The sequence below is a fragment of the Dermacentor silvarum genome, chromosome 6 (assembly GCF_013339745.2).
Source record: "Dermacentor silvarum isolate Dsil-2018 chromosome 6, BIME_Dsil_1.4, whole genome shotgun sequence".
Lineage (NCBI taxonomy): Eukaryota > Metazoa > Arthropoda > Arachnida > Ixodida > Ixodidae > Dermacentor > Dermacentor silvarum.
In genome coordinates this window covers 67135563-67207651 of record NC_051159.1, presented here as the reverse complement: position 1 = coordinate 67207651, position 72089 = coordinate 67135563, and the positions used below count along the sequence as shown (strand labels likewise).

General features: G+C 45.2%; 1 protein-coding gene across 1 annotated transcript; it reads left to right on the top strand.

Annotated features, from left to right (window-relative positions):
- The first annotated feature begins 33412 nt into the window (after window positions 1-33412).
- Window positions 33413-69884, top strand: LOC119455543 (homeobox protein Hox-B4a). Its single transcript, XM_037716949.2, has 2 exons — window positions 33413-34458; window positions 63826-69884. The coding sequence occupies exons 1-2, from the start codon at window positions 33891-33893 to the stop codon at window positions 64389-64391; spliced, it is 1134 nt and encodes a 377-aa protein (XP_037572877.1). The 5' UTR covers window positions 33413-33890; the 3' UTR covers window positions 64392-69884.
- The last annotated feature ends 2205 nt before the right edge of the window (window positions 69885-72089 follow it).

Sequence of the window (72089 nt, the reverse complement as noted above, 5' to 3'; positions counted from 1 at the left end):
CAAGTTCAACCTAGCTACGACCAGGAGACGCAAACGATCGGCCAGCTTCGTTGTGCCTCGAGCTTTGCGTGGCCTAGTGCAAGCTTTGGCTCCCCATTACGACGACAGAAAAGAAGTGAAATTACACGCTGGAATGATTAGTGGCCACGCAGCCAACTGTGGAAGAAGACGACGACGACGAACATGGGAGCTGTGGCACGAGCGCGTGCCGAGCACGAGTATACGAGCGCTAACCGAGGGGCGCCAACGAGCCAGCTGCGGAAGAAGACGACGACGCTCGAGCCAATGCTGATGATGATAGTTTCGTGAAACGCGCGCGGGAGCAGTGGCACGAGCGCGTGCCCAGCATGAGTGCGAGCGCTAAGAATTTTAATTAACTATATACTTAGTGGACATGTTACGATCTCGAAATTGAAGCGGTGCATGTAGTGAAATTTAAGACTATCGCCAGTATCAAGATATACGTCTCTGCCAGTGCACTCTATAGCCGATTGTGGGGGCGAGTATCCTGAAAGCGGTGCTAGTCTTTCTATTATTCTTAAGCCGACATGACATCACTACTAGTTGGCTTCTGAAACATGTCTCCTGAATTGACTAATAAAGCAAGTTTTGGTGATTCTTTTTAATTAGCCATCTGGACGTCGCTATTTGTTTTGTGCAAGTGATGACCTCTTCTGGTAATGAACCTGAAAAGACCGAATTCCACTATAGGCTTCGTGCGATAAAAAAAAATCTGTCTGAACTTAAAAAAAACAAATGTGCAATGTTTTGTCAAGTTCACTTTGTGCAACGCAGAACACACCTGTCATATAGTTCGGAGTTCTGATACGAATATTGATAATTTGTAAAATGTTGCTTTAAAAATTTCGAATTTTGATAAAATTTTAAGACGCATTCACAGCGCCTACGTATTTCAATAAGCATTACTTTTCCTAAAGCCATATTTTGTAAAATCGTATGATCGCACTGGCTGACGAAAGCAGTGTCGATTTTATTATACCCGTATAGTTAGCAAAACAACATTCTCAACTCCTTGAAACAAAGACAGCAGAGAGCGAGAAACACGTCACACGAAATGTTTCCGGCGCCACGATACTCGTGTCTGCATTGCATTAATTGTAAGGAAACGTGATGGAACTAATTGTACATCTGCAAGTGCACATAGTGCGAACGCTCTCCGAATGTACATTCGCAAAGGATAAAGATGCTTATACCTTCTCTAATATTTTTTTCAGCGTTTAACATGCCAGCAATTCGCGAAGTAAAACGCGCTGACGGGCATAACAAGCGATTTTATTAATGGTCCTGAGACACGTGACTGCCATCGTGTCCGAAGTGGCACGCGCACCGGCCACTCCCGCGTGCCGACGACAAATACGTTTCCTGCAGCGAGGCCTGTTTTCGGTCTTCGCAGGTGGTTCGCTTTTTTTCGAGGATCGCCTTGCAGCTGCAGCGATCCAGCTGTACTGACTGGGCGACGGCCACACATTCTGCGGACCATAGTTAATTCCTCCGCCATTGAGGCCGCCATTTTCTTTTCCTTCTTTCTCGCTGTAACACCGAGCTCGTTCTCCTTTTCTTTTTGTTTTCTTTTTTTTGTGCGTCTATTTCGTTCCATCGCTGTCTCTGCCTTGGCAAGTTGCCTGGTCTTGATGTGCGATGCAACTACGAGTATATCCTGACCAGGCGCCAGAGGTCTATTATACTGTCGGCGAGCCGTGTGCTCTATCCTACTAGTTACTTAGTAACGTTAGTATAAAGGGTGTGGTAGCGGCTACAAATGGCGGGGGGGGGGGGGGGGGGATGAAAGTAAAAGATGAAAGTAAAATGAAAGACAACACAACGACGACAGGGGAGTGAGCCCTTAACAGATATGGATGTAATTGTTGGAACAAGCACGACAAAGAAAAGGACGGAGCTCGTGCTGGGGACCACGCGCAACAGCAGCTATACCCACGGAGTCGTTTCTCGGTTTATTCATAATAAACCCTTTTCCTATGGAACGGGAGGTTTGATTTCCTTCAAGTGGTGCCGAAACTCATCGGAACCGCGAACTACATCGATGGTACCAAGGTAATCGCGTTCCTGCCTACCAATTCATCGTACCGACCTTTGGCTGCTCATCGCGGAGTCCAACCATGGAAGCGCTCAAGCTCAAGCGCAAAGCCGAGAGATCGCAGCTAACGCGGCTTATTAACGACATCGAATCAACGCTTAGCCAAGACAGTGTTACGGAAGAGCAGCTTTGCATCCTTAGCGATAGCCTCAATCATCGTCACACCGACTTGAGGGCAACTGACTCCGACATCGTACCTCTGCTCTCTACCACGGAAGCTGAAGCAGAGTTTGAGCGGGTTGTCGACTACAATGATCGAGCCACAGCGACGTCCGCGAAGCTCAAATACCGTATACGTCAGATTCATGAATCATTCAACCGTACGTCATCGTCGACGTCAAACGAACCCGTTCAACGCACGCTGCAACGCGGTGTTCATCTTCCGAAGATCGAACTTATAGAGTTCAATGGTCGACCATCAATGTGGCCGCCTTTTTGGGAACAGTTCAACCAAGTGATCCACAACAACGGTGGCCTCACCGACGTCGACAAATTCACCTATCTACGCTCAGTCTTGACCGGCGAAGCGGCATTGGCGATCGCGGGACTTCCAGCAACTGCGAGCTGCAACAGTGATGCCCTGGACATTCTAAAGTGGCGCTTTGCTAAGGACGACTTGATCATTCAGGATCACATGCAGCGACTCATCAACTTGCAACCCGTTCGATCCCCCAATGACCTTCGTGGCCTTCGAAGCCTCTACGACACTGTGCAGTCCCAGACACGTGCCCTCAAGACTCTCGGGATATCGGAAGATAATTATTCTTCAATGCTCTACCCCATGCATTCTCCTGAAATCGCTTCCTCATGATATTGTCCTCGATTTCAACAAGACCATCGCACGCCAGAGTTCCGAGGAAAGGGGAGGAGCTGGAAGCACTGGCGAACAAGCACAGCGCACCCAGCAACAGAAGGCGAGCATTACGTCTTTGCTGCTTTTTATTGAAACAGAAATAGAGTCTCGTGAACGAACAGTCCTGCATGTTTCTGTACAAGAGGACGCGTTGAAGAGCAAAGATAAAGAATTTCGCACTACCGCAACATCCACATCGCGACCTTTATCCTTAACGAAACAGCCGTGCCATCAACGCTCAACCACGGAGTCTTTGACCTCCTCCACTAAACCCCTTCGTCAAAAAAAGGACTGCTTTTTCTGCGAATCAACGTCCCATTGTACAGAGCACTGCGACTCGGCAATTACTCTCGAGGAAAAGAAAAAATTCCTTCTAGGTGCGCGTCGCTGCTTCCGTTGTACCCCGGAGCGTCACGTAGCAAAGAATTGCATAAGAAAGGTAAAATGTGGAAAGTGCAATCGGCGCCATGCGGAAACAATGTGTGACCCAAGGTTGATGAAATTGATCGCCAGACCCCAGACATTCCCTAAACAGGTACAACTAGAGATGACTGGAACTGGCACGTCCAAACGGCTCATATACCTCCAAACAGCTGTTGCTTGGGCAGCCGGCCAGGATAGTAAAATGCTGGTTCGCGTTTTATTGGATGGAGGCAGCCAGCGCACTTTTGTGACCGAGCACTTGGCTGAGAAACTTAATTGTCAAGTTCTCGATCGCGGGTGTCTTACGGTAGGCCATTTTGGAGGGCATCATGACGAGAAGACTTTCCGACGAGTGTCTATCACTCTGAGTTCAGTGCATAGTTGCAAGACACTGTTGGTCGCAGCGCTCGTCACGACCAAGATCTGCGACCAATCCATTCCGCGACCGAGTGGAGAACTTACTGACAAGCTCGAGCACCAACGTTATTACTTCACCGATAACGATCAAGCTGAAAGCCCAAAAGCTGTCGATGTCTTAATCGGCAGTGACTATTACTGGTCATTTGTCACGGGCAACGTACGGAATTTGGAGAACGGACTTAAAGCTGTCGAGACATCCTTAGGCTGGACTCTGCACGGACCAGTAGCCTCTTGTGCTACCGTCACACACTGCAACGAGACAATAGTACTGAAAGCGGCAGTGGAAGAATTTAAGATCACCACAGATAATTACTGGGACCCAGAAATTATAGGGATTAAACCCGAGGGACATAACAAGACACAGGACGCAGACCCAGTTTTGGACTTCTTCAAAAGCACAGTCAAGATGGAGAATCGTCGCTACGTAGTTTCGCTTCCATGGAAACCGACAATTCTCAACCACAACAATCGAGAAAACGCACAGACGCGTTTAAATCAACTTCCTCAAAAGCTACGCCGATGCCCTCAGCTTCTGCAAGAATATGATGCTGCCATAAGTAAATACGCTAACGATGGTGTAGCCGAGAAGGTCACTGACGATAATACAGAAAACCCAGTGTATTATATGCCACACCATGCAGTTAGTAATCCGCGAGGACCGTACTACAAGAGTAAGGGCTTCTTCACATGAAAAAGGAGAGCTCTCGCTCAACGACAGCCTTTACTCCGAACCAAACCTCAATGCCGATCTCATAGGACTACTACTTCGCTTTAGAAAGCATCGCATTGCTTTAGTAGCAGGCATCGAAAAAGAGTTTCTGCAAATAAGCATCACCAGCACAGACCGAGACGCTTTGCGCTACCTGTGGTTGGAGATAGCACCCAAGTCAAATCAACCGTTGTCTAACGTTGGCATCTGGCGTATGACCAGAGTACCATTCGGCACGACCTGTAGTCCCTTTCTTTTGGTGGCGACCATCCGTCATCATCTGGATCAAGCGTCGTCTGCTTACCCCGAAACTGCAAAAAGGCTGTGGGGTTCCATATACGTTGACGACATTTTAACAGGAGCGGAATCCGTTGAAGACGCGTCCAAAACTGCGGTCAGAAGCCACCGAGATATTCGCAAGTGCCTCTATGAAGCTACACAAGTGGGCTTCGAACGACCCACGCGTTCTTGGCACAGAATCGACGCAACCTCCGGAGTTACCTCTCGGACAACTGACGGGAGTACTGAAAGTCCTGGAATTGGTATGGCATCCTGACACCGACGTACTGTCGTTTAGTCCGGGAAACGCTATAGAGTTTGTTCTCTTAAGTTTCTGTGCGCAAACAAACAGGGACGAAGAAAATGAGACACAAGGAAAGCGCTCGTCCTTGTGTCTCCTTTTCTTCGTCCCTGTTTGTTTGCGCACAGAAACTTAAGAAAATGAATCTGTTCCAACTAGGCCGACTCGCAGTTATGCTTCAGAGTTTGTTCAACAAAGAACTGATACCAAGCGGTTCATGCTGGAAACGTCCTCGCGCCTATACGACCCTCTCGGTATGCTGACTCCTTTTACAATAAGGATGAAGATATGTTTTCAAAACCTTTGGAGAAAAGGCGTTGACTGGGAAGAACCTTTGCCACTGGACGCTTTACACGAATGGAAGAGTTGGTGCAATGAACTTCCACAGCTCTGTGACATTGAAATTTCTCGGTACTACCGACAGGGCGTACATGGGCTTGGCGACAAATACGCACTCCATTTTTTCGCTGACGCCAGTAAATCAGCCTACGGTGCCGTTTGCTACATTTGCACAGCAGGCAGTACGAACGAGAAAAGCTCAACGATAGTCTCGTGCAAGTCCAGGGTGGCCCCAATGAAAGAGACAAGCTTTGCCAGACTCGAACTACTAGCCTGTCTCATCTCAGCACGAATGTACGAGTACGTGCGTCAAGAGCTATCCGAGGACATTACATCAGTGCAGTTTTGGACTGACTCAATGATAGCACTGTACTGGATTACCAGCGATCCTAGGAGATGGAAAGACTTCATTCGCCATAGGGTAACGGAGATTCAGAGTAAAACGGACATCACATTGTGGAGACACTGCCCTGGAAAGCAAAGTCCTGCTGATTTTTTGACAAGAGGAGTTTCGGCCCGTGAATTGACAACAAACTCAGCCTGGTGGACAGGACCCCATTGGCTTACTTGTGAAGAGAATGAATGGCCACCACACCGTAGACCGAACTCAACCGATCTTCCAACGAGTGTCACGGAGGAGCGTACTCATCGGGTACCATGCTTGCAAGTCACCATGCAAGCCGAACCACCTATTATAGACATTCACAACTACAGCTCTCTTACTCGACTACACCGTGTTACAGCTTGGATACTGCGATTTACCTCGAAGTTGAAGCGGAAACGTGTGTCCCGGGGAGCCCTGAATGCAGAAGAAGTACAAGCCGGCGAACTATACTGGATAAAGAAGGTTCAAAGCTCAGCCTTTTCTCCTGAAATTGACCGCGTCTCCAAAGGAGCTCAATATATAAAGGATTCTATACTGTGGGACGTGACATGCTTCCTCGACAATGGAGTTCTTCGAGTCGCAGGACGCCTACAATACAGTAAGAAATCATACGATGAAAAACATCCAATCGTCTTACCAAAGAACCACTATTACTGCGAGCTCCTCGTCATGCAGCACCATCGGCAACTTCTTCATGCAGGAGTTCGGGATACACTTGTACAAATAAGGGAAATATTTTGGATATTACGAGGACGGCAGCTAGTAAAGAAGGTCATCAGAGGATGCATCGTGTGCCAACGCTACAACGTCAAAGCTTTCTCCGAAGTGACTGCACCGTTACCACCTGAAAGAGTAACCGCTTCGGAACCCTTTCAAGTAACAGGACTAGATTTCGGCAGTCTCCTCTACGTTAAACATCCAAATGACTACGCCAAAGTGTATATTTGCCTGTTCACGTGCGCCGTGATTAGAGCTGTTCACCTCGAACTAGTAGAAGACATGACCGCCACAAGCTTTCTCAGCGCTTTCCGACGCTTTGTGTCGCGGCGGGACTTCCTTCTGTTACATATTCCGACAACGCCTTAGCATTCAAGAAGAGCAAGAGAGAGCTTTCGAGATTGTGGCAGTCATTGAGAAACGAAGAAGTTTGTAACTTCATCGCGAACCATCACATAAAATGGAAATTTATCGCCGATCACGCACCGTGGTGGGGCGGTTTTTACAAGAGACTTATCAGGTCGGTCAAGCTGACGTTGAAGAAGTGCATCGGCAAGGGACATCGTACGGAGAAACAGCTACAAACAACTTTAACTTAAGTAGAAGCTGTGATCAATGCCCGGCCAATCACATACGTTTATAGCGACTATCGTGATCTGGAACCCCTCTCCCCGGCACACTTTCTCATTGGAAAGCGAATATATGCACTTCCTGACCTAACACGCGGCGAGATCACAGCCGATGGTCGCCATATACTACCTATGTGGGAACAACGAGAAAAAAACTGGAAGAACTTTCTGGGAATGTTGGTCCAAAGAATACCTCTCGGAGTTAAGAACAATGTCAAGCTCCAAGTCAACGACACCGTTCGACAGAATTAAGAAAGGTGACCTCATCCTTCTACAAGAGCCCAACAAGCCCCGGCAACTATGGAGCATTGTTCGAACAGAGGAGCTCCATAAAGGAAGGGATGGCAAGACAAGAACCTGTACCTTGAGACTACCGGGCGGATCTACTGTTAAACTGGTCGTTCAACGCCTGTACCCGCTGGAATCAAACTTTTTGTGAACGTCTGCGCGCGGGGCAGTTTGTTGGAACAAGCACGACAAAGAAGAGGACGAAGCTCGGGCTGGGGACCACGCGCAACAGCAGCTATACCCACGGAGTCGTTTCTCGGTTTATTCATAATAAACCCTTTTCCTATGGAACGGGAGGCTTGATTTCCTTCAGTAATAGCTATAATCAGATTCGCTTGAGTTTGTGAAGAATATGTAGATCACCTATTTAGCTTTTTCGCCGGTAATGTGGTCTGTAAACTGTAATTGCAACTGTATATTGGGCTCTTTGTGCTATCAATACGTATCAAAAAATAAAAGGCCAAAGGCATCCAGAGGGAAGATAAACCTGCCTAGGAAAGCGATCGCCGCTCAGCAAGCCAGCAATGGATGAACAAGGGACAAGGGTGTCGAACCAAACCTGGAACTGAACCGATAACCGGAGCTGAACCCTTGTGTTCAGCTGAGCTGGAACTGAATGCAACTGTTATTTTTCCGCCATCTTGTAGTCTAATCCGAAGTGGAACTTACTGTAGGAACCGTTCCGAACCGGTTCATCAAACGGTTCTGAAGGCACAGTGCAGGCGTGCTCTGCGAGGGCACGTCAGAAGAAAAACGTTGGACCAAGGCACAAAGCCTCGCGTAGTCTGAAAAACGATTCACACGCTACAGGCAAGACTCAAATAGCATCAAGTAACCTCAGCTCAGTTGTGAAACTCATTGCATGGTGTTAATTTTTGTGCAACCAAAGCTGCCTTTTGCGCAATGAAAACTGGGTGCGCTCCACATGTTCTCGCGCATCATGCTGCAGATTATGCGCGTTGCAACTGGACAGGAACAACTCTGTTCAGTTTTCTGTTCTGTTTTGACGCTGTGCGCGGTCGGCTGATCTGCAGTTCTAATCCAGCTACTCACGAGAAACTACTGCCCTTCTGTCCGGTGCTGCTTGGCGTCACGTGTCACGTGACTGTGCTTTACGTGACAATGGCAGTGAAAGAAAAAGGGATGGCAAGCCCCACCGTTGCATCTACAAAAGAAATACGTGTACATGACAAATAAGTTAACATTTTCATGTAGAACTCCAGCAACTTTTCAGTGTGGCACAAGTTTGCTCTATACTTAATGCAGCTACTTGGAGTGATATCATGCCATCGGTGCAGACTGATATAACTGCTAAATAACACAAGTAAACTTGGAGAAACACAACCTCAGTAGCAGCTTTCTCGGCGCGTAGCACCATCGTCATGAAGCAATTGATTTGCGTCAACTACATACAGCGAGTTACGAAATTGCGCGAGAACCCGCAATGTAAATCAGCGCGTTAATTCGAACACTTACGCAAAATACATGTGACAGCTTCTAAGTTTCAGCTCTTTGAAATAACGGAACTTGGATGGGTGCGTGGTTAGAACTCGGTTTCATAGGCTGTACAGAAAAGAACATCCTCTGTCAGGGCAACTCCTGCCACAGAGGCTTCTATCGCAACCACATCTTAAGATATTTGTCCCTCAATCGTACCTCAACTTCAACGGGCGATGTGCACGCAGATGTAAGGCAGCCTACAGGTGAAACTAAATGAAAGTAGACGTGTTTTCAACGCACTGTGCACTGTTAGCCTTTAAAACAGATACGCCTCCGCGCATTGATTCACAATGTATTAATTTTCTTGTATAAAAGTATACACGAGAGATCCGAGATGTGTCCCAAATGTCCGTGCTTGTACGTTTAAAAAATATTTCAGAAAGTTTCAGGTGCATCAATGTGACCACCTTCAAAATACTCTGAATTATACAAAACGCACTAGTTCCACATCTTCTTCCAGCAACAGCCTTATAGTGAATATAGACTCTCAGATCTAATTAAAACCGAGATCTCGCATTTTTTATGTCAGCATGTGTTCTCAAGCAAACCTCGCCCATTCACTGCCTTTTCGAATGATATTGTTCAATTTAACTTTCCCAATGCGTCGCAACCTTGCCGATAAAAAAGACATGCAACATGATTCAGTGCACCGAGTGAGTTCTTTATCCAAATAGACTGAATACATTAAAAATATTTTCGAAAAGGTTACATTTGGACTCAAAATCATCATATTTAGTCGTTACGACTGGGAGACTCCAAATGGCTTGCTTGCTTGTTTGTTCCTGCCACTTCAAAGCTAATAGCCTCCTCGGCGAGTTTTCTAGGTTGCTCGGTGGTCATTATCAGTGGTCGAACTCGTTAAGGAAAACGTTTGTTCATTCGCTATCTTTCTTGCTTTCTCTCACTCTCTCCCTCTCTCTTTCCTTCGCTCGTTCCCGTATTCATTCGTTCTTTCCGGCTCTTCGCTCACATTGAGAATTATCGTCGATGGTTTCTGCCCTTATTTTTGCTGACTCACTGGAAGAACCTTCGAGACAGGCCTCGTATATCGATTGCTGTAACGTGAGGGTAGAATTTTTTTTTTCGCTCAACTTAATTCGCGAGTGAGGCTGGAAAACGTTGTTTTCTAAACATTTAACTTTACTTAATTCCGAACTCTTATGAACCCGTATTAACCGGTTCAACCCGGTTCGAACCATCGCATTTTTGTTCCGGAGCTGAACCTGAACCGAACTGGGAAATATGCAGAAGCCTAAACCCGAACCGAACCCATGAACTTTTCGGTTCGACACCCTGCAAGGAACGCCTTAGCCTGTAGCCAGTGTTTTGAGAACGCTTCCTCCTCCACCACTCTGAATAATAATCAATGCCTGCCACATATAACAGCTGTAGTGCAGAAGGACCTGTAGATCTCCTGAAGGCGATGAATAGCTGACGCGGTGTGCCTGCAGTCTGCGAAGAAAATATTCTTGTCCGATTTGGCTGAGGCTTCCATCGTTCGCCCAGTAGTAGTCACTTCTAGAATACACCTTCGTGTGACCTCTTTGTCTTATCATTCAACAAATGGCATTCACAAGAAAAGGCCAGCTCCGTACAATCGTTCGCCGTTCACATACTTAACACATGCACAAAGGTGTATAACCGATGGCGTGGCTTAACTGTAGTTTCAGGCAATAATCATGCGATGAAGGAAAGGTCAACCTTTGTCTCCTAAAATGTAGTTGCTCTTAACGTTTTTTTTTCTTTTTCTTTTTGTTAATTTAGCTTGAATAAAGCAATATATCCTAAAATCATATTGCACTTACTCTGAAAGATCTGTACCGTACATCAATGTACGCGATATACATCATGATCGAGTCAGCCATAAAAATTAATTTCCCCGTAGTAGTTATTAACTTATAACAATCCCTCGCTCGGATACATATGAGCGTATATGTGAGGCAACGCTTGCCGGGTCATTCCCGAATTATACAGACCCGCAAGAACAGCAGTTATAGATTGCTTCCATGAGTAGTGCTTTGGCCTACAGCAGTTAAGAAAACTCGCCATGGTGTACTGTCGCAGCTATACATTCGAAAGGGCGAAAATTAAGAAGACAATAAATTCTTATATCTGTGAATTCGCTAAATTTCATTAGTAGTATGGCCGTCGTAACCGCAATTACCCAACTCCAGTTGTTGTTATCAAATGCTTATTCAACCAAAGAAACATTATTGACATTTTACAAATTTTGCAAGGTTGATTCTGATCATGGTGGCCATCCAGGTATTTTGCAACATGTGCTCTAATTCTGATCACATTGCAGCATAACGTATAACCTGCTCTATCAGGTTCTCGCGATTTGGGAACATTTAACATTAACATTTGTTAGCCGGTGAAAAACGGGCACCGCAAGACGATAAACAATTACACGTGCTAAGTCAGAACTTGACACTTAAGCTGGAGGTGGTCAGATTCCGACGTCATGTGTAGTCGTACAAGAATACCGTGTGGACGTGTAACCGTCTCCTACTTGGAAAACAGTGCTCTGCAGGCGAATTCCAACGCGGTTAAACACTGCCTGCATATATTCAAGTGCACAAATTGGATGCACCTCTGCAATACCAACCGTTTCATAGGCTGCCGTAAATTGCAACGTGATTCGCTTTCCAATTCAATTGGCGTGCATCGAAAAAAAAATCTGTGAATGAAAAGACGTTCTTTCGTGCTAAATTAATCGCCCATTTCGTTGTTTTGATCTCGTTACCTGGGTCCAAGAACAGAAAATCGACAAGCGCCTACCAGTTGCACTGTTTATCGATGTCAAAGGAGCATACGAAAACGTCGCCCATGAGGCCATACTGAACTCACTTGAGGCTGTGTGAGTTGGTGGCCGGATGTATCAATGGATTCGGGACTATTTGACCGAGAGGTGCTTTTTCTTACAGACTGAAGACGGCCCAACTTCGGAACATTACATCTGCCGTGGTGTGCCGCAGGGTGGAGTGTTGAGCCCTCTATTGTTCAACCTCGTCTTGGTGGGACTTGTGGAGTATTTAACGCGGACAGTTCATGTCTCTATATACGCCAACGACATTTGCATCTGGGCCTCTGCAGTGACTCGGCCTCAGGTGCGGGCCAGGCTTCAGCGGGCGGCATCCATAACGGCGTCTTATCTACGAGAACAAGGCCTCAGTGTGTCTACAGAAAAGTGCGCATTGGTTGGCTTTACGCGCAAACAAATGTCCCTGTATCCTGTTTCAATCAATGGTCAAGCTGTGTCCTATGTTAAGATGCATCGCTTTCTGGGTGTCAACATCGACCGCAACCTCTCGTGGACTCCTCACTGCGTCTACCTGAAGAAGAAGTTATTTGCTATTGCTCAGGTATTTAAATTTCTCTGCGGGAAAAACTGGGATGCACCAGTCCATTCTATGCTGCAGCTGTACAGGGTACTGTTCCTGGGACTCATTCGTTACAGTCTGCCAGTTTTATCAAATACATGCAAGACGAACATTCGCAGTCTGGAGAGCATACAAGGTCAAGCCCTATACCCACGTGTTTAGGGCTGCCTCGGTGCACCTCAACAACAGCAACAATAGCCATCGCGAGAGACCATACGATCCAGACACACGTAGCTGCCGACTCCCTCAGAGCGCACATTCGTCATCTGTCAAGGATCCCCGACCATCACTTAGCTTCCCTACCAGCGGAGAGACCTCAAGCGACCTTTTCAAAAGTGATTAGCGCCCATCAAGAGTGTATACCGTCATCTTTTACACCGGCGGCGAAGCATTCATCTCCCCTGTGGTGCCTGCGACAGCCTCAAGTGAATTTTACTATTCCCGGAATCACCAAGAAGGCCAATCATCCATCGCTGGCTCTGAAGCAACTGACGCTACTATTAATGCACCAGACATATCATGACTACATACACATATATACCGATGGTTCAACCTCACCTACCAGCTCAACTGCCGCATTCGTCGTTCCACCCAAGCAAGTTGCAGTTAAATTCAAATTATCACATATGACTACGTCTACGTCGGCAGAACTTGTAGCCCTCCATGCAGCTGTGACCTACGTCATAGAAGAGCCGGCACAGAAATGGGTCATATTCTGTGACTCTAAGGCAGCCCTTCACAGTATCAAGTCAGCCTTATATCACAGAACTTATCGAGCAGATGATATCCGACATCATGGAAGTACATCACCATGCTCTGGAAACAGGACACATCATAGTGTTCCAGTGGATTCCTGCTCACTGTGGCATCATCGGCAACGACATTGCTGACAGGGCTGCCCGATCTGCCCACGAAGACACCCAGACGCGTACAATACCTTTGGCGAGGACGGACACTGCCAGGGAACTTTTTCTGCTTGCACGCAAAAAGTCACAAGGTTTATGGAACTCAAGTGCCTTCAATTGCCGATTGTACAAGTTGGACCCCTTGCTACGTCTACAACTGCCATCTAGCCTTTCCCGCGGCGAAACAACCTTGCTGTGCCGCTTGTAGCTGGGAGTGGCGTTCACGAACGCTTACTCATTCCGTATGGGAATGGCCGAGAGCCCGATGTGCGACTCCTGTATGTGCGAGATAACTATCGAGCACCTATTGTGTACCTGTCCTCGCTACGACGTACAACGCCTCTCTCTCAGGACCACTTTAAACCGACCGGACTCGAGACCGTTCTCTGAGTCAAAGATACTCGGACCGTGGCTACACCCGTCACTGGCACAAAAAGCGATGCGTGCATTAGTACAGTATTTGAAGTGCACCGGTTTAAGAGACCGCCTATAGTGTCCCTGTACATCGTCCCACGTGTACTCAGTACTCATTCTCTCCCTATTTCACTCTTTCTATTTCCCCTTTCCCTCACCCCTAGTGCAGGGTAGCAAACCGGACGCTCTACTGGTTGACCTCCCTGCCTTTCCTCTCCTTGCTCTCTCTCTCGTTGTTTTTCTTAAGTAAATTAACTAACAGGTATGTTCTAATCTTGCAAACAACTACGTTTAGGTTCAATTCAAATCTTGTTGCATCGTACAAAAGTAATGCAATATGATACTAAAGTTAGCTCTCCTCCAGTGAAGAGGAAACTGAGAACTGGATATTTCATTACCTCAGCTCATTTTGGGTTATTATTTTTTTCCTCATGTTTTATGGCCTTACAGCTTTCTTTTTTGCTTCAAATGGGTATGCACGGTGTGTGCTTCAGAAACCGAACGTTGGACGTTTAAAAATCTCCAGTACGACCAATATTGTGTGTTGACGAAGGTTCGCGCGCATGGACAAGCGGACGCCCGCACACACTGAAACGCTCTCTCGGGGACAGCTTGCACAACCTCGTTGGGGCGTGGACGCATACGTCACCGTGGCTCAAGGATCCAGTCTTGCACGGGCTGCCCACTGCCGCGCGTCAGCTGCTCGCGCAAGAAGGAAAATTTTCTCGTCGAGGAAGTTTCGGTGCCCGAGGAAAAAGTATCACCGCTCGCACGCCTGAAGGAAACAAAAGCGCCACGGCGGGCCGCAATGTTGTCCAGCCCAGCCCCCCACGCTCCTTCGAGCAGAATCGGAGCCCGAGCTGTGCGGCCACCGCTCGGACAACCCCTCCCCCTTCCCACACCCCTGGTGGACTGTAAAACGCGAGAGGAAAATGACGCAGACAAAGACTTTAATGGCTTGGAAGCTTAGCCGTAGTAGGGGTGCAGTGCAGTAGGCAGCCTTGATTAAGGCTCCGGTAAAACCCTCTGACATGGCGGGCATCGTGACGAAGGATCCTTCGCCTCTGTCAACTTTCGACAACGTCGTTACGTCAGCAATATGTGGGAGTCATGCGTAGGGTGTCCTAGAGCTTGTGTGTTTGTTACACTAAAGAGCAACATTTAGTGAGCTTATAGGCCGGTAAATTATTGTTTCAAAATTCCAGTTTTGTTCATTTGGGGGTGAACGGTTGAGTACTAGAGGAGGAAATTGAGACCACATCTTGAATTCGCCGTGAAACGTGACCGCCGGTATGTCAGCGTGACGTCGCAAATTTCGAAATATTTTATCGTATTAATGCATTTTCGGCGCAGGAAAGTTATCGAACCTGGCAATTTTCAGTCTTTGGACCCTTTAGAATGGAATGTAGTTATTTACCAGGGAAAAATTTACTTGATCACAGTGGATCCTTCACATCATTGTGAGCTGGTTCGCGAACTTCAGGGCGCCGTCGACTACTACCTTTCCGCTTTGCAGCTTGTCAAGTTTGCTCTCACGTAACAAGTGGTTTCTTTGCTGTAGTTGAAGCCTAATCTACTAATACAGTTTAACTTAGTACAGTTCTTTAGTGCTGATTTAAAAATAAACATAACGATAACGTTGTGGCTTTGGGAGGCCCGTTCACGCAGTCTGTTTAAGTCAATAACAAAATTATTATTATTATTATTATTATTATTATTATTATTATTATTATTATTATTATTATTATTATTATTATTATTATTATTATTATTACCCGTCGCGGTTGCTCAGTTAGCTAAGGCGTTGCGCTGCTGAGCACGAGGTTGCGGGATCGAATCCCGGCCGTGGCGGTCGCATTTCGATGGAGGCGAAATGCAAAAACGCCCGTGTGCTTGCGTTGTAGTGTACGTTAAAGAACCCCAGGTGGTCAAAATTAATCCGGAGCCCTCCACTACGGCGTGCCTCATAATCAGAACTTGTTTTGGCACGTAAAACCCCAGAAATAAGAAGAAAATTATTATTATTATTATTATTATTATTATTATTATTATTGTAAAATCCCTCCGCCTCCATTTTATTTTCCTGCAGAGCCAATAAAGGACGACCGTCCATAGCCTCACAATGAGCAAGTCTAATGACATACTTCTGAAAGACATTATTGAGGCTGGCCAGATAGGAACAAGATCAACCACGTGTGTTGGTGTCCCGTCAGTAGCGCTGACGGTTGAATAAATAAGTTATCGTAGCAAGGTATCGTAGTAGTAACATTTATATGCCTACCCAAAGAGAATCATGTCCGTCCGTCACCTAAGACGAATGCAATGACTCATACCCCCCCCCCCCCCCAACAATGGTTCATACCCCTGTGAGCAATGGCTCATACCCCCCTATGGCAGAGGCTACAAGTGAAGCGAACAGTACATACATTAATTGAAATCACTAGTACAACACACAGAACAGCATACGTTTCAATGAAGAACATGCTCAAAACAAGCACCCGAACCCTCAATAAAGCACTGCATACCCCCCTCAGCAAATGTGCATACCCCCCTCAGCAAATGTGGTGGTGGTTTTGGTTTTGCAACAGCTTCGCTGGACATCCAGGTTGATAAGGACCGATAAGAGTTGATAAGGGTTGAATCATGTTCGATAAGGTTCATAATGACCAATGAGGCTTGATAAAGGTATACACTGGTCGGATCAAGTTTGATAACATTGATAATGACACCAGGCTGCGTGGAGATAAGCAAGTGCCACAGTGAATACGCATACTTTGACACAGATACTTTCAAGCAGAAACTCCTCTGGGCGTTTCTGCGTGATTTTTTCCCGAACTTTTGCACGATATTCGATCCGTATGAGCCTTGCATCTGCCTTCTGACTGCGCATGCTATTCGCTTACATTTTTTGTGCCCACAGCGTTAAGTGGCTTTCGAACCGTGAAGGTTTCATTGCAATATCACGGTCGAAGCCGTTGTCCTTGTATGTATACGCAGAAAGTTATAAAATTATCCTTTATCTTACCAAACAAGGTAATTAACATTCCAACCTTATCTAGATGCCGAAGAGCGCCCGTATTCAGAATAAAGCTCTTACGATATCCAACTCGTCGTAAGAGCAAATGCCAGCCAACCGTGATGTCAGACATTCAATTAGGGAGGTTTTCTGCCAATGGTTAACGCCAGCCACGAAAGAAAGACTTTGTGAATTGCCCTCCACATGCATAATGTTTCCCGCGCAACTGGGGGCATGCACTATAGGGCACATAAAAAAAAAAGAAATAAAACGTTGATTCAGCTGAAATACATGTGCTTTTGCCGCGCTCGAACCATGGTCTACCCTACTGAAAGTGAAAAGGCAACGCAAACGAAGAGCACGGCCACAGATGGACAGAAACCGACAAATTGCTTCGCACGCAGCTCTTGCTCGGACAAACCTGCAAGCCGCTGTCGAACAGTTGAGGAAACCGAGCTTGGAAATTGTGAAGCGGAAAGCCATGTAACACTTAAACTAAACACGGTCCGGCAAACGGCCGCCGGCCACGCAAGCCAGGCGCCACGGATGCCAGCAGGCGGGCGGGCGGGCTAGGGGCAGTCTCCTGTATACAGAGCGCGCATTTAGACGAGCACACAAAACTGGACGCGGATACGTGCGCCTTACGACTTGGTCGCTCACTGTTACACACCACGCACCGTCGCTCACGCTATTGACTCCGCACACCGGAGCGTCGCAGCTGATAATGAAGCGTGCTCGCTTTCACACAAGAGGAGCTCGCGCTGCAGGCGTGGTATATATTTATGAATGTGTATATGTATACACCTCGGCGCCAGTTCCATGCATTGAGTGAAGCCGGGAGTGTTTGTTTTCCTGCGCTCTGTACAGGCCGAGAGGCGGGCTGGCGCTGTATAGAGGAACCCGCACACTCCACACACTGACCGTTCAATAATTTCGAAAGCCGCGCGCTCGCACGCTTGGCCAATTCCAGCGCGAGCAAAATATATCCACGTTTTTTGTTTTTTTTTTTTTCCTTTGTCGGCGTAGGCGAGAAACCGCGCCGCCGGCGACACAGACGCTCGAGAGCGCGTTGAGCCGCTATAGGTCCACCGGGGCGTTTCGCTTCCCGGAACTTGCGGTAGGGTGCTGGGGCCGCGGTGACCAGCAGATGCAGAAAAAGAAGGAAAAAACAAAAAAAGGAACAATTCTTTTCAGCCTCAATCGCCGCCTCCGCACCATGTCATTTCCGAAAACCATAAACAGCGACGCCTCTGGAAGTGCTCGCTTCCGCAACGACGCCGTGCGAGCTTCCGAAGCGGAAATGGCGCCCGGCATAGGTTACTTCAACGCCACGTGGTGGAGCTGACCGTACAGATGTGCTGCTGGCGGTCCAGAGCACGCCTCAAGTGAGGTGTATACAGAGCATGTTCGTATATAATACACGCGGGCGCGCCCTGTGTGTCCAGTAGTCGTCACCCAGCATGATTCCGTCGGCTAAATAGACTTATAGTGCATGTACGAGTATTGTATACTTCTTTGATAACCAGCATGCGTTGCAGCTGAGAAACGGCAAATGCGGGTGTTCCATGACAAGAAACAATCTTTTCAGGCTTTCTGCCTCATCTATGGTTACCGTGATCCGCGGGAGAGCAGGTAGACCTGTAGTCTTGATACAGATCGTTGGCAGTTGCTCCGCGTCGTCTTTGACTGCATGTATATATAGATGAAGTTTATAGATGATGAAGTTAGGAAATTCGCAGGCGCAAGTTGGAGTTGGAGAAACTTGGAGGTTATAGTAAAGAATCTCCAGAACATGGTAAGGACCGCAGAAAGAGCGATGGAACGAAAATGTTAGGCCTAACGTTAAGAGACAGGAAGAGAGCGGTGTGGGTAAGAAAGCAAACGGGGATAGCCGATATTGTAGTTGACATTAACAGGAAAAAAATGGAGCTGGGAAGTCCATGTAATGCGTAGGATGGATAAGCTATGGACCATTATAGAATGGGTACCGAGAGAAGGGAAGCGCAGTCGAGGACGGCAGAAAACTCGGTGGGGTGATGAAGTTAGGAAATTTGCAGGTGCAAGTTGGCATCAGCTAGCGCAAGACAGGGGTAATTGGAGATCGCAGGAAGAGACCTTCGTCCTGCAATGGACATAAAAATAGGCTGATTGATGATGATGATGATGATGATGATGATGATGATGATGATGATGATGATGATAGGTAGATGGGACGAGAACCAAGTCACGGCCAGTAGCTTTCAAGTCTCCATCCTACATCGCGTGCATCCACTGCACATATTAATGCGTATAACACATTATATCTAAAGACTGACATGTATCGGCTCTGAGAACACTATGCGATTTGAGAACACCACGCGGTTCCCTGAGTAGCGTGCGCGTTTTACATTCTTCGTGCATTTCTTTACTTAACTTCACACACACACACACACACACACACACACACACACACACACACACACACACACACGCACACGCGCGCACACACACACACACACACACACACACACACACACACACACACACACACACACACACACACACAGAGAGAGAGAGAGAGAGAGAAAGAGATTATATGCGTATGGTTATTGTTGACAATTGGAAATGATAGAAGCTCGAATCATTCCTGCTTCAAATTTATGCGTGTCACTTTTTCGAAGGAAGCGTTCCAGAGTGCCATGAAGTTTCAGCACACTAAGATTCTGACTCCTTAGTTAAAAATTACTAGATGGTGCAGAAAATTTTGTGCCTTATGTAGAGTTTGTTCGGTTCGTTCAATTGCATTCAAATCGGGAAAAGCATCACCGCATTATCGATGTGCCTATCTTTTTTGTTGTTTTTTTTTTGTTTTTTTTTTTTACACTCACTCGTTTTCGTTTTATATGCGTGGTTGCTCTCACATTTGCTTGCCCTTCCCCTGCCATCCTTTCTGCGTCGTCGCCTCGTTCGGCTTCTTTTCAAACAGAAATGCCATTCGCGTCGATTTACTTTCTTCCGATCCGCTACTCCCCCGTGATGAAAATCGACACTCGATCGGAGGAACGCCAGAGAAAAGCGAGACATTGTTTTCCAGTAGCCCGCGCAATCGACCTCGCTCTCCCTGACTGACTCTAAAGTGTTGCAGCGAGCTCAGACACAGTCTCCGGCGAGACTCAAGGCTTGTGCGTATGTGCGTGAAATGGTGGGGGGGGGGGGGGGGGCACCCTCCTGACCTTGGCCGACTCCATTGAACGCGCGCACACTGTCCACATGCGCGTGTTTCTTTCCTGCGCGGTCGCCATTAGTTTGTGAAATACCTTGCGCTGTTCCAGAGAGCGGCCCTTCTGGAGCACGTTCGTGACAGAAAGTTCCCAACAGAGCCGACATTACGAAACGAAGCGATTAAGACGCGCGGGACCGTAAAGTCACGTTCGGACATTAGGAGCTCCGCCGCTTCCGAGGCTGACGGAGGATCGCGGTTTTCTCTTGAGCTCCTCCTTCCGACGGTCTCAGGAAAACAAAAATCTGAATAAAAGAAGCAACGACGCGGGCGCGCGCACACTCACATGCTCTCTCATCTCTCTCTCTTTATGCGGTTACACTTTCACGTGCCTCGAAGGGCGCAGCAAATTGAAAGATTAGGACGGCCAGAGGCGCGTGGTGGCCATGGTGGTAGCATGCGATAGCGAAAGGCCTCCTCCCCTCCGAGGAAATAAAATAACGCAGACTCGTTTGAGAAAAAAAGACGCATCTGAACAAAAGCGGCGAGGATGAAGCGGAGATAGGAAGAGAAAAGAATACGAGAAGACGCGTGACTTGCGCGTTTTCTGCTGGCAGTGAGGGAAGGACGAGTCAAGATCAATGTCGCTGCGGTGATGTCACATCGAGCGAAAGTGTGTCACGGCCGGGACAAGCTGAGGTCTGCTGACACTTGCACGTTTAACGACGTAAATATGTTAATAGTCCTCGCTTTGTTGCATATTACGAGACACACGTGCCCCCAATATACGCGTACAACAACTTCGTTCGAAATTCTAGAAATTCTGAGAGTTACTATAGAATGACCCATAGGTTTGATTTCAAATATCGATTCAACTGAGCAGACGTTGCTAACACCATTGTCCACCCCTGTCCACCCTTCGCGACTGGGTAACATCTGCACAAAGCAGTTTCTTCTATATGCTGTGCCGAAAGCCCTCATTGCGAATGTAGCAACGCAAACGAGGACAACGAATAACCTATGTTACAGTGCCGTAATCTCTATAAGTCGAGAAGCCAGTGTCCAGATTAGTAAGGCTTGATCATCAGAGGCCGGTCAGCATAAGAGAGAGAGTGAGGGAATGAACGAAAGGAATGAGCATAACGCAGCTTAGGTGTCTTCGGGGTGGTGGCAGTGAACAGAGGACCATATACACACACATGAGGGTAACTATATGAGGCAAAATATATTTGTGAGTTCAAGTGCTCTTCCTGGACAAACGAAAGTGTCGCTCCGAACATGGAGTACGCATTAAGCAACAACAAGAACAACAACAATGCAGGGTTTATAAAAGTAGAATTAAAGAAATTGCGTACGGTGTCAAAATGAAGAATAAAGCTCGTACTGTTTGGTGTATTCCGAAAGCGATGTCCGCTTTTTATACGCGCTCTAGTAATGCGATTTATTCGCCACTATACCATAATCGCACCATTTGCACGGGAAATTATCCCATTACCCCCTATGTTCGTTACGAAAAGCTTGATTTCTCTCTGATATTGAGAGAACTTAACGCGCTGCCCTTTCGATGGTGTTCACAGCTCATATAGACTTAAGGACGTAAGAGACAGGCAGAGAGCGAAATAGTAATGTAACATTTTCGAATTTCCAGATCTTTGTATAAGTAAATGGACGTCCATACCCTCTAACCCTAAAAGAAATACTAGCAAGTGCCAGGGCGTCCTAAAAATACTCTATAATACGTGTTCCAAAGAACCTACAAAACTGTCTTTATGTTATTTCACTCCACTCAAAAGACGGTCAAGAGATTCCAACAATAACTCTTGATAATCACCTCATCAAGGCTACTCATCAATGTTGATATTTTCGGGCGTTGTGCTTGACTCTAACCTGAAGTACATTCTCCGCGAATATCTGGCATCCGGATAATCACAAAAGCTTGTCCGTATTTCAACCTGAAAGCGCGCTTTCTCTTTACGATGCGTTCACACAGTCACTTCACCTACTACATTGAGTTATGGGGTAGCCCACATGACATATATCCCACCCATCGAAAACAGCAGCAATACGTTCAAAACCGCAGGCCATGCTCATACTTACTTTCAGTTTACCCTTATACAGCGCATCGTCACTTGCAATAGCATCACGTTCTTATAATTGATTTTATTTGAATTAAATATGGCAATCTTTGCTTACCAATCAATTTTTTAAAACGTTCCGTCAACAATTTTTAACGCTAAAAAGTCCTTCCCAATGAAACTCGGTCTGCAGCAGCTAATAACTTCTTTTTGCCTAAAATTAGACCTAACGATGGAAAATTCCCTTCTTTCTCGGCGTGGTCCTTCTGGAACTGTATTCCGATTAACGTAAAATTGTTTCCTATAGGCGCAAATTTTACGTTAATATATACAGTATACTGTATAGTGCATAGCGTACAGGTAGCTTAAATTTAGAAGAATTTATCGTAATTTTTCCTTTACTTGCGATAATATTTTACATTTAATGTACCTTGTACGATTTATTATATTTACTGCTTATAGTTGTGCACAACCTTATATTATCTCATTTACTGTAGTCTTTTTTTCGTTGTGTTATTACTTGTTATCTCTTATATACCATTTGCATTCACCTGTTTGCATCTTAAAATTTGTACGGGAGGTCCCCTTGCAGCCTAGAGCTTTGGGACCTCCTCCTATGTATCAAGTCAAATAGCTTTCTTTGTCTTTTTCGTCTGTTGTCGTTAATATTCAGCTGTCGGCCCAGCGCTTAACAAGAGGCGCGCACTACTAAGGAAACTTGTTGTGAAACGTTCTAATAAATGCAATGGTGACACGTAGCAACCAATGTTGTCGGTTCTCTTGCATTGTAGCACAGGGTAACCAAACATACCCACTTGTTTAAGGCAGAGGTGGTTTCCTCTCAATTCACGCACCCAGGCTGCATACGCCGTACTGTTACTGAAATTACAATAACTCATTGTGTATATATATATATATATATATATATATATATATATAGAGAGAGAGAGAGAGAGAGAGCATTAGAAAACGAGGCTGTAAGGATAAGCATTATTTTCTCGGCGATAGGTCATTCTGCACGACTGACATCTTTACTTGAGTGGTACTTGTGAGATAATTCTTGAGTAAACACCAAAAATTATTTTCTATTTTTACTAACTGCTCCAAGACACAAGTAGGTAGGTGGATGGGACATACTGAGGTATATCGGGTGGTTAAGTTGGAAACAATTTCATTCTGGTATCCAATTTCGCATCTATATGAGCTGAAGCGCTTTCCTCGATTAATATATACTGAAAATAAAGGCAAGAAACCTTCTGAAGGAAAAGTAAAAAATTGAAAAGCAGCCAGACGGCGACGGACGCAAACAAGAAAGAAAGTCAACCAAGTTCACGCTCGTGCATAGTGTCAGGTCCAATACCTTGAAGGTTGGTTGCGCGCAACAAGAAGGTTGCACAAAAACATAATGCCGTCCTTGCAAAGTCGTTTCAAAAACTTACCTAAAGAAAACCGTATGATTTAATAATGTTGTAAGCTTGACGCACAGTTCTCGTCTCTGCTGGTTATATAAAGCCTACAGCCTAACATTGCATGCGAGATTTTTTTCTTCACGTTAACTACAAGCACATGGTAAGGATTCAGCGTGATCATTTTTATTAAGGAAATGGATGGGTAAGTTAAGATCTAGCCTGAGTCAACGAAACAGTATGTGTCCACGTCTCGCGGTAAGTTAATAGGTAGCCTTAATTTTAGTGCAGCGTCTCAATTAAATTAAATTCTGGGGTTTCATACATGCCGATACCACGATCTGATTATGAGGCACGCCGAGGTGAGGGACTCCGGAATAATTTGGACCACCTGGGGTTCTTTAACGTGCACCTAAATCTAAGTACACGGGTGTTTTCGCATTTCGCCCCCATCGAAATGCGCCCGCCGTGGCCGGGATTCAATCCCACAACCTCATGCTTCGCCGCCCCACGCCATATATCCACTAAACAACCACGGGGAGTGGTGCAGCGTCTACTGCATACAGAATAGTTCTTTTCGCTGCATCATCCAACAGTGTTGTCTAAGAAAACCTCATGTATAATGTTTCTTAATAAACATGTGCCTTACGTCACGGCTGAACACAGCAATAATGCAAGTGTCCCGTATTCGTGAACGCATTCTCCCATTTCGTCAACCTGACCGTCACCAGAAAAGCAATTGCGGTTAGGTACGCACTTAAATATAAAGTATCTACGAGATGCTGCCTGGTGCACACGTATCGCGATTGAAACAATTATGTCATCGTGTGAGCTCTTGGCCTGGACGTTGTACGGAAGCTAACCCGCCGCGGTGGCTCAGTCAGCTATATAAGGCGTTGCGCTGCTGAGCACGAGGTCGCGGGATCGAATACCGGCCGCATTTCGATGGAGGCGAAATGCGAAAATGCCCGTGTGCTTACGTTGTAGGGCACGTTAAAGAACCCCAGGTGGTCAAAGTTAATCCGGAGCACTCCACTACGGCGTGCCTCATATTCAGAACTGGTTTTGGCACGTAAAACCGCAGAAAGAGGAAGATGTATACAGGAGCTCTCGCGCTGGTTTTGTATCGCCTGCATGAGCAGAGTACCCAATTCTTAGGCATGCATCTCTTCAGGCAATAGAACTTCGTTCCTTCCAAACGGCACATATATGTAGCTCCCTTGTTGAATCCTGAGACCATCACCAGTTCACGCATGTTTGCCCTCTTCCAAGGGATCTGTCGGTTCTATGGACTTTTGATGGGAAAACAAGATGTAGGACGCCGATCCAATTTGTTGCAGTTTGCAGACAGTTCTCTAAACGCTAAAGCCAGAACTAACAATCTAAATCATTACTTTCAATGAATTTTTACAGTAGACAATGACAACCTGCCGCACCTTGAATCTTCATCTAACAAATTTCTGGGACCTCTGTAATACGAGCCGCGGTGTGCTAAACCTATTACTGACATCAAACAATAAGAAAAGCCCAGTACCAAACAAAATGCCAAATGTTTTTCTTAAAAAGTATGCTGAGCTAATATCTCATTATTTAACCCTAATCTATAAAAAATCTTTATCTACGTGCACTTTACCAAATGACTGGAAGACCGCTAAAATTATCCCAGTACACAAGTCAGGAAATAAAAAATAAGCTCTCTAACTTTAGGCCAATCTCTCTCACATGCACCGTGTGTAAACTACTTGAGCAGATAATTCTTAGACACATAAACGCTTACCTCGAACAAAATCGCATTTTAACTTCGGTTCAGCATGGTTTTCGTCAAGGTTCATCCACAGTCATTCAACTAGTCGAATTAATATATAATGTATCCAGTGGCGTAGACAACCAAAACCAAACAGACCTTACCTTCCTCGATTTATCAAAAGCATTTCATCGTGTTTCACATCAGAAACTATTGTTAAAATTTGAGCACACTTTCGGGAAGGGGCCTATTAGCGAGTGGATCAAGGACTACTTAACTAAACGGACACAATTTGTGCAGATTAACCATACAAGTACAAAACGAACTCAGGTTACCTCTGGTGTGCCCCAAGGCAGCGTACTATATAGCACTTGCACTATTTTTAGTTTGTATGAACGACTTGCCCACTGATATTCACCTCAACATAAGACTCTTCGCTTACGACTGTATATACTGTATAAAAAATTACTTCACCAGATGGCAACGTAATCCTAAACAATGCATTAAAATTAGTCTCTGCGTGGTGTGCAAAGTGGCAAATGACACTTAATGTTAAAAAAATCTGTTCTTTTGAGAATAACAAGAAAACACCATGTACAGGAGTTCTCTCACGCCATAAACGGTGTCCCCTTAACAGCAGTCACAGAGCAAAAGTATCTCGGTCTAACACTAACTTCTGACCTTATGTTAAAGTTTGAGCACGCTTTCGGGAAGGGGCCCATTAGCGAGCGGATAAAGGATCTCGGTCTAACACTAACGTCTGACCTTAGACGGGTCTCCCATGTTAATTATATTACTTCAACGGCCCTAAGTCGACTTTTCTTTCTTAAGCGGCGCCTACGTCAAGCTCCACGGGAAACTAAATTACTAGCTTATAATGCACTGGCCAGATCAACCCTAGAATACGCTATCTCATCTTGGTTTCCGTCAGCTAACAAATTAATTAACATGCTAGAGGGAGCGCAAAGAAAACCAATTAGATTCATCTTCAATAAATATCGACTTACAGATTCGCCAAGTGCTCGACTCAAAACTGCCGGAATACGCACAATCCAAAACCGAGCCCCACCGGCACGGTTGAATTTACTGCCCCAGGTAATTCATAACAAGTTAAATGTTAACAGTTCCAAGTAAGTTAGCATCGCAAACACTAGAATAACACGAATTAAGCATTCGTACACCCTAAAGGAATATTGTTCTAATGCTGACTGTTTTAAATACTCTTTTTTTTCCGCTAGCCATCAGGGAGTGGAATGATTTACCTTCCACTATCACCAATAGTTTGTCACACATTTTTTGTCACTTCTTGAATATTACTTACTGGGTTATCAATTATGAAATTTAACTGTTGCGCACCTTCTTCACTTGATGTTACTGTACTGAATTGCTAACCTTCTTTGCAACTTTTTCTAAATACTGCTAGACTGTATAGATATGCATACTAACCCTCTTTATATTTCTCACTTTGATGTTGACACTCATTATGTCTGTTACTGAGATTCTGTATTTCTATGTTGTATGTTTTAAATTTCTTTTGTTTTGCATTTTGACTATGGCTTCATTGTGTTTATTGTTTGACCTTGTGCCCTTCCCGCAATAATCCCTTATTTGATTGGCAGTATTTTCTAAATAAATGAAAAAAAAATATTTAAGGGATGTGCGAAAATTCAAAACTGAATAGGAATCAAATAGTTATTGCTATTCAATTCGTGTTCGTAACGAGCCGCGGTTAATGTGTAGAGGCATGCACCACATGAACAAACGCCTAAAGTAGCTAACTCATGCTCTACAATTTTGAGCCATTCAATAAGGATCCATATCCTTTAAGCGATTTACGAACTTGTTTTCTCGCAGAAATTTATTATTGGAACTATTGCACCAGGTTTGCATCCCTTTAGACAATTTGTGCTGCTTTAATTCGTATTGGCCTTCGCTGCATCAATGAGCGCAGCATTCTACGTGCATCTTGTGACGGGCTCTTCTTGTGTTCCATTACTCCCATTCTAATGGTGCGCAATGCACGATCGTCTTTCAGTTACAGATTGTCAAGATCCTGATTTGACAGGAAATCTAGTTCTGAACGGCACGGCATGCATCAAATGATGTGTAGATCCCCCCCCCCCCCCCACACACACACACACACACACATACACCCTCCCCACCACCGGCACCAAACAAAGGTGATATGGGACTTTGACAAGAAGTCAAGAAATATCCTGCACTTGATTCGATATTTGAAGGCCGTTTTTATCTAATACTCGTGATCGGTTCGAAAAGTTTCCCATTCGATATTGCCAAATTGTTTCTTGCCGGCCGTACCCCAGCCCGTCGGTGGAAATCAACTGTGTTTGCAACCGCTTTGGCAAGTTTGTAAGGAGGGCGCGGAGGTTACTGCCGGAGAATCGTGCGGCGTGTATGGGTGTGGCGGGCCACGTACATTGTGGTGTTCGGGCCACGTTTTCGGAATCTCTGTGATCAAAAAGATCAAATACTTTTTATAAAAAAGAGTGCGTAAGCATGTGCAACCGCTTGCCGCACGATAATTGGTCACACCACTTTCTCTGTTCCTTGGGCTTGTGAAGTAGTTTCTGCTCGAACACTTATGGAATTCTTCTCGCTACCGTCCCTGTTTATGAGTATTTTGTTCCGTGAGAAATTGAATACTTCATGATTTCATGCTCTTTTTCCTTTCCCTCTGAAATGTGCTCTAAATGCGGGATGTTTTAGCGGTAAATTCCACATTGCTGAATAAGCATGACGCCTTTGTATCCCTTGGTATGGGATTTATGAAAATATTTCCTGTACTTCGTAAATGTGCTTCTCCCTACAATAATGCATTGGACGGGCTTTCTAAGTCGCCTGTGATAAATAAATAAATAAATAAATAAATAAATAAATAAATAAATAAATAAATAAATAAATAAATAAATAAATAAATAAATAAATAAATAAATAAATAAATAAATAAATAAATAAATAAATAAATAAATAAATAAATACTGACGTTTACGTATATCGAAATTCCTGCTACTCACTGTGTTGAAGAAAAGCATGTACGGGTCAAATAATAAGAAGCAGAAGAAGAAGCAGGAAGCCAATCAGTGTATGAAAACGAAACGAAATGGAAGAAGATTCGCAACCCTCAGCGGAAAGCTTGTGGTCAAAATTTCCACTTGGTTTCAAGCATAGAGGAAATATCTGCGAGCTTTCCATGTACAGTTGTTGGCTTTCCATGTACAATATATAGATACAGTTGTTAGTGTCACGCGTAAAATTACCTTTAATTTTCATGTGGAAATCGGAGGCAGCGCTTTTGGCAATACATGATGTCGTCATGTGTGCACAAACTTTGCACCGTGTTTTCTTGCAAGGTTGGCAACCCGCAGTCTCAGGAATCCTCGTTTTAGATGACGTTAAGATGTCATGCAGATTACTAGACCGTCTGAAGACTACCCGTGGGGGTTCTGGAAAGATAACTTTAAGGTGATCACTCTGTGCTGGTATGTTTAAATGGTTTTTAAGGATTGACGAGACATTTGGAACCGATGCTGAGTGGGTTAGAACGAAGGTACTTTGTGTCTGAATGGGCGATTGCTTTTTTGCACATAACAAATCCTTCCGATTTAGCGCATCGGCCCTTTTAACGGCATCATCCACAATATGACGTGGGTACTCCTGCTGAATTAAAGTTTCGCGAAGTTGTTCACAGTTTTCATAGAAGTCCGACTGTTGCGAGCAAAGTTTTTTAAAGCGGAGCGCCTGACTATATGGTACATTGGTTTTCCATGCAGTGTTTTACGTGAGAACTTTTAAAGTGAAGATAACGATGCCTGTCCGTTGGTTTTCTGTAAAGTTTAGTGGTTAGTTTGTGCTTAGATAGGGAAACTGTAACGTCCAGAAAGTTAATCGTAGAACGAGAGTATTCATGCGAAAAAGAAATGGATGGGTGGGCGGTATTGAAATCGGCTATGGACGATAACAGTTCATTTTTACCATGAGGCCAGATCAGAAAAATGTCATCTATAAACCGCTTATAATAAAGAGGTTTTAGTTCGCGCTTGCCAAGAAAGTCATTCTCCAGGACAGACATAAAAATGCTAGCATAATTAGGTCCAATGCGAGGGCCCATTGATGTGCCGCTTATTTGAAGGTATAGTGCGAACCATCAAATTCAAAATTATTGAGCTGTAAAATTAATTTCCATAATGTAGACAGTGTGTCACTACCAATGGTTTTCTGATCATCGGACGATCTGTCATAGGCATGAACAACTGCCTGAATGCCATCATTAGGGGTATGTTTGTAGAGAGAAACCACATCTAATGTAACGAGCAGGGAATTCTCTGTTATAAGGAGGTCGTCGATGTCCAACAAAAAATGGTATACTCTTCTACTACGAAATAAATTCTTATTTACAAGAACATTTGCAATAAACAACACAAATACATAATCATTAACACGTATATATTCGCCTCTAGCCAATACAAGGATGGAACAAATCCAAAATCATGCACACAGTCAAAATGGCGGACTCCGTCAACGATTTGACGGATGCCTAAAATGAAGGTTTCAAGCTTGTTTTGGCTGCACTGATGTCACTGGGATGTTCATAACATTTTGAAGGAACAAAAATAGGTGGTCTTGAAATAAGTGACTCTGAATGCAGTATTTCTTAATTTTTTCTTGAAGTACTGCTATCAAGGCTACATACTTCAGCGCAGAAAAGTGTGCACTGTGCATTTGCCAGCGAGTGTATACGAACTCACTCGCTGGCAAATGCACCGTTCACACCAAATGTCACTAAATATTTCTGTCTGACAGCCTGCGAATGACACTAACGGCCAAGTGCACTCCCTGAAAGTGTCAATAAATATGCCCGTCTTACGGGAATGTAACACTCCAAGGGCTAGTCGCGCATGCGCACATACATGCTCCCAAACTGAAGAGCGGTTATGGGGGCGTCTCCACGTGAAATGGACTTCTAGGATGACACCAGTTCCGACATATTATTTCCCAAAGTGTGGGATGCAATACATGGGCGTTCCAGTTACTTTCGTGCTTCAATGTATGAAACGGCATTATGATAAAAAAGTAAGTGGAACATAAAAAAGTAAGCGGAACAATAGTGCATTTTTACGGTGAGTTTGATGGCGCATATCTCCAAGCTGGTGTCATTCTGGAAATTCTTTCCAAGTGGATACGTATCGCCTTGCAAACTCACCGGCTAGAATTCGCAAAGTGCAATATGTGCCATAATATAATTAATTGAAAATATTAATAGTGAATTTCTGTTAATTAGTTCAAAATGCGTTTCGACTTATTTTGTAAGTAATGTCCGCCTCTCTGAATATAATCCAGCTTAAGGAATATAATATGTGTTATCTGCAACAGGCATTTTTTTTTTAAATTCCGTAAAACTTAAACATGGTCGCCTCGCATATTCAGGTGTATATAGTTTTGAAAGACATCGTCTTTGATAAAGATTGATTTTTTAACGCTGTGACGTTATTATTATTATATTTTGTGCTTAAAGTGCCCCTGACTTAATCGAATTAATGGCCCTTCGTTTGAATCAATTTAGTTCATTTATTTTTCATTTACAGAACACATGGGAGCTATAAGGTTTAAGAAGCTTATATTTAGTTTCGATAGGCCTTGAGGCACCAGGGAAGCAGATTCATTCGCACCATGGACTCATCTATAGGTACTGAGAAAAACTAATTTGTTCATAATCTTCAGAAGTGGCTGTGTAAATATTAACTATACAAGCTGGACATAACAATGACCACGTGATAAATAACGATAACAACAATGTCACGTGATAAAATGCGCGGTAAGGTGCGCGACAGGTGACAAAACAATTTAGGAATGCAACCGCTTAAACCATGTAAAGCGAGTTGAAGGTAATTCAATATTTTAAATTCCACCAAGGGATTTACATATCATTGCAATTTGGTTGCGTTTATACTGGACCAGTGTCAACCAACTTTTCAAGATAACGACAAATAACCTAAACCGTATAGTTTGCTTAATATTGAGAAACTTCGTAATATTTGTGTGATGGTACGACGGAAAGCTGTATAATTAGTATTTGAAACAGTGGTGTATTATTTTCGCGAATTAAATTAATATCTTCCTAAGAGCTTATGTTCAGGCATATACCACAAGTCCTAGCAGCTTCATAGCTTGACCTTTGTTATCACATCTTTAACAAACTGGGCGTGCGGAAATCTGGAACATATTTTTCAGCGAACACTCGTATACGTCTAATGTATTTCTTTTATGGCATCATTCCGAGTGATGTTACGCGTATCTGGACTCCAGTACGAATCAAATATGTTCATTGTAACTATAGCTTCAGAGGACTGAACCTTATCTTAAGATTACCTGTCTTCAAACTGTTCGGTTATTTACATGAAAAGTGTTGATAAGTACACTGTGAGCGAAGAAATGAATTTCTGCTACTGTCCTTACTGTGCGTTGTGCGTTTTTCATCGCTAATACAGCAAGTGTTCTCTCTATGAATCGCTAAACAGATAGATGCATTTGAATTTGTAGTTGAGGAGCTAGTAGACGGAAATTGTGCTATAGAGTACTTCAATCAGCGCTTTTAACTAACAGAAGACTCTACGTGTTTGCATCTGGTGAAACGCTGTTAAGTTGTTGCATAACTGTCATGGTGCACTAGACGTGCTCACCTGTCATTTGTTTCTGGTTACAAGCTGCTCACTTCATCAGGCGTATAGTTGTGCGTGGCGTTACATATGTATCAGATAACATATATAAGCCTTCCTTGTCTCAAATTCCGTTCAGCCTTTCGGACACTAGAGACCTTTGATTTAAAAAATTGTAAAAAGACTCTGATTTTACTTAGTTTAAAAATGAGAGAACGTTTGGTCTTTGTTCAATATACAAGTGCCATTTTTCTTCTTTTTTAAATATTTCCATATTATACGATTCGGAAATTTCGCTATCTAGCTGAGCACCCCTGGGAGCATTGATCTAGCACCAACCATAACAAACACATCTATCGGCCATTCTTTCATTTCGCGTTGCAAGTTCTCTTTTCCCGATATATGTACAGACAGGGAACAGCATTCTTATAGTGTAATTATTAATTCTGACAGTGTTGATGGTTTTGAATGTAAGTTAAAGGCGGTCCGCAATGTTTGTATAATGCTCTATTATGTCTTGCTATTTCTGTTGGAGTACTGCTTCAATGTACCTGTAGTTGCTCATTGTTTTTTTCTTCATTGGATGATAATTACGTATGATGTGATATATGCTAATTGCGACATGTTATTTAATAATCTGTATTTTCTGTAGCTCTTTAATCAACTTATTTCCCAGTGTTTGGTTTGTGATCCACTTGCCTGTAAGAGACGGCTTACAGTGCTACTAAATAGATTTGCTCTGCACTTGCCTGTATCCACCGACGAAGGTCAGTCCAGCGGCCGAAGCTGTTGGGCATTAAAGCTAAGCTTATTACTGCAAAATTGTTAGATTACTAAGGCGCATTCGTGTGTGCGTATATATATATATATATATATATATATATATATATATATATATATATATATATATATATAGCAGGTATGTAGAAAGTAATTTACAAGGCGCCACATTTCGCAGAGCACGTCAGTTGTGCACTGAGAGCTCCAAGCGCGGCATCGTCATTGCAACTCGACTTTGCGCACTTCAGTAGGGACGTCTCACAATATAGTTAAGACTACAACCGTTGCATCAATCGTTGCATCCCGGTGAAAGATAAACAAGTACACGTGTCCATACTCTCGAGGCGCTTAGAGAGGAGGTCCGTTCCATGCGTTATAACTGGTAAGAAGTCAACCGCAGCACGATGAAAGCGTGGATACCGATATATAAGAAATTACAATACTCGACATGGCTGCGCGAAGGACGTGAAAAATAGACTGAATCACAACTTCGCCACTCAACGGAGTGTGGTGAAAGGCACTCAAGTAACAGGAGACGCGAAACCTATGCGGGTTCACACCCTCGAGTCAAAGTGTTCGAAGAAATCCCAGCGGTAGAGCGCAATGGGCATTCAGGAAGAGAGAATTAACTGCCCTCTCTCCATTGTAGCGAGAAAAAGAAAGCTCGGCGCCTCCGGCGAGCACCAGAGTCGCTCGCGCCCGCAGCGCCGCTCCGCGGCCTAGTGGAGTTGCCAAACTTGTTGCCCGCGCGCGCCGCTCCGTCCGCCGCTCGGGCGAGCGCCCTCCCACGAGCCCTCCTCCCCCGTGCGGGCGCCCCCTCCACCGCCCGCCCCTTTCCCCAACAAACACTCCGGTCGCCGGCGGCAGCGCTATAGTCGGCAAGTTTGGCGCGTCCGCCCTGCCACGTGAGAGAGCGCCCACTCGATCGCGACTGCTCGCGCGGGCCGCATCGGTCCGCCCGTGCTTGGATTATATACAACCCGTGCGTGTTTTTGTGGACGCGCCGCCGCTGTCGACTCAGTGCGTGGTGAAACTCGCCGACCGAACCCGCTGCGCGTGGCCAACGTCGTGCACCGGACAGCCTTAGCGGCCGGCGTTCTCCGGAGAGTCCGTCGCATGTGCGTGGACCGGCAGCGGGCAACGCGATCGCCATCCATCATCGTCGCCGACGCCGGAGCGCCGCCGGGTTCAGCGCCGCGCGCGCCGCCTCCGTTATTGGATGGCGTCCGTCACGTGATATGCTAATCTCCGGCGGCGGGGCGGAGCCATGGCGCTGCTCGGCGACGAGACCGAAGCAAAACTATCTCCATCATCCAATTCAGCCGGCAAAAATTAATGACCATGAGTTCGTTTTTGATGAACTCGCCGTCCTACGTGGACCCCAAGTTCCCGCCGCCCGAGGAGTACTCGCAGGGCAACTACATCCCGAGCCATGGGGCCGGTGACTACTACGCGGGCGCCCCGACGCACCACCACCACCACGCGGCCGCGGCCGCGGCGCACCCGTACGCCTCGTTCGGAGGCGCAGCGGCCCCGCCGTACGGTGCCGAGAACGGCGGCTACGTGTCCAGCGCGTCGCCGCACTACTACCAGCACTCATGTTCCATGACACAGACCACGCTGAGTCCGCTGTCGCGGCCCAGCGTAGCGCTCGACCATGCGGGCGGCGGACACAGCCCGCCGTACTCGGGGCCTCCCGCGCCGCTGCAGCGGTCGCCGTCGCCCCCGCCGCCGGCGTCCATGCTCAGGCCGTCGCCGCAATCGCCGCACGTCGGGGCAGCGCCGCCGATGCACAGCCCCGGGGCCACCGCCACGGCGCCGACTTCGGTAGCCGGCGGCGACTGCAATCAGGCCGGACAGCCCGTCATCTACCCCTGGATGAAGAAGGCGCACGTCAACGCAGGTGAGCAGTCAGTCACGCAGCATGCCCCGTCGTATATATACAACGCAACACCTGCTACGTCAAACGCGGCAGAGTTTCGTTTCTGCTATGGCCTCGTCCAAGTGCGCGACATTAAACACTCGAGCAATCCATCATGCATTTACGCGCAAATGATGATTGCTAACCTTCACGCGATCTGAGGGAAAGCGAAACTGCTATAGCCACCGTTCTTCACATTGCACTAAACATGTATTTCTTTTGGATTTGAGTTGTAGGAACACAGGAAATATAGTTCTATTACCAGAGATCTGGAAATGCTCGGCAAAGCTCGCAAAACATAGTAACCGCCTAAGTTATCAACCAGCTAAACTACTAGTTGCTTGTCGCGCACAGAATATTCTGCGTCTTTCGTACACCACTTACAACGAAGGGCTGGTGAGCTGTAAATTTTGTGACAGCAATCTGTTCATTTTTCTATGCTGACACCATGAGCATCTATACTCTAGGCGAACAGTTGTGTTATATAGCTTATTAAATGTCCCGCTGTCCGTACTCCTACACGCGTGCAGAAATGCGTTGAGGACGACTGCTGACAGCTTTGTAATTACAACAACATGACTGTTTCTGAAAGCGCAAGGTAATTTACAACATGTAAAAGAGAAAGTTGCATTAAAACATGTGTCGTGCACCCTGCCCGTGCGAGCGAGAGCAATATATTCAACAGAAAGATGTCATTCAGTACAGAACATGTATTAAAGAAATACAGTCAAATATTAACAATATCCGGAAAACAGTATTGCAGCGCGCCGAACGCGTAAGATAGAACTTTCATTGTTTATAAATTCGTAAATTCCAAAAATAATTGGCATTGTCCGGAATGAGCCAGCTAAATCGCTTAAACTTTATATGGTGTAGCGATGAAAAAACAATTCTAAAACGGATAACCATTGGAGGCAAGGCCAGTGCAACTTTGTCGCGTACGCAGACGTCGACAAGTTACCGCATAATATATGCAAATGTACTGCTTTGATAATTGCTTTCGCAAATGTGATAGGGCAAATCATTTTCGCACCGTGACCCCGTAATGTATTGTTCGCGCCAGTGTGCACCTATACTCCTGCCGTAGACATTGATGGTATTTTCATTTCATCGTCACATAGCTCCGGCTACGATATCAGCCAGCTCACGTGCGTTTCACCATTAAGTCAGGGTGGTGAGCCCCCTAATCGAGCATTAAATGTCCCGTGTAATCACCTGTGGAAAATAAAAGCGAAGGCTTTTGTGTGAACACTCACATGCCTGCTTTGCAGCTGAACAGCCTGCCACGCACTGTTAATTTTTCACTTATGCGAAGAACAGGAATTTTGTTTTCGTGGACTTTATGCGTTGATGTGAATTTAGCACCTTTATTTCTTTGAATATCACAAATTTAAAGTACTTATAAGCCTATAGACGTTTACATAAGAAAAGAAGAGGGGATGTGTGTGATTAGAGCTTCTTTAATGTATGAACCTGATAGAAGTGAAATACTGATGTTGCTTAATTAAACGCTAATACTAACTCAGTGGCGTTTACATTATGCCGACAATGCTGTAATTGAAAGAAACGACGCTTGGGTTACTTGGAACAATAAACGAGCGGACGAATGCAGCTGAATTCCTTTTGTACACAGGACCGATAAGTATACTAACCGTCTGAATTATAACTTTGGACACGTAATTAGGACAACTCGTACATCCAAATCAAATAGAAAAATAATGTTTCAGCAAGAAAGCCAGCGAAAATGAAGTATTGTAAGTGAAAGAAGTGTGAAATTTCAAATAAATGAATAGTCGTGAAATTGGGCATCTTTTTGCTTCCATTAGGCTTTACAAAAGCAGAAACTTGAACATGACGTCGCTTCGAAAAACAATTTCAAGCTTGCTTGCTTGCTTAGAACGTATATTAATAATACCAGTGTAAGTATATTTGCTGACTATTGGGGATAGGTACTGAACATTAACCATGCCGTAACATAATCGAAAAATGAACAGCATCGAGAGCGGGAGATGTAATTACGTAAGAAAAACATTCCTGGGACATTATATGTAAATCACGTTCTGATAAGAGTGTGCACAAAATCGTCAACCATGACAGTATACAGTGGGAGAAAAGGCAGTTTCATATGATTACAAACGAAGGAATGGTAGGATAAGAATACACGTATATGTTGTAAATAATAATGATGATACTTGTGTAGAACAGTACTGAAGTGACGGGCATCGGGGATTAGAGCGATTGAGACAGGAATACGGTTCCAAATGATACTTGTACCATTCAAAATTTAATACCAGGTGCGCACTTTTTTTTTTTATAAACCAAAGAAAAATATTGCTGCGCACTTATTTATGGACATTAGAAAAAACTTGCATATTTTGAAGATGCTAATGCTCTGAAAGCGCAGGAGTCTCGAGTGGGATTATCAGTTTTGCGACACCTTCAGGTATTTTATAATTCGGTGAAGCTAAAAGAGAAACAAATAGGGAAATTCATGCGATCGGCAAATCAATTTCAGGTACAGGTCTTGAGGTATAAGGTTGGTATGTAGCCTAGCCCCTAAAACAACGAAGACAATCCTACGTTGAAAAGTTTTCTAAATTTCTGTAATTTCAAGGTTATATCTTCTGCAACCCGTGTGAGGATTCCATGTTTTCCACGTATGCTGAACGTTGCGATGAACCACGGTTGCTGGTCGTTGCTCCGCGACATAAAGGTTTATGGTAGTTACAATCTGCAAAGCTAATTGTGTGTCTAGAATGAGAACGGATTAAGTAGCATAATAGTAACTGGCCTTTTAAATTAACAGTAACACAGTTGCCAGGCTCAGTCATGAAACCAACGTCTTTAGAAGAAAAAAAAATGACGACGAGCTACTAAGGGAAGTTTATTGGTAAAGTAGTAACAACACTACAGGTGACTGTAACTTGGAAAACCCTGCACACGGCATTTATAGGTAGCACGAACAATCTCTCTGTCTTTCCCATCACAGGCTTCTCAACAGCAACAGTAATGAGGACGCAGATGTTTGCAAGACAAGGCGGTTGTGTTTGATTGGTGGGACCTTATGAAAAGCGACGATAGACTGTACGTCAAGTTACATTGTACGTTCTCTGCCTCGGAAAAATGGTTGGGTTCTCGCTTTGTCTTCCTGCGATATTTCAGAGCTGGGGTGGCTGCACGCTACGTGTAACTGTATATTTAACGTCGACCATTGTATACGATTCGATGAGGATGATTAATTATTTTGCTTCGAAATGGATTTTCAATCATCTCCACCTCAATGCGAAATATCGTGAAAGTACTGAAAATGTTTATAAATTTATTTAAAAGTTGTTGGATAAGCGCCATTCATTTCGAGAAATAACAGAAATATTTTGACAACTGTGGAATTACGCACCCGCCGCGGCGTCCTCGACACCTGAAAATAAGCTATAAGGGATATACGTTAACCATGTTTTTATAGTTTGCTTACTCTACTTACTCAGCAGTCTTTCTGTATTTCCTTCCTTATTTCTTTTTATTCAACCTCTTTCCTTATTTATCCCGATCACCTTCCTACTTCTAATAATTTAAGGCCTTATAGCCTACAAATAGACCCGAATTACTGCAACAATTCCTAGGTAATCGTTGAACCGATCATTGTCTTTCTTCAATACAAGCGTCATCACTCACTCGTTTCAGTAAACCCGCAAGAAATTGCAGGCGCGTTGTTAAAATGTAACACTGCGCTTCTGTATAAATCGGCAGCTTATCGTGACAGCGATCGCACTTTTCCCTGCAGCACCTAAATGAAAAGAAAAAAGCACAAAGCTAATGAGCATGTCAGGAACGCAGATGAAAAAAAAAAAATTGAGCCAGGAAAAGCAATGTTATGACACACAAGCGGCCTATTATAACACATTCGCCAGTATCACTCATTTCGACGTGATCGTTAACCATATTGCTGAAAGGGCATGAAGATTTGTGCAGGGATAAGGCCGTTCATTTTTGCTTCTGCTGTAACGACATACACGCATACCATCAGCGCCCGCTAAACCGATCACCATTAACATCAGCCCGCATACTGTCGAGAATGAATTCCGTCGAACTTGGCTATCTATACCTTTCACGTGCCTATTATAGATGCGCTTAACGCATTGCCCCTTCATGACGTCCAGAAATCGATTCCTCCCGATTTTGGGAAGTACACTATCCAGCTTCAGTTATCTAATAAAACCACAATCTACATACTTTTACAGCAAATATGTTAGGGGTGTTTCGCAACCGTTTTCGCGCGGCAAAGGAGGCGTACAGCGGTGTGCTTAATATAAATCAGCAACGCCACCTGCGTCCGAGTCCCCGATTTTCGCTTTTAAACGTAATTATCAACGGTTATCAAATAAAAGTTACTTCGAGTGCGCCTCACACGAATAGTCAACAGCCTTCATCGCGCGGTTTGTTTTCTTAGCCAGTAATCCGTAATTCTTGTTCTCGTGTACGTATGCCGTGCTTTGCTGATTCCACGCTGGAGGTCAGCTAAACGTTTGCGCGGCTGCGGTGGTAAAAAGCCCCGAAACGGCCGCATGACCAGGGTTCCAGTGAGGACGCGCAGGCGGCGTCGGTGATAGTCGGTGACAATCTAAGAATTACAAGGTTACGAGTACACTGTCCAACTCGAACACAGTTTCCATAGATGACAAGAAAATGCATTCACCCGTAGGCTCGCGTACAACTGTGCTATAAAATACACAGAGTTCAATGTAACGTATCGCCCCGTGCAGTACATCGTATCTGTTTTGCTTATATGAATATAAGCAAAACAGATGAGCTTGTAAAATAGTAGATGGTGCTTGCTTGACACTGGCTTTGCCACTTCAAAATCATTGTTACAGTGTTAAAAACATTATTGTCAGCCTCGAATTCGTGAATGACACCATGCGCCAACCGATTGGGTTTGCTTATTTGTCGGACGTTAAGCGGTATCGCGTGCTTAAAACAACTGTTTGCTCCGTTGAGATCAGCTTTTGTGTCACTCACTGGGTCCAGGATGAAACGTGATCGCCTAGGGCGATATTTTTAGTCGATCATGGTATCGACTGCTCAGCCATAGCTAATATTTTAGCTTGAAACAACTAGGTTTTATTTTGCAATTAGCCATAGCGTTTTCATGAGCAGATCAATGTGATTAAGCTGTGAGTGGATTCCAGCAGGCTCGGCTCTCTTTCATAGGTGAAAGGCAGGTCCACTCTGTTTTTGTGGGAGGAGTATGTAATTTTTAGCTTGTCACCGATATATATATTTAGCTTGTCACAAGAACAGCCAGATATAGACCTTTACATGTACTCCGTTTCATACGCAGCATACAACGCTATACTTCCCTCATTGTTCGCATCCGCGAGCAAAAACAGTGCGGCATAAGGATGGCAATAGGTGCGCGTCACGTAATTCGCTGTAAAATTAAGCATCACACGTTTATATCGCACAATACGACGTGTTCACTACGTGAAAGGCTTCGGAGTAGCTTTTTTAACACCAAACGAGCGGCGGGACACGTTTCTCCGACCAGCGGCCGCAGCGCATCACTTTCTCTCGCGACCAAGAAATAGTACGTCACATACTGGAAGCACAAAGGTATACAATTAATGAGTCATTTGACGTATACTTGCGAACACAAGTTGTGGTTAGAACTTATGAAGTTAGTTATTGCGCAGAATGCGTGGCAGATCACAAATAACTACACATGGGAAAAGCGCGGAGTGAGACGTGTGTGGCACTGGCGCAGTTTCCGCAAGCTTACCTGATATGTATGAAACAGAGTATATACATATACTACTTCCTAATGGTGCGAGAACTCGTCTATAGGGCTTCGCTGTCTTTGATGTATCAATTGCTCTAATTGCATGCATATGCGAATGTATTTTTTTATTATTATTGTTTCTTCGTGCGAAACATTTCGAATTCACATTTACGGCTTCACATTTACGATTCTGCACGCAAATAAAGCTAAGCAAGTAGCACGCATGCTTCACTCACCATGCGTGTGTTCGTCGCATAATATCCATCTTGGCAATACCGTGCTCAAAGGGTGCATGCATACGTCTTACACTGTATAGATGCTATAAAGACGAACGCCTGCACACTGGAGAAGTGTCATCGTTCACTTCCTTCAATAGAAAAAAAAAAAAAGAATGAAAAGAGAAATTAAAAAAAAAAAGTGTGCATACCCGGTCGCATGTTGCTTCCTTCCTGCAAAAATCCTTCTTCGCGTGCCCGCTTCTATAGTTCGGCGAGTCGCATATAGCTCGAATAGACGAGGAAAGAAAAGTCGCTTCCAAGCTCTGCAAGCGCACGCTGCCGGGTAGCGGGTGCGCGTTCTTTGCAATGGACCCTCCCGACCGTTCTCTTCTGCAACCCCCCACCACCCTTCCCCCTCAAACTCCTTACTCACTCCAGCACCATCTAAATTTGAAGTCATCGCTAAAACGGGCCGCCCGACTCTGTCGGGAAGACGACCAGTCTGTGCTGCTGCTGTAGCCGCGTTGTGTGTATACCGTCGGGCTTTTGCTCGCGCGTTTTCAGCGCCTGGCCGAGAGAACGCGCCGCCGATGCCTCTTCTTGCCGTTGCCGCGCAGAAGCAGCGGCGGAGGCCCGATTTAGAACCCGCGCGAGCGAGGCGCGCGTTAGTTCCTTTTAGCGGTGTTGGCCAACTGGCACAACAGCAACAAACAGCCTCGCGCCCATGCACCCGGCGGGCGAACACGCACGACGGACCCGCCGTTCCGTCAGGTGCTCGAGTTTTCAACGAGGGGCTTCGAACGAAAAGGCCAGGGCTGCGCGTCCACGCCGAAGCTTGTCAGAAGAGGCGCGCAGACTTGAGTTGCGTGTTCTTGTTCGACCGAGAGCTTAGCTTCCACGGTCTAGACGAGGTGATGAAGGCTGCTGTATAGTATATATAGGCTAGGTGGTTGAGCATCTTTCCCAAGACCCAAAGAAATCTTTATTTATGCTTTCTAGAGAGAACCAATATGTTTTTTTGTTTTTTTTTTAAGTCTGTGTAGAGTGTTTTTAAATCCGGATTTCTAAAGTCCAAATATAAGTCTATTTAAAGTCTCTTCAAGTTAGCTTAACTGCCTGAGAGCCTCATCAAGCTGCCAAAGAGGCAAGGGTCGACTTCACAAGGCTTCTTGTTCGTAACTGCTTTTTTCCATTCCCGGTCGCATTCGCTAATAGTATTTTCAGCATCACGATTGGTTAGAAATTCCTCTTACGAAAAAGTCTATATATAGCGTAAGAGCTTTTTTTGTGTGTGTGTGAATAAGCGGGTGCAGCTTCTTTTATGCAATAGTCCGCTGCACTGCATAGATACGAGGATACAGTCGGATGGATGACAATGTTCTTTTTCATGAACCCTCCTCCTTATTGCAGGCTTCCGCAGAACTCTTTTGCAACGGTATATAGCCGTGCACATGTCTTCCTTGCGAGGTTAGGAGGCCACGTGCCGGATGCTAGCCGCTTCCAAAAGCTACACTGATTCCCTATCAAGGGCGACAGCATTCTCACTCTATTATCCGCGCAACATGTGGGCATGACACGTCACCTACGCAGCTGTTTTCATTGTGTGTAACCGGGAGTCATTCTGCTTCGGGACTTTATTAGCGCGATATCTGCAGTTCGGGCGGGATGTACGCCAAAAGTGTCACCCAGAGACGTGTATATAATGTTCGGCCTCAAAGCGGCATTGGAAAAGTACACGCAGAACGCCGTAGCGGAACGCGGCGCATGAAGTTACATCAGCTGTCTGTATGCTTTAAAACACGGCTGGTTTTAAGTATTTTTCGAATGCAGTGCAGTCGCTCCGATATGAGATTGAGTGTGTGATATCCCAGTATTCTGTAGTGGAAGTCCGTGAAATTTTTAACCTTCACTGGCGTTTGCGCGCACTTGCTAACGCAGCCAATTTTCTGCGTACAAGTAATTTCAACAAACTTTCTCCTGCAAATATTACGGAGTATAGTATTGTTATTCCGTGAGAGTTGCGGCTGCACAAGATGACATCCTAAAGGCGTTTAACCACTGAGAGTTGCATGCGATATACCAGCTGATAGACTCCTTTCAGCTGAAGTTGTTTTATTAGGCTGCAAGGAGGTCAGCAGGGTGATAGTAGATAAGATTGAACTGAGATCCATGTTTGCACTTTTGCTTCACGTTATTATGATCATGCGTGAAATTCAGATGAACTATTTCACGCTTATGTAGGCCTACAAAATGTTTTTCTTCTCGAGTGCGACATCTCACCTGTCCAAAAATCGTTCATGATATTCACATGCGTCCCAGCATAATGTTTATCGAAGCCACGCGGTGTTTTCTCCAGTAAAACCATCGAACAGCTTGCGTCAATAGCATTTCAGTTCATGCATCACCTAACTGTGATAAATAAGGGTGCAGAATGCGCGAACGCGGCAGTGCACTTTGACACGGTCTGACATTTTTCGTTCGCGTTGGACTGCACAAATTTGACAGAGCTTTCCACCAATGGCATCTAACACTGGGCTACCAGCTTGCTGCTTATAGCGATTATCCAGATAACTTAAGTGAACGGTTTCGTGCCCTGTCCGTAATACCTTGAACTTCCGGTAACTCCCGTGCTATCGTGTCCCAGCTCCGCTTTATATATTATCCTAAGGTTGAATTCGTAAAGCTTTTTTATTTGTAAGAACCACAGCTTACGAACTGTTTGTGAACGCGGGACCACTGGCAGACGTGACATATTGTAGGAATCGAGACTTACATTCACTCATTCCACAACCATTTCTATTTCATGTGCTAATACAACTGAACTTATTGCTGTAAACTTCACTCCGCTTGATGTGAATCTGTATGGTGAATTAAGCAGTGAGTCCAGTTACACGTTATTCGAAAGCAGATACGCAATCAAGAAAAGACATACACGTTGCACAAATTGAACAAGAACGTATAACTTTTTGTGCTTAAGGATTTCATCTTCCGCGAGTACTGTTCTTGCTTTACCGCATCTGTTCTCTGCTTTCGATGCATAACAACAATATAGGCAGTGTAAACACGTGAATACGGCAGCAAGGTATACGCACACCAATAAAGACGCAATGATCGACGGCGGTACAGCTAATGACAAAGACTCGGCATTACGCTGTTCACGATATCTGGGATCGAATTCATAAAGCTTTTTTTTTTTTTCCCGTAAATGCCATTGTCCAACCGCCTTCGCTGATACTATGTCCAACACCACAATTGGCTAAAATGTTTTCTTGCAAAGATTCGAGCGTAAGAGGTTTTAGGAATACGGGCACAGTATATTCAAGGGAAAAAAAAAAAAAAAACGCGGAGCAAGAGCAACAAGCACTTATAGAAATGTCGGCAATTGCGATTTCTCGCACACCGTCCAAGAATGGGGGCCTGTATTCACAAAAAGCTCTTGCGCTAGGATTGTTCGTAAGTGCGAATTCCAAGCTAATCTTTATGCTGGACATATTATTAGCCAACGCGGCCGACCAATCGTATAGATAGCTCTTATGAACGGAATTATGTGTGAATTCGGCCCCTTTATCTGTAAACGAGCTCTAAAACGTTTCATTGACGCGTGCCGACTGCGCATTGTGTTCACGCGTTGCGATGACGCGAGCGCGTTCCGCCGCGAAGATGCATTCGACGGGAGAGGGCGCAGCGAGCGCACGGGAGAAAAATCGTGACATTCGCGTGTTCTGGAGTGATTTCCTCGCCCCCGGCGTCACTAAAAGGCCGTGAAGAACTCTGTGGCACGCGACGATTTCGCGCCTCCATTACACGTCTATTTAAACATTCGCGCGCCGCCGTTACTGTGTACACGCACGGACGAGAGACGCGTGTTCCTTGGTAGCCGCGCACTTTTTTGTAGCGTAACAAGACGAAAGTAGTAGAAAGAGTAATGGCCTCCGGCGAGAACAAACACACGTACTTGAACGGCTTATTGAAACACGTGAGCCCCCTTCTCCCGTCGTAAAGCCGCTTTATTCTTTTCTCTCTCTCTCACTCCTCCTTGCTTAAATCGCACGCACATTTGTATCAAGAGCAAATGTGGAGCGCTGCGACTACTTGCTGCACCTTCCCATCAGCGTAAGCGGAGGGGGGGGGGGGGGGGGGGGGCACTTACTGGGACGCTTGCCGGAAAAGAAAAAAAAAAAAAAAAAGAACGAATCTCGACCAGCCTTATCGCTGAGGCGAGGATACGCGCGCAATCTCCCGGCGGATTAATGAGCCGGAGGCGCGCGAGCACTAGGCCCCATCCCACGCCAGAGACCATTCCCGGAGGGGACCGGCGTAACAGTATACACAAGCGTGTATAGGTGCTTCCCGGTAATACACCTGTTCATCGAATCGAGCGTGCCACCGGGCTTTCTTTCTTTTTAACAAAAGTCGCGCATTGAAAGTGAGAAAGAAACACGGCTTGCGGAGGGAGAAAGCAAAGTACAGACGGGGAGGAGAGAGGAAGGGGAATTGGCGGCGGCGACCCCATCCCCCGCGCCGTCGAAATCGGCAATCACTTGGCACGCCATAAAGAACGGCCGTAAACACTCGTTTTCGGCCCGGGGGTGACACAAATTATTGCGGTCCGTCGGTGGCGGCTGCGTCTGTGTGTCTGTGCGTCGCCTGAGTGGCAAGCACTGTCCATTTGCTCGGAGGAGGAGGATGCGGAGAGCGAAGGCACGGAGGGAGGTTCCCCCACTTGTGCGAGACCGCAGTAATACGGCCCGCAGCGAAAGAATCATGCTCTCGTCTAGTATATGGCCGGGAAAGAAAAAAAAAAAAAAAAGGAAATCGCCCGACGAGGAGGTTCTTATGGAGTTCTCGAGCGAGAAGAGAGAGAGGGGGAGAGGCTCAAAAGGAAGGTCATAGTCGGCGGCGAGCCCCGGGGTTCTAAAACGGTTTTCTTTCAGTCAGGCGAGGAGGAGGTCGTGCACGCGCCCCGCTTTTCTTTCACGGTGCTGCCGCCGCCGCCGCGCGAACGCTCGCTCGCGCGCGCGCTAGTCGGCGGCGTGCGTGGTTCTCCTTTGGGCGCCCTCGGATATTTATGGGCCCGTTTGGCGGCGGCCGCCGCGGTGCCACTGATCGCTTGCCTGCCCGCCCGGCGTGTATGTCTGTCTCTCTCCTCCCTTTCGCCGACACGTGTAATGGTTAGGAATCGTGTCTGTTTGCTCGCTGTCCCGCCGAGCCACGTGCCTCAGTGGCAAATGGCTGTTTTATCGGTCTCTCTTTCTCGGCTACTCTCTCTCCTTCTCCCCCTCCTCCCCCCTTCTTCCACCGCCACACACGGACATGCCAGAGAGGGCCCCCGTGTGGCCCCTTGTTATCGGCAGTGGCCGACCGATCAGTCTCTTCGGCATAGTAGCGCAGGCTGTATAGTGCGTTCTCTACAGCGCTTGTATTGCTGCCAGCAGCTGTTGGCGGCGAGTGTCGCAGTTTTGGACGACGCATGATTTCGCCGGATATGCCGGCAGGTTGTTGCCCGTGTTGCGTGTGCGTTGTGTATGTAACGGCTCTGCACCGACGGTGCAGCGCGCCTGTTTCAGTGGGAAACGTGTCGGTGTTGCGTGCGCGACACGCGGTACGTGGGCCGCGGTGACGGCGAGGTTATTGAGTGGCGTCGCGCAGGGAGCGGTGCCGCGGCTTCTCATTAACACCGCGCCACTCTGATTAGCTATTTCTAGCGCTTGCTGAAGGGGGGCGCAGTATATGTATATCGTGCAGCACCTCGTCACTGCGAACGAGATGCATGACACTTCGTATCGCAATGAGCGCGGGCATATATAACTGCGCGTTAAAACCTACTCGCCGAGATTAGCGCTTCAGACAAGCTGGTTCCCCTAAGTCATTATTCGTGCACTATTCGTTTCTTTAAATACGTTCGAAGGCGTTAGCTAAACTGATATGTTGATGAAGATGGTCTGTCGGCCAGATGCGCTTAGGTAAAGTAAATCGTAGACTTTGTTTAGGTGCAGTATCGTTTTGGTGCGGTAGTTTTCTCCTTCTTTCAGTGAGAGAGAAGGAATCTTTTGCAACGAGGCGACGCTATACGTTTCTGCTTAATGGCTCGTTATTCACAATTCTTGCTAACATTGGAAAGCGTGAAATGTCCTTCGAACCCATCCTAAATTTCAGAACGGGAAGAGGACTGCTGATGAATTTTTTTCTCTGATTAAACATTTTATACGCTGCTGCCTCCGACGCCGTACTTCCACTTGTGTGAAACTGTGTGAAACGGCCTGTCGGAAGTGGTGTGATGTGATTTATTCTGATATATAGCTGTTGTGTTGCCGGCTTCTCCAGAAGCAATAGATTGTCCAATGAACCAAGGATGGCGATATGTGATGATATGAAAAAGAAAGAAACAAACAACTCTTTCAGCGATAAAGCACGTTTTGTAAACATGCTGCAGTCAATATAGGCAATAAAAAACAGAACATTCTGCACTTCCTACAATTAAACACAAATCAATCTATAACGCGCACATACAATGCTGCGGCATAACAGTAACGCACCCCCCCCCCCCCCCCAAAGTACATACAAAGCTTTAACATACAGAGATTCAATCGCACATTCAGTCAAGAATGTTATTAAAGCGTTCAGAGCTGATCGCTGTAATGATGCATTATCCCATGGCCCAAGCAACTGTTCTAGGCTGAAAGGACGATTATGCAAGGGTCATTAATGTTGCTCTCAAAGCACCTTTTGCTGTTCGAATGCATTAGGAAAACTTATCAGAACGTTTTCTACGTTCTCCCACGAATGGCCACACGTGCAACAAGGCATAGCTGAACGACGTGTACGATATAAAAAAAAGCTGCTTGTATACCCCGCTTCCAACCTGAAAGGATGAACCATAAAGTCTACGTCACGGCCACCACTAACAGAGATAAGGAACTACAGATGGGGGTCAACTTTATACAGCAGACTGTTCACAGAATTGGCATCAAATCGATGAACTTGTGTTATATAGCGTGCACAATATTAGGTTAGTGTGGCAGGAGCGGAATGATGTGCGTCTCCAGTGATTTTGTCGACTTCAGTGTTTCCTGCTATACCGACAATTCCAGGAATCCATTCCTTTCGTTTGATGGCCTGACGATGCAGCTGTAGCTATTTTAAATGAAATCCTGATAAATCAACATTGCCTTTATATCACGCTTGCAAAAGCGCTGCAAGTATTGAAGAGCCGACATTGAGTCTGTTCCTCCTGTGCTTGAATGAATTCAGTGGCCAATAGTATTGCATGGAGCTCTGCAACGGTAATATGATGCCCCATGTGAAAGGCGACAACATTCGACGTGCTTCGAGTGATGGAGTTACAAATCCATTGTGATAAGCATGTAGGAGGCACAGAGTTGACATTTTAGCAAAAACAGCATTCTTTGTGCCCAGTCCGCTTATGTAGGAATTGATATGTATAGTGGAGGAAAATGCCAAGGTGGACAAAGTGAATCAGCACTCCACTGCGCATGGTCTGGAATCGAGAACGAAAGACGGCCAAGTAATCGGCAGTAGTACCTGTCGCGTCTTGTACATGTGTCAGGTAGTGTACACGTAGACGAAAAGCTGGAGCACGCTTAAGCTTCGCCTTTAAGAGTGGAACGCGATATCATTCAAAGGTCCCTTGCTGCTTATCAGGCTTTCTTTCTCGTATATTCAAATTACAATCCGACGCTATCACGTCTGTAGGTTGTGTTTAAGTCGTACTTTACGATTTTTCAGACGGATTTTACTTTGAGAAATTAAATTTTTGTTCACTAACGCCTTGCGCCACGCGAAGAGCCCGCCCAGTCGGCGTGGTTCGGGATGATGTGGTTTGGCATGATTATTTCCGCCAGACGCCGATGCTTACGCCGACGCCGACGCCGGATTTTCTGCGACACGGAGCCCTTGACGCTATCCCGTTAAAATGTCGAAGGTTAGCTCGAGAAAAAATGACTATACGCTTCCCCTGCTCGAAGTGCCGGCAAAGACGTTCGCGCACAAATCGCACCTACGTTTATGGCGGGACCGATTATATCGCATACAATCTTCATAAAGAAGCTTTATCTCCGTAATTGCGTACACATGAACGAGGGGGGGGGGGGGGGGGGGTAGGTTACTTTCGTAATACCCTGATTCGCCATGCCCACAAATCCCAATAACATACCGTAAGTATGGGAAAGGTGTAGTTCATTGCCAGCATTGTTGTGGATTTTTGAATAAAGATCCGTCACACGCCTGGAGATAAAGACTGCTCCCATTTGGATTTTGGATTTCGGCTTACGAAGGCAATATAAGACTTCTAGAGTTCGTGCAGGCCAGTTGCGTACACTGTCGCACTATACCAGAAAGAGTCATCCTCACACCATCCACGATCGCAGTGGGCTGGTTATTTTTCAAACAGGCGGTATACATGCTGCTCATTCCTTGGTGAACTTTTCCTCCTTTTAACATCGGACTTGCCTCCTACATTACAGACTTTATGTTGCACAGTTTGTGGCATTCGGCGTAGATCAAAGAGAAATGACCTCAATCGCCGCGACATGCGCCTAACAAAATGCTGGACCACTTCTTATTGGGCTAGGTCGTGAAGCATCGCTATTAGAAGAGAGGAGAAATTAAGACACATGCAAAAATGAACGGACAAGCGCGACTATAAGTCGTAATAGATAATGAAGAAATGGGGTTTGCTGCGATAACCAAGGCCGAGTGACCAGGTGACCGAGTGGTGCTGTCGTCACGCCGTCCTACTAACGTCGCACAACAAAATGCCCCGTAAGTGCCTTACGCATTAAAAGCAAGAAATACGTTAGGAAAAACGACGAATGGAAACAAACATGGTGAGCCCGTATACAAAGCTTTCATTTTTAGAAAGTGCAGTTGAACGTTGTAAAACAGCGCATGATATCAGCTTCAGGTCCTGGCTAAACTCGCCGCGCGACCATCGAAAAGTCATGGACGATTGCCTGTGAAGTGAAATGTTGGATACCCAGCACTGCGATTGCGTTTGTGTGTGCGGATCCAATGCAGATGTGCTATCAGAAGGAAAATGTTAGCGGATGTTTGAATGATACGGAAGAAATGTTTTCAAACGTGCGACCACATGAGGGTATAGCGCAAGTCTTGGTTATGTACTGCTGACTGGAAACAGAAACGAGCATCATTTCCTTCTTGCAGTGCATGAACTGGGACTGATTTCGCAAGACATTTCGTCAGTAAGTGATCTTTGCTAATGGCTGGTTGCCCCATCGCTAATATGACCAGCATGAGGATTAGCCGGAATATGCTCTCACGAAAGATTTTAGCGTAAGAGATTCTTTTGAATACGTTCCCTGGGGGACGTCGTTCTGACTCTCATCGGCCAGTATTACTAAAACGTTCAATGGAGAGGTGTACTTACATATGAGAAAGCTTGTGAATGTGGCTCCTTATGTTTTTGTACATACTCATGGCTTACTTGTACTTGGATTACTAGTGTTAAACACAAGTAAATTTACACTACGGAACATTTCACTAGATGTCAGGTGGCGTGACCGCATGCCTGCACTCCAAATGACAAATAACGCTCTTCACACGCCACAAAACTTGCAGGATATGCTTAAATTATGTCGCTTCTCTTGGCGAATGCATGGTGTATATTGCTGCAAAAGCCAAGAGGAATAGTTTAATCGTATTATGTCTTGTGCTCATTCCATTCTGATTTAGCTACGTACCTCATTTCCTACTCTTATGCTTTGTGATACTCGTAGTAGAAATACTCTAATTGAATACATCCTGAATAGGTGGGCATTGGTTCTAGATCTGCACGTGTTTTAAAGAATCATTTCTTACTATTAAATGGTTAGTAGCAACAGGTACCGGCTAATTTCGGCACTGAACATATTATTAGTAGAGGCTACGAGGCAATTACTAGGTTTTAGGAATGAGAGGTTGTGAATTCGGCTGCTGTGGGGTCGTAAAGAAGCAGTTGAACAGAAGAGCTGTTTTTATGCCACTGATGCCCTCACTTACACTGTTGCAATGTTGTACATAACAGACCCTTAGCTAGCGTTCGTAAAATTACCAAATAGTGTATATAATCTCACATTTTATTTCCCTCTGTTGTTTCTCTCTCTAATGCTGAAATGCCCCGAGGGTGTCTTTAACTTAACTGGAATTCTTTCCATCTAAAGGGCTTCGAAGGGTTTATACAGCGTTCCTCGCTTGACCTTAATTATGAATAGCGAAATCAGAATATGATCGGAAATCAACCTGAATGTTAATCTCTGATTGGGAAAAGACACGCAGGTTGACAAATCTGTCATGTATATACGTGATTTCACGTTGCCTTTATAATTCTGTGAAGCTGTATTTATAATACAAATCACCCATGTGCGCACAGTTTCGTTCGTGCTGTGGAATCATCTCTCTTGATAAACGAACTCGTTGATGTTGATTCCTAAACCCGATCCAGCGCTATACGATATAATGCATAATAAGGAAGAAGGTGACATCACAACAGCTTATGCTGTCGCCCTCTTCATTCTTGTGTCCTGTATACTTCGTCATGCACAACAACGCTAACTACTTTTTTTTTCCCTTTTTGCTGATAAGCCTGTGTGAACATGCTGCTGTGCTCAGTTTTTCATACATTTGCTCAATGATAGCTTTCACATTAACTTCCGTGTAGTATCTCTCATCCTGACGCATAATCGAGACTGCGAAAGAAAATGAAGCGCTGAAACAAAGAGACATCGCGTCGTTGATCTCTTAATGTAAGAACAAAAGGCTGTATGAATGAACACAGCATTTGTGACGGTGCCCAGACGGCGCTATGCAGTAAAGAATTTATGATAATTATGTGACAGACAGCTTCAGGGCGAGTTATCCATTCAAAATTACGTAATATGTCTGCGTCAACAAGTTCACTGAGAAGGATGGCCACATTTATGTGACGAGCATAACTATCGCTGTCGAAGCACAGGTTGTGAGAACCGATAGTAAAACTCTGACTTGGGCGAGTTGGTTCATGCTTGAACGAAAACGCAGCGCGACTGAGACAAGGACAAGAAGAAACACAAAGCTACATCACAAACGCTGTGATGTAGCTTTGTGTTTCTTCTTGTCGTTGTCTCAGTCGCGCTGCATTTTTATCTAATTGTGAGAACCACCTTGGTTAAGTACCATGGTGAGGCGTCTATTCTGGAGTGAGAACATTACAATGGAACCACGCTGTTAGAATCGGGGTTGTTCTTTGTTCTGGGGTGTGTAGAACACTGCCCGAAGAAAACAGCAATGTGGCCTCCAATCCGTCAGCATTTCGGGCATGCTTCCAGAGCGACCTTGCGCTGTCAGCCAATCGTTTCGCTCTACAGCGCTTTCGGTGACTCAGGGGCGGTGACTTTTGTCTCTCGTCTTTGTATAATGGGGGGGCAGTGCCGCTTGGCGTACACGCCTGTCGCGTCCGTCACCCAGCTTGCTGTGGTGGCGGTCACAGACAACTTACTCAGCTTAGCCAAATTGAACGTAAAAGCTTTTGTCAACGTGATTATCCTTGCATCTGTGCACATAACGTTATCTGTCCAGGACGCGATAGATCTGTGGTGTGGGGCCAATACGAAGAGGTTTGTTCTCATTGGGTAACCGCATTGGGCAAGTTTCGAGCGTCTTCCGACGCGAGCCCAGCTGCAAAGTGGGCAGCGACGAGTGTGTCAACATCAATGGAAATCACGTGTTCATAAGTGAGCAGGCGGGTAGCATTGCTACACGGTTAATGACGCTTTGTCACGCATAATTAACTCATTACTATCGTATAACAAACAGGAAGGCACAGCGATACCTGAATACGTTTTGCATTGCACATTTGTATTTATTGCATTTCGAGGTCACGATGTCGGTGGGAGAAGTGTAAATGTTGCCATCAAGAATAGATTCTGACAGGTTAAACAATGGGAAAACACGCGTGCAGACAATAGAAACTGCCATGAGAGGCATGTCTGTATTAATATTAATGTTCTTTAAGCGTAAATGAATCTTTAAAGACCCGCCATCATAGACAAGTTTCTCAATAAGTGGTTACGACGTTCAACCGCGTTGTGTGAACTTGGAGTTCAACAAGAAGCGTTCTTCTGGCTATACACAGTTTTTTAGCAGTCTTGATAGCTTTAGGTTAAAAGCGTCACAAGCGCAATGCAGACTTGGGTACTGAAACATGATTAAGTTGTTGCTAGTTGGCAGTGCAATATCTCTGCTCAATGCCTTGACTTTAGATACAAATTATTTTAAACTATCATATAAAAAGTATGTCCAATTGGGACAGCATTGCACGTTACTGTGTCGTTAGGTTGGTTTCAGCTATGTAGGTAACGGCTTCTGGAAGCTGAAGGAATGATGTGGCCGAGTAAAATCCTGATTTCTTTTTTCAAAAGCTTAGGCAGTTTCGCGAAGCACATTCAGCGCAGCAAGTTAACAAGTGCTGGTTACCGCCGTTCACGTCGAGAGATATGGATTTCAAAGACGCTGTCGGCTGGTTGGCGGCGGTCGTGTGTGCGCGCGTTATGTGATGAATGAAATTATCCAAACTGAATAAATGCCAAACCAGTGATTTCTTGGGAAGCGCGAAGTTGTGCGTGGCTTCTCCGTGTGATAGAGTCCTGCATCTGGCCATCTTACTGGCCAGATGCAGGACCAGATACCACCGAGATGGCCAGATACTAGCCATCTGGGTTTGGGAGCTGGAGAATGTGTCGTGATGGAGTGCACGCTCCCCAAAGCTGATATCGTTAGCGCAGAAAGAAATATAAGAAGAAATAATGTTTTACAAGTGTGCGTATATAAACGCGGGATAGCTGCAATCACCATTGTTGATTGCTCGGTGTCCGGAGAGCCAACGAGATGGCTTCTTTATACATGTTCAAGCCGAGCTGCAAATTCCACTTTTGTGTAATCAGAAGCTTACCACTTGTTATATTGGGAGACTGACGTGTTATAACAAGCTTGGTCGCTGGAGCGGTAAATTAATATTAGAGCCATGGAGCACTCCCCCACGTCGCTGCATGGTCCAATATATCGTTTATTGTTTAAATGGTTAAAGCATAAAAGGATTAAAATATTTCTTCCCAAGAAAAAGTTGCCCATTTTTCACGAACATTTCAGTCTTAAATAGCCGCGTGAGTCACATTCTGTTGGTCCACGCGCAATGTTCTGCTAGAACGCTCGAAGCATGCATGGCGACATTCAGTGCGTCCAAGAGCTGTCATAATGGTCGTCTAAATCAACTGTATAAAGTCTCTATATATGCTCAAGGCGTAGAAATACATATGCTCGTGTTCCCCGCATCCATAGAAAATTATGGTGCACTCAGTCTCTTGAAGAGTAGGTAATATTCAGATAAATATCTTTAAATGTGATGCTTTGCATATATCCAACACTGGCCCCAAATATTTGTCAAGCTATTAGGCGGCTACACATGTGCTACATAAACCTATCTAAGGTTAACTGAATTAGAGCTTGCGTTTCGGCATAGCTTGTAAACGATACAGTGCATGAACGTAAAGATTGCATGAAAATAAATGTGTGACCTTCTTGACGGTTAAACAAAAACATTCCATGAAATCTCTCGAAAGTAAACGAAATTGTACGCATCGCCGTTAGTTGTGAAGCACTTAATTAACCGCTTTACTAAAACTTCGCTTCATATAGATTCCAACATTTGCTTTGGAGCTGCATAATGTTTTTAGCACTTCCTACTAGGAAACAATCGGTTAGTGAGAAGATGAATGTGCACCTGTTTCTGACTTTGAAGAGAGATCTAACGTGGAAATAGTTAAAGAAGCTATACTATTTTCGACTGCCACAACCGAATGTCAGTCTGACGCATTGGGGTGTCAGGGTATAATGAAGCACATTCCGAAGAGATAATGGGTAATTCGGTAGCGCAGGTCTTGCAAATGTAAAACAAAAGAATTCACAAATCAACATGCACCGAATTCTCGCGCATTGTGAGAAATGCTGCGAGTATAAGCTGGGCGACAAAATCCGCATCGCGCCCCCATGTTAGGGGAGATCAAGCAAAGCATTATGCCTCACGGATTATCACGCAATCGCGGACGACGAAGACAGGTACTTACTACGAAGCAAAGAAATAGGCTAACGCTGCTCTTATTTTGCTCTTAACGAGAAAACAGAAATGCGGCTTTACATGAAAATTTGACAAATTTCCGTCGGCACGACTCTGTGCGGCCACTAAAACCAAGCAGTAACATGTTGACTGCGTGATAGATGCGAACACGGAAGAATGAATAACTGCGCACGACGAGCGCTGACTATCAGACCAATGTTTATTGAAGAAGCACTCTGATAACTAATGTGCAAAAGCGAAATGACAAATAACAATCGTTTGCGCAAGAATCACCATGTCATCCCCTACCCCGAGACACTAATACTCAATCAGAAGTAATTCACAGTATTTCACGTCTGCAGAACGTCTGCATAATCTAGTGTTCGCGGAAAAACAGTGGTGTTTTCTCGGTAAAACACAGCACCTGGTACTGAAACGTACAACTGGCAGTTTCGGCAAGCGTGAGCATGACATGTATTGCTATCTCTACGTTTATAATTATTCACATGGGCTCCGACATTCGCAAGATGAAAGAGTATTCACGGGTGGGAAAGTCGCTGTTTTATTTTTCAGTCTTTTATGTATTAATGAGGTCGTGCTGCCAAAGCGCTCTTCAGCCTGTGTACTATATACGAAAAGACAAATAAAGACAAGGAAGAAAGCAGTACAGAAATTATTGCAGGCTTGTTCTGGGGAATAAAGACGCAGGAAGGCAATTGTACAGCGAGATCTGTGTCTTCACTTTGACGTCATTTGCCTCGCCGTTCGGAAGCGAAATTCGAGGAAGAAAGTGTGTAGTCTTCATTTTTCGGGCTAATATGCCACATTTTCTGGTCTACCAAATGCAGAAGGAGTTCAGAATGAATGATGCGGGTAGTAAGTAGCCTTTCCTGCGTTGTGTAGCCATTATGGTCTTCATTTCGTGTTTTCCACAAGTGCCCCTTTCATGAAGGCAACGAGATCTTGCGCTGCAATGATCATAGAATTTCGTACAAACGTCAATGGTGGGAGATGAAGCGATGCCACCGTTCAGCCATAATGAGAATCGTGGATGGTACATGGATTTTCCTACGACTTGGCATGGATTCATTCACAAAGCATATTGCAGTTTTATTCTTTCTTTCGTTTTTGTTTTTGTGGCACACATATGCCGCATTCTAGAATCTTAACACTTCTTAGAGCCTGTTTGGTTTCTGACATGCATATTTATTTCACATCATCGCTTAACTTGAAGTGCATAAACGAATAACCACACCTCTGAAAAGGCGTGCCGCAAATCCTAGGTCACGTTTAGTAAGTATAAATATAGCACTTAACATGCGTGAATTTCGTTTATGTTCTAAACAGCTATATTTTCTTGTAACGTTTTAAAAAGCATCAATGGTCTTTAAAATTGTATAACTTTTGGCTTAGAAGACTGAGAAAGCAGTCGCATCAAAACCATATTTAATTTGCCACTATATAACTAGCATAAAACTCATAATGAAATTACCTATACCGAACTGTTTTCATTGTATAATGGTTTTACTATTTATGAACACTTAGGAACACAAATCTCTGTAGTATCGTATCACCGTCATAAATACATTCCGCACAACATTAAGACAACGAGGTGAGCACTCCTCTTAAGCAAAAAAAAAGAAGATTTTGTAAAATCAAAGAAAACTTCTGAAAACGCCTGTGAAATTCACAAATATAAAAAATATGAAGATCGGTAACATTGAATTCAACTATCATGCACGTTGAATCGCTCAGAATCGAATATATGTGCTGACCCACTTGAAAAATAACTAATGATGTTGGCGTTCCAATGTTGTGAGCAGTCAACCGTTACTTGCCGATAGCTTGCTTGCCGACATGCAATAGCTTGCCGACATGCACCTGAATTAATTTCGCTGAAATAATGCAGGACTTTAACATAAACGCTACTGCCATAATTCTATCTGATACGAACCGCAAACAAGCATTATGAAGCCACCGCATTAGCGGCCTTTCCACGTGGCAGTCATGGAACGCCGTGTGCAAGAGATGCTAACGTTAGATAACTACATATTCAACGCCTTTACCTAAAGTTACCGATATACACGTTCACTGAAACGCGAGGCTTTTTTTTTTTATATTTGATGCAGTGAGATAAACACCTTCTCTTCTGTTTTTATCAACGAAACCGCACCATTGCGCATCGTGTAAAGTAGACACAGACACAGATACACACGCAGCTGTTGTTTCGCTCTTCATTACAGGCCCGCCCGCGTTAACGCAGCTTTCCAGGATGAACTACCTGAATACGTCGATAAGAACTGCATTAAACGAATATTAGTGAGCAGCTGTTTTTCGCGAAGTGCAGTTCAAGAATGTATATATCAATATCTTCAACTTTAGGTTTACCTTAATGGGATGAAAAAAAAAATAATTTGCAGCGCTCAACAGCATACGTGAAAAAAAAAAAAAATGAAACACTGGCCACGCGCGAACACACTCAAACATCGCGCTTTATTTCTTAAAGAATGCTTTAAGTGTACTTTTCGCCCAGGCTAATTTTGTGTTCTGGAGAATTTTCATCAGCTTGGCTTTCATCAGTCTGGGAGCGAAATCAAAAAGGCAATGCGTCAGTAAACGCCACTCGCTTAGTTAGCAGCCGTAAACCTGACTCGTGTGAATCCTGGACCCATGCAGTAAATGTATCGGGTCTTACCCAAGTAAATACGGAAAGTCGAGTGTCCGCCTCAGTCGAAAGTGTCGCAAACTTTAGCCTTCCGTGACACATGCTATACGTTACCGGGATAGGTGATGCGTTAGGCCCACTACGCATGCGCGTCTTACACTGCTGACTTTGTATACTTCTGCAGGTCACCATGACTGTGTATAAGAACATGGCAAAGTCCAGACCAAGGAGGTCTTAAAGTATCCATAGACGAGCCCATACCGCCGGCTTCGATCCGAATTCGCCCATGCTACTTGCCCGGTCACAGCTAGAAATAAATGATAAAATCAGCAATCCCTGAGTCTCATCTGGTACCGAGGACAAAGCATTAGCGATGTGTTGTCGTTATTACTGAGACCATCTGTTTTGACGCTCCTAAGGCCTAGACAGACGGCAACGAGCCGGTAAAGTGTTTTGATTTCCGCCAAGCAAATGGAGCAAGAGCATTTGTGTTGGTGATGCGTTGGCAATTGGGAACGCTGTGAAAGCATAATTTTTCATGGCACCATTAATTTAATACTATACTCTAGCGCGGAACGTGATGAAAGTATAACTGATACTTGCTTATATGATGGTATACGTTGATCTCAGCGTTTCTACCGTGCTAAAGAAGACAGGTGGAGCATGCGCAGTGGGTCTAACGTATCACGCAAAGCTACAACTCTCGTTATGTTGTACGCGACCAACGCATGTGCACTTTTCTTGCGCTTAACAATCAATCTCTTAAATAATCAAAGCCATCTCTTATGCCCGGCTTGTATTTCAAGTGTTCTTCATGTTTATGTAGGAATTGCAAATTGTATGCACCCTCGGACTCCGCGTCCTCGCCTATCCGAGGCCAAGTTAAGATGCGATGTGCACGCGCCGCTATATCATCAGCTGCGTGCCGGCGCTAGGCACAAAGTGCTCCAATATTCTTAGCCAATCACTTGCGTCCCAAGCTTCGCATTACTGTATAATATTGTACAGCTGCACAGATGGCATTTATTGGTATGTGCCCCATTTGACTTCACAAATCTTCACAAAGCTTACCAAACTGCAGACTCGCGGTAATGTTCTTCGTCGGCGTACACATATACGTACATATTACTCGACAACCACAGGAGTGAACAATCGTGACCAGAAAAATTAAATTCTGGGGTGCTATGTGCAAAAACGACAATCCGATTATGAGGCACGCCGTGTATACAGTGATGGACTCTGGATTAATTTTGACCACCGGGGGTTCTTTAACGTGCATCCAATGCACATACACGGGGGTTTCTGCATTTCGTCCTCATCGAAATGCGGCCGCCGCAGCCGGGATGTGAGCCCGCGGCCTCGTGATTAGCAGCCACTAAGCAACCGCGGCGGTTTAATCGAGAGCACAATGAACGCCAATTCCAAAGAATAGCGCGTAATATTACCCGGTCTTGTGCAATATATTATTTATGTGTGTGTGTGTGTAAAACAGGTGTATCGAAAGAACGGTAGCGTAACTGCGGCATATGTGTGTGAACACTAACCACAATGGCGATGTCAACTCATGATACGCGAGCAGTTTCTCAGTCACTCTCGCTGGAAAATTTCTGCGAGAACCGGTGGAATTGAATCGAGGTTGTTTTGTGTTCAATATTATGCCATGAAGACAAATAAAGCCAAATAACGCCAACGAACAAATAAACAAGCAAACGAACAAACAAAAAGACATCGTGATGGCGGAAGGCAGAATAGAGAGAGACACAGGGCGCACAGCAGGTGTTGTTATTGTTTCTGGTGTTGGCAACTCTTCTTTGTGCTGGAAAATAATATATGTATTTTTAAAAATTTTTCTTATATGCACAATTGTAATCGACGCAATATCATCCGTCGAATTGTGATCAGCACACAGTGCCCTTTGTACGCTTGTATACCATCACTGCTCACGGAATCAATTTAACACATTGTGTTCAGTTTGCGTCGTTAACGTATACCTAGCATTCAAGGCGTCGTTTGCCGCGTGCATGCAGGCTACTAACGAGCAAAATGAAATGTTAAAAAATTCTGGGGTTTTCCGTGCCAGAAATACAGGATGATGATGAGATATGCCGCAGTGGTGAACTCCGGATTAATTTTGAAAACTTGGGGTTCCATACCGTCAACATAAAAAATAAAATTTGGCACATAATTTACGCTGTGTAGCAGGTGAGCTCTGCTACCATCGGTGACTTGCTAATGTGGTTTGATGCTGCTGCGTATGAGTATGACCTATCTGAAGTCACAGATATATATTAGATGGAGCTGATGGATCAGGGGGGAGAGTTGGGAAGACTGTACTTTCTGCTACTCAATTTCATTTTTATATTCGCCAAGGTGCTATGGGTGATGAAAATTACTTGAAAAATATGCTATACGGGTCCTCTATGTGATCTGGTGCCGCAGGCTTCGTGCTTCGGCAGCCATATATCTTGCAGTATAATGCATTTAATAAATACACCCGTGAGCAAAAGTATACGGACCAGAAATTACGTCGTAAAACCGGTTTTATTTACTGCCTACGCGTATAACTTGAAACTGAGGACTGCAATCTGAACTTGTCATTGTGAGCTTGCCAGTACAATCATCGATTTCAATTGTTCGTAAGTAATCTGTGCGTCTGAGTTGCGAATAAATTTGTTTTTTCGGCAAGCCTTTAGTGTGGGGACTTTTGCTAACGGGTGCATCGACATCGTGGAAAAAGGCAGCTTATTCTCAAAGACGCACTGAACCCACCATACTAACGCATTTCCATATACGTGGCTGTTTGCGGCACGCCGTGGAGGTTATACCGCTACAGCGGTAATGGCGGGCATGTAGTATTGATATGCGCTCACTACAAGTAATTGCGTTAAGTTTTTATGTCCTCGCAGAACTATATAAAGATGTTCAAATGCATGAGCATACCTGAAAGCTATCGTTAGCTGCGGCGAAGGCGACGAAGATACTTTAAGCTCAGATAAATCCTGATAATGTTTGGGCATGAACTTGGCTTCGAAGAAAACCATGTGCTTCGTAAGTTTCGCGCATGACGAATATCCGCGTGTCTCTAATAAAGAAGATCGACCGCTATTCTTTCTTTTTTACCTGCGGAGGGTATTTGGGAGAGAAGGGGTAGTATGTATCGTGTGACATCATGCATGGAGATAAGAATCAAAAGGAGATACAAGTATCTTTACGTATAGTGGGCACCCACTCAAACCGGAGCATTCCACTGTTTGCATGGGCGTGCTAATGGCAAGCGGGTGGAGAGGCCAAAGCGGCCGGAAAATCCCGCGCATGTCCAACTGTTTTGCACCACCGCGGCCGCGCTGCCGCTGTCCACATCCATCTAGCGTGTTTGTCGGCGTGGTGGCGCTCAAGCATTATTTCGGCTATGTTCTTCACTGACCCACCCGTCATCAAAAGACCATCTTGCAATTTCCGTGTCAGTCGCAGATCGTTTAAGGCGAGTTTCGTTGGGAGGACACGAAAGCGGCAACGGGAACACCAAAGCTAAAACCCGGGCTCGTGCTCGCCGCGCGTCCTATACACGCTGCCAATTGTGGGACTGCAATGCACGAAGAATTATGGAGCGCCAACGAGGAATCTTAACTTGCTCGGAAGTAAGAAGAAATGGTCGTCGCCATTGGACGGCGCCGCATCGCAAAATGATACGACTAGAATCACGATTGATCGTTCAGGAATTTTCTCTTCCGGTCGAGCAGAACGACTTTCTGCCGCTATTCTAGCGTAGGTCACCAATGTATATGTGCTTCGTAAGTTTCGCGCATGACGAATATCCGCGTGTCTCTAATAAAGAAGATCGACCGCTATTCTTTCTTTTTTACCTGCGGAGGGTATTTGGGAGAGAAGGGGTAGTAGGTATCATGTGACATCATGCATGGAGATAAGAATCAAAAGGAGATAACAATTATCTTTACGTATAGTGGGCACCCACTCAAACCGTAGCATTCCACTGTTTGCATTGGCGTGCTAAGGGCTCTTGAGGAGCACCCAGTCGCAGATCGTTTAACGAGTTTCGGGGATTCGGCCCCCGATACATTTGTGGGACTGAATGCACGAAGCTTTTTGCTCGTAAGTGGTCGTCGCCATTGGACGGCGCCATCGCAAAATGATACGACTAGAATCACGATTGGTTGGAATTTTCTCTTAAGAACAATTCTAGCGTAGGAACTTTCTAGTGAATAAGAGTACTGATTGGCTACGCTACGCTCTGCGAGGGTAACATCGTAACATAATCTTAGCGAGGAACGTATGATAAACTTGCCAAGACCGCAAATTCACAGGAGCTGCACCGTTTCTACACTTTGTACCGTTATCGTCTTTTCTCGATTTCCGTGGCTATACAGGCACATCTCTTTCTCACCGAGTAGGCTAGATTAACCTTGAGGGAGCTGCAGCAAAACGTGGCTGGGACGTCAGTGGAGCAACCGGCCGCCGTCAGAGCGGCTCAGACAATGCGGCAGATCATTAACTTTCAATGCGCGGCCTTGGCGTGATGAACAAAAGCGCAAGGCTGTTCAGACACTGGTTGTTGCGCTGCTACTGCGGAGGCGCGCACATGGAATAAAGAATGCAAGGGGAACAGGCCTCGCTCCTGTGCGCTGCTGTTGCGCAATTTCGACGCTGCGGCGTTAAGGTGTTGCTTGTGCGTTGTTGTGTACGCACGACACCCTTCTGCTCGGGCTTTATGCATGCTGCTGGGTTAAAATTCTTGACGTTTAGCGCACCACGGGAGAATGAGTGTCGTTTCTCCTACGAAACGCTATAGTAAAAAAAATGTGCCACTCATTATACGCAGCTGGTATCAGATTTAAGCAAAAGTGCGATTAAACAGAGCGCCGTCGCGTTCGAAATTTTCAGCGCTGAGATTGTTCTTGATAAAGCGTTGTGTACTGGTTTAGCGGGACCTTGTGAAGTTGTAGAGAATAAAACGAGACAAATGGCTTATAATAAACAGTGGTACATTAATATATAGTGTCATTTGTTCGTTTTTTTCTTCATGTGCCGATTCTCTCCTTGCTGTGTTGTTGGTAATTCTGTAACCATGTCCGTATATAAGCCATATTTGGCGAACATGCTTCGACAAAACGCTCAGTGCTTTAGTGTTACAGAATGAAGTGTAGTGCCCTGCATGCGAAGCTTCCTGTTTTTTCTTTAGTTTAAGTGATCACTAGCTGACGTTATGTTGCCACTCTCTCGTTTGAAAGTGTAAGAGCCATTATTCGGTTACAGATTACGAAAAGCATACTTTATCACTACAGCGAAGTAAGCATACAACATTCACAACAGCGAAGTAAGCAGAAGAAAATTCTCCAAAACGCATGAACTAAGCGTATGCCTGAAATATTTATATGTTCCATCGAGTGCACAAATCAGTAACACGCTACTTTAAGAATATTTACTGAGCTGCTGTGCGTTACTATATGCATAATGCGCTAGTATGGGAGTAACAAATGCATATTATCTATGATAAGTTAATTTAGACAGTCAAGGATTACCTATAAATGCCTTGTACAGCGCTTTGACTTCTTACAACTCTTTCACGCGCCAAAGAATTCTATTGATTGAGCACTTATTTTCACGGCATTTCTCGCGTCTTCAGAATCTTAAAAATCGTACATCTGCAGAAAAGATTGAGAATTTTAAATTTTTTAGTGAGTTTTGTCAAGTGTACAGAATGTAAAAACTCCATGCAAAAACTCACTACGGGAACATTATTTATGACAACTATTTCAAGTCTAGAAAGCTTGAAAAACATCTATTCACCTACTTGAAAATGATTACTGGTGCAGAACACTGTGAAAAACAAATGAAAGAAGTGAACCCACTACATACAAAGACATACACCGAGATAAAACACACAACCGTCTACCTCCCCACTCCTTTTACTATAACATTCGGCACCTGTTATTCAAACTTGCAGCACAATTCCAATCAGAAGAGCTTCAAGATGTGTGCCAGACATTTTGAATATTATTGATTTCGTAAATGTTTTTGCTGTTAATGCACTACTTGACGTACACAAGTTTCACACAGCTCCTGAAAGGGATGATACCGTACTTGGCCTCTTTGCTCCAGGTATCCGTAGATATTTCGACTGTAGACAAAGCCGCGGCTATGTTGGGGTCTTTTTTGCAGAAAGTGCACAGGTTGTCTAGAGACAAGCTATAGACTTACAGACAAAAACAAAAGATCTGTAGACATTCTGTAGACGGTCTGCATGCTTATTTGTGAGACAACTTAAAAGCCATTAGGCTTTATACGCGGCAACTCTCTTCTACAATATCAGTGATCCGTCATTTATTAAACTGATTCATACCGAAAGTTTTCTGTTGCCTTGTCTAAATTGTAGACTGTATCCTTGCTGAATATAAGTGGCGCTTCCTCGGCGTTCGGTTCTGGAAAAAAAAAAACTTTGTAGCAAATGACGCGAAATTCTCGTGACATGCTAGCCGATGTCGTAACCATCTGTGAGAAACGACTTTATTTTCGACACAGAGCGACGTTTTAACACCCTTTCGATGTTTCTGTCTTGGCACCGACGCAGGCCGGTCGTTCCTGTTCGCCTCGGACCCGACGAACGGCACGTTCACGGGCATGGAGCCCAAGCGGCAACGCACCGCCTACACGCGGCACCAGATCCTCGAGCTCGAGAAGGAGTTCCACTTCAACCGCTACCTGACGCGGCGGCGACGCATCGAGATCGCCCACTCGCTCTGCCTGTCCGAGCGCCAGATCAAGATCTGGTTCCAGAACCGGCGCATGAAGTGGAAGAAGGACAACAAGTTGCCCAACACGAAGAACGTCAAGAAGAACAACCCGAACCGGGCCGGCCAACAGCAGCAGCAACAACAGCAACAGCAGCAGCCACAACAGCATTCGGTACAGCCGCACCAGCAGAACGCGTCGTCTCAGGAGCCGCACCCACCGCCGCACCAGCAGCCGTCGCCGACGCTGCAGATGCCCAATCCGCTCGCGTTGGCCCCGCACCAGCACGCGCACCTGCTGAACAGCCACCCACTGGGTCATCCGGCCCAGACGCACATCATGTCGCCGCTTCCGCCGCCTCCCCCCGTGGACACGAAGGCGGACTACGGACTCACGGAACTGTGAACCGCGTGTTCGCTTAGTGCCGCGTGACGTGCTTGTGAGAGTGCACTAGCCCCCTTTTATCTCTGCCATTCGCGGAAGGACTCCGGGGGGACCGTGAATAAGTGCGCGCTAAAGCCGAACACTTACACTTAGCCGCGGGCCAAGACTGCTGCACGGAAGCGATCTACAAGACACAAAACAAAACAAGTTCCTCTCTCAGGAGAACCCGGACGTGTCCTCCATTCTCAGTTTGTGTGTGGTGGCATCGTGGTGGCTGCAGAAGCTGCCGCTTTCTTCGCGAACACGGCTGTGCAGCCACGTAGGTGCCAGCAAAGAAAGAAAGCGCGGTGGCGGCTGCCGGTGCTGCCCCCGGGTTCGTCGTGTGTGCGTGTGCGCGTGGACCACATCCTTCGACGAGTTAGTGCAGGTGTGTCATGCTGTTCTCTTGTAAATACAACTCAGGTTTCACGAGACATCCGCGCCGTGTGGCTTTTGCAGTGCTGTGTGTATAGCTGTCACGTTTACGAAGGAAAAACAAAATAATGAAACGGGAAAAATCTGGGGGAGCCGAGAGGCGGTCGACACATCCGGTCGCGTTTGCTCGGAACCTTCCCGAGCATCCAAGGAAATGCCTTTCGCAATGCCCGAGAGTTCCCGCCACAATGCCTGAGCATTCAGTGCCGCGGACTTTTTTTCTCTCTCTGTTACTCGGAAAAGCTCCTGTCGCTTCCACAACTGCATGCATCTCGGATTATGTTAATCAGTTCGTGCACACGGGGTTAGTAACAGGTCGTCCAGCGTAGATCTTGGAACGGGCAGCAGCTCAGGCTTTCGTTACACAACAGATTTGAATAGCTGAAGTGATCTTGGTTTAGATCGAGTGTGTAGAGCGTTTGGCCGAGCGGTACAGTCCTGGTATATTCTATAATTCGCATGTCCAGTTAGACACAAAAACCCTGATGAACACACTTTGGGGCATGTACACCTATGCTGTAAGTACGAATGAAAGCGTCCACTCGTAGCAGGGCTCTAAGCCCTTCAAAAATATTGTAAACGTTTCAACGTATCCGGAATGCAGAGAACCGTTCAGCCACAGACAAGACGCGCGAAGTAACTTGACTATACAAACTCTTAAGACCTGTCCGTGTGCGCGATTTGTTTAACTCATTATGAAACCTTGTTATCGAAATTTATGTCACAGAAAGCAACCACGAACGCAGACGACCCTGCCTGAACGCTGACGTTCAGTGATCAACACCGAGCACTGTTTCAAAACTTCACACCCGTGCAAGTGATATCTTGACGACAAAAGAGATGCGCTAATTCTTCATTTGGCACATTATTTTGCGTTTTCATGGGACCACACGCCGTGCACTTTCGCGTTTGACACGTGGAAGTGGACTATACAGTCCGTGTACAAAACGCACTTCTGCACCGAAGCTACCTCACATGGAGATGTAACTTATGGCAGGCCACGGGACGACAGGAGCTTTGCTGTGTGCATGAGGCCTTGGATTCAAGGTTTTCGATGGACAGCTACTCGATACTCAGGGGCATTTCTCTCACGAATGAGTGCTATCACTGTGCTCAGGCTAAGTAAGCGTTACGCACTTCACTCGAAGGTGCTCCGTAAGAACTTGCACAAATACTCATGAGGAATACAAAAAATAAAAGAATGAACTGCGTGTCGGAGCAAAAAGTAATCCGATCAACAGCATTAATGATCTCGCATGTTGCGCGATTATGGTCAAAGTGTTATTAACCATGCGCTTGGTCGCGCGATGAGATCGTCCTGTGACGTATACTGTGGCCGTTTTCCTACGTCTGTTTGTGTCGGCGTCGTTCCGTTTTTCTTGCTAGATAAATTTCGCGTCCCTTTGCTTCAGTCCGGTGGTCGTGACGCGTCAGAAAACACAAAATACATGCGTTCAGGTTGAAGAACGAGCAGTTCGAGTTGTAGCACTCGTCGAGCATCTGCGTCGAGCCCTCTGAACCTTAAGCAAGGCCGAGATGATGTGCCAGTTGAGATGCTAAAAGCAAACTAAAGCACGGTGTGTACACTAGATGATGTGCATAGCAGATATATCTTTTGTACAGTTCTTTTCTCTTCCATGTGTTTTGCCTTAAGTTATAAAGCCTATAGCGTGAGCCCGATCATGAGCGAAAATACTTCAGCGACGCTAGAGGTATTCTCACTGTCCTAAGTGTCCTGGTGGTAGGCCTAATTTATACTCGCATTAGTTCAGTTTGTGCGTCCGGTGCTGAAAAGATTGGAAACTGTCATGCGTATCTTCTTCAGTGCCGTTCCGCATCTTTGCGGAAAAGCAGTGAACGAGAAAAATGATCGAGGACATTCAGTGCTTTTTGTTGCGGTCTGTGATAACTTCCTGCGCTGTGTATCAGGAATTCGATGGTTCAGATGTCAAAACAAGTTCGGCAGCGAAGTACAAGGACAGACGCGCTTGAAATTTCGCCGTATGTAAGCCACCAGTGGGAGATCTGTGATATTTTTGCATCGTGTTTATTGTTGTCTTGCTTTTCTTTCCCTCAGTGTGCATCGTTGTGCTTTAGGTAGATTCTTCAATTTCGTTGGGCCAGCGAAACTTTCCTTAAGCGTATTATGATAGGTCCAGGTGTAACGGTCTCGTTATGGTTACTTTTAACTTTACGACTCTTATCGTCCGTTTTGGTGAGATAAACTTAAACAACTATGTTTGCGCATCGTGTGGGGCGACCAGTATCCTTCGATGTCACGTGCGGAAAGCAAGGTTGAAAAATTACGCCCAGCTGCTGTTCACAGGTGTACATGTTGATAGTGTCCAGCTGCTGATCTTACAAAGCTCTGCTATGGAGTTTTACTTATGGTTTAATCTACAATCTGATTCAGTTACGAATCTGTAAGAATTTGCATTCATATCTCGAAGCATTTCTACCGCCAAAAGTAGATAGCTTTGTAAGGATTGTTGAAACCCTGCTTCGCGTCAAGCCCTAATTCACAAAGCGCCCCGCGTGGCAAATAAAATGTTTTCGTGCTTACTCAAAGTGCTCTTTCGTCTCAGTTCTGACACTTTTCGCCAAGGTAAGACTTGCTTTGTTATGGAGCAGTCAAAAAAGGCGCCTGACAGAGCAAAAACTACTTTCTGATACGTATGACCGTCCCATTTCATCGCCTCTAATAACAGAGTATTCTCGCAGAGAGTTACCGTTCGGCTGTCACTATTGCCGATCACGCCGTTTGGGCATGCGCGGTTTTTACTGGGCATGCCGAGTTGGAGTGAAGCGGCAAAGATAGAACGGTAACGCTATGCTAAAATACTCCGATGTTGATGCCGACGTTCCTAACAGTGCATTAGCCCCATACGTACGCCTATTATTAAAACAATTGAGCTAAGCTGGCCCTTATCGGCGTCGGCCCGTTGCACGTTAAATTACTGTACTGGTCTTGGATGTTTATTGCGCCAGGATGTAGGCCTTTCAAGCAGCTGCGTGTTCTTGTCCAGAGAGAGACTCGGCGGAGACGATCAGACTTTATTTCGAGCACGTTTCTATAATCTGACATCGGAGGTTCACTGAGCGGTTGCCCCACAAAATCATAATTACAGATTACTTCAATATCAAATCTTGAACGAGTTAAAGTTGAACCTCCACAGGATTAACGTTACCGCGAGCATGCTGAAGCTATCGGAAACATTTTAAGCGCCAACCGGGCACTTGCAGGCCGGCATTGGGCAGCAGTTATTGTATACCTTAGGCAGAGCTCGCTTGCCTGCTCTTTCTGGTGATGAGCTGTATTCCACTGATTTCATAACTTTAAGCTTGTTATACTCGGTTTGTGCGTGCTTTCTAGAGATGAAAAACCCTTTCTGATTGCATTTGCCAAGGGCATAAAAAGAAAAAAAAAAAAACGATCTGGAAGTATTTCGCTCAAAGCCGGAGGACTTATGAAACGTCCAATCCGAAATGAATTACAGCTGAATGTGACGTTTACGTTTGAAGTGACTAGTACGAAGCGAGTGTACTAGAGTGAACAGAATCTACGCGGTCGCCATGATACCCTTGTCGAAAAAAAATAAGCAAGTGGCACTAAAAATAATACACAGTACGGTCTTGGGCGTTCTGGAATATCGCCTTTTGCTTACATTTCCTATCGCATCAGGTTATTTCCATTAAAACGTCATTTCTATCCGTGTTAGCACAGAAAAGTAACGTTTCGTGAAATTTTCCACAACGTCGCGATATATAAAATGAAGCCCCTGCATTCGCCATGCTACCCTACTGAAAAAAAGCCCTTCACGATAGCTCCCATATCCAATAACATCATATGACACATGGGAAAAACTAGTTTTTATATACCATCCCGTACGTTTCATATCGGATTATTGGATATGGGAGTTATGGGGAATATGGGTTTCTCCAGTGGCATATCCAACTTCGTCTGACTTGCCGAGGTTGGTTTCCGTTATATCTCAAACGAGAAGGCAATTGCGTCTGCACAATTTTTTTTTTTTCAATAACGATGCGCATGTCCGCGCTGGTCTTCTATTCTGGTAATAATTCAGCTGAGATTATGAGAAAAGTCTTCGGCGCTCCCTCTGTGCAATGTAAACAGCAGGTAACTAAAGAGTGCCGCCACATCTGGGCCTGTATTCACAACACATCCCGCAGGCGAGAGCTGGACGCCATCTTATAACGGTTCGGAAAACGAACCGCTCGGTGGCCCTCGCGCGATTGGTCAAAATCGCGCTTTTGCTGACAAAAACGCAATTCTGACCAATAGCGCGAGGACAAGCGCGTGCGCCAGCCAATCGGTACGGGGAACATATTATTAGCGAAGGCGGCCACCTTTATTAAAGACGAACAGTAAACCTTCGTGAATTCGATGTCTCGTGTATCGAAATGAATGTCACTCGCAGAATGTGAGAGGCCCAGCTATGTTTATTGAGGCACCGATATGATTATGATACTGATTGCCGGTACGCAAAAGCATCTTCTCCGAGCACACTTCGTGTTTGAGTCACAAGACACGCAGCAAAACAAGTGAAACTTGTGAGCAGGTAGACTGCAGATGTGTCTGACGGAAAGCGATGCACAGTAATCGCGAAAAGCAGTTCTCGGACTTGTGTAACTGTGGGAGGGAAGTGTTTATGTCGAGAACCAACAGCATGTGCGCGTCACGTCATGAATGTATAGCGAAGTTGGGGCGATACGGCACACGGTCGCCTGCATCTGATGGCTGTCATGCCAAGCACAGTGATTTGGATGTGGAATGTATATTTTGTCTGGCTGGACATTTTTGTAACGTTCTTTGAGTGAATGGAAACAAATGCAACTACAAAAAAGAGAAACACCTATATCGGCCGGCATCGAGTGCTTGTGCTATTATGTATCACTTGTAAGTGTTGTAGCCATGTTATTAGAAATGACCGTTTCTTTCACTTTTCGCTGTGAATGTTGTAAAAAACTGAGTTCATTTGAAAGAAGCGCCAATAAAAAAAAAAGCTGCTCGTCCCTGTACATCTTGCTTGGCTGACGTGCGTGTTTTCTTCAGGCTTGTATAGTGTATGCCCTGGCGCATGCGCTGTACTCGCTGATTTACCCTGATTATGTCCATGCATTGCTCAAATAGTTAGGCATTCGCGTAAGAACAGGCGTTCATATGATCGGTTTCAATTAACAGTAATTTGAAAGCGTCCAGGTTTGAGCTTATCGGTACGGCATCTTTACCATTGTACACCAAAACTTGGCACACAGAAGAGACGCATACAGCACTGAATACCAACATAATTTAGTTTGAAAACGAAACGAAAAGTGCACTGATAGAAATGACAAGAGCCACAGCGGATGGTCTCGTCTTGCATGCAGTGAGAAAAAAGAAATGGCACAGTAAAGTAACAACCCAAGAACCGGATAGAGAAAAAGAACACAAAAATTAAAGCACTCTCCTGACGGTCGGCTTCAGCACCCGGTGCGAGACCAAACTCGTTTAGCACATGGATGATTAAGACTGGAGCGCTGAAACGACAACAACCCCGAGAGTTTTTGTTCAGAACGAGTACCTTCGGGATGGTGACTTGCTGGTGTGCTTGCTGGTGTGAAGGTAGGCAGTAGCGAGTAAGTTCCTTGGTAGTAAATACAGGCTGGATAGGTAGCGGGCTGTCGCGCAATCTCTGCGACACGCAGTGGTATGAATAGTCGCATGCACTCACGGACGTGAGTTTTCTTTTGGGGCTTCTGCAACGCTCACGTAAACAGGAGATAAACGAAAAGGGAGTACAGAGGACAAACGTTGCATAAAGCACGAGATTAATACGTGCGAACTTGCACACTTTTCGATCCTGATAAGTTTGGCCAGCAATAAACCGATAACGATAGAAAAGATGTTGAATGTTTTCTGCGCCATCATCAATCCCAGTAATGCAGTTTAAAAAATGAATGAGCCGTTATTGCATATACCCCCTGTCGCAAGCCGCCAAATGACGTTGTTTCTCAGCGGGAGAATCTGGGCGGCAGACGAATCCATGATAAGTATTCGAAGGAGTTTATGCGAAGTTCTGTAGATCTAAGGAATTGAGTGAAGCTGCTGCATGGTATTGGTTTTTAAGAAAGTGGCATACGTACATGCATGTAGCAGGCTTGGACTAAGTTAAGTAGTGCATAGGTATCATCGTTGCCAGTAGTAGAATAGCAACGCCGCGGATGGACTCATCTTGTACGCTCCATCAGAGACATCATGATGGCGAGTTGCGTTTGGACGAAAACGACGAGCCGTGACTCATTTCATAGAATCGCCTCGTGGAATCGCAGAATAACATCACCCGAGAAACTGAAACTGAGACCGCGTCCTTATCCGCTTCCGCTCAAGGAGACGCGAAATTAGAAACCCAGCATTCCGGTTTCGCCTGATGAGATAGCGCTCTAAATTTAATGCGCAGGAAAAAGAATGCCAGAACCCAATAGTCGGACGCAATCGGACGCCGCACCCTCTATTGCCTTTTGCCACACTACTGAAAGCGGTTTTCTGAAGGAATGTACACGAACTCTCAGCGTAAGGCGTGCGTCTTACGTTTGAACGCAATTAAGGAAACGTGTGGCAACGTAATTGCGCTCTACAAAACTGGGTGTGTATTCACGCAAACATACTCGCACTAAAAGAAAGCGCTGCTGGTATTTCTAAATAAGGTGCATGCAACGACTTAACGAAGTTGTGAATAGGTTTATGTTAATTAAGTGAAATGAGATTCTGGGGTCTTACGGGATAAAACAAGAATATAATCATGAGGCACGCCGTAGTGGGGGACTCCGGATTAATTTTGACCACCCGGAGTTCCTTAACGTGCACGCAATGCATGGTAAACGGGCGTTATTGCATTTCGCCCTTATCGGCTAGGTTTATGTGCTTGGCCAGTGTGCTTATGTAATCACTATGCATACAATAATTAGCACCCAACACTTTAAGTAGCATGGATTGCGATCAGTTAGGGAGGGATCAAAACATTGTATAATAGACGTGATCTCGCCAGACAGGTAAACACTGGCACTTAAAGGGTGTCAACCTGCTATATATACACAGCAACCACGCAGTAATCTTTATGAGGTGCGCATTTTCACTATTAAATCATATTGCTTTAAATTAGGGTAACAACTATGTAAACAATTCTCTCCACCTTCTCATTAACGTCTGTATCCCTCTCTTTCTAGAGCGGTGCATAAGAGCAGATG

What these genes read in the sequence shown, in the direction of transcription:
- LOC119455543 (XM_037716949.2), top strand. Translation starts at nt 33,891, where the DNA reads ATGACCATGAGTTCGTTTTTGATGAACTCGCCGTCCTACGTGGACCCC. An exon ending in GAAGGCGCACGTCAACGCAG is followed by an intron (nt 34,459 to 63,825) that starts GTGAGCAGTCAG and finishes GCACCGACGCAG; the next exon opens with GCCGGTCGTTCCTGTTCGCC.